Source organism: Pinus tabuliformis, chromosome 7, assembly GCF_031772625.1.
Source record: "Pinus tabuliformis cultivar Carrire ecotype Pingquan chromosome 7, CPIR1, whole genome shotgun sequence".
Taxonomy (NCBI): Eukaryota; Viridiplantae; Streptophyta; class Pinopsida; order Pinales; family Pinaceae; genus Pinus; species Pinus tabuliformis.
Window position 1 is genome coordinate 1,425,727,224 of NC_142293.1, and position 72,089 is coordinate 1,425,799,312.

Below are 72,089 nucleotides of genomic sequence, written 5' to 3' on the forward strand. Positions count from 1 at the left end.
TCAATTTTGTCTAGTCTAATGTCCTGCTTATGGAGTTGAAACTGAATTCTCTGCAGATCCTGTTTGTAACTCAGCATCCCTTGGAGAGAAACCGCCATACCCACCGAGATCTGTTCCATGGCTTTACCCAACAAGCTTTTCATTAGCCAATAGAGGTACAATGTCTGCTTGAATTGCGTTATCCTTCCTCTGGTATTCAAGTGTCCAACTAAAAATATTGCAGAAAAACAAACACAGAAAAACATAAATAAGAGAGACACAGATATACGTAGTTCATCTAATTTGGGCTATGTCGACTAAGAAACAACCAGCCATTTTTATATCATTTAGCAAAACAAAGGAATACAACCTACAACAAATCCGTTGTAACTTCATCTTCTCTCACACAGTCACCTCTCTTCTTCTTACACATAATAATACACCAACCATAATACAATTCTCTCATATAAACCAAGAATAGTTTTCTAGGGCAAAAATCCCTAAATTAACATAAATTCTATCGTAAGATATTTTGCCTAATGAACGACCTAAATTGACTACAAAATTACAATATTTCACAAGATAATTTTTTTTTTTTGAGAGCGCTGTGCTAAACCCCACTAAAGGGGAGCTAGGTAGATGCCACCACCCCTAGACTTCTCGACAACCATAATGGGTGGACCACACCCTCCACGATTCAAACAAAAAACTTCTAAACAATAAAAAAAATAATCAAACTCCACGCTCAATAATCTAATCGTATTGATTTTATAATAACTTAATAGATATAAACGTTACCCTTTACCAAATATCCAAGATATGGATGTGTTAGTTGGATAAATATGTGGCTTGGGATGTATGTTTTTTCAATTTTAGAGGTGGGAGGTATGTAGTGGATAACTTCGTGTTTTGGGTATAATTTTTAATGGTGTTTGGCAATGTACCTTCGATTTTGACGAGGGAGTTGGGGTCTCTTTATTTTATATTTACAATTAATAGATTTAATGATAAGGTTACTTTTGATTTTTAATAATTTCACAAAATTTCAAACTTTAAGGTTTCAATTAAAATATATAAAATATTTGAATTTATCAAAATTACGTCTGTATGCTAATATTTTTATTAGTGATAAAAGTTGGACACTTGAATAATCTCAATCTCAAATCTTTGAATGATGTATCATTAAAAGTTATTTAACTCAATTCTTTTTCGCATGTTTAAGATAATTGAATTTAGATGTTTATAAGCTTTCAAAGGACAACATTCTCTGAAGGTCATATATTTTGGGGAAATTATTGTGGGCAATTTTGTCTATTATTTTTCAATTCTTCAAATTGATTCGGCTTAATTCATTTTTAATTATATTATATTTATATTTATTATATTGGTTTATTATGTAAAATATTTTTTTTGAAAGTCACATATTTTGAGAAGTTATTGTTAGCAATTTTGTCTATTACTTTTCAACTCTTGAAATCTGATATAATTCTTGAAATCGATATGATTTAATTAATTTTTCTAATTTATGTTATATTTTTGTTTTTCTTTTTAATATTTTGTATTTGTTTATTAGGTTAAATATATGTACTCTATTATAACAATGATTTGTTTTTGAAAGTTAAATATATTTTAAGAAAATTATATTTTATTATTATTTTAATATTGTTAAATTGAATTATTTATTTTTATTTTTATTTATGGCTATTTTAATTTTATTTATTTACTTACATTTAATATTTACTTTGACTTTTTTCTTCTTACAATTATTTTATTATTTTATTAATATTCTTTATGATTAATTGTCAAGTCTTTCTTTATTTAAAAGTTTTAAAGCACTTGTTTGTACTTACTCAATTTTCTAGTTTTTGATGATGGGTGGAATATCCACCTGAAATGTTGGACAACATAAAAAATCCTCCACATATTTTTATCTAGAAAATTCTTTCAATTTAATTTATATTAAAAAAATATTTTTCAAAAAAATATTTGTAGGAATTGTCTCCCAGTTTATTCTCATAGTTAGATCAGATTCTCTTCATCTAATTGTCCTAAAAATGAACCATATTAGCTCGTTCGAAAAGCATCAACAATTTAAATGATTTATGTGATAGATCCAAAAGACACATCTTTGAAAATATTTATCTTTTAACATCTAAAATATATAATTTTTATTATATTATTATTACAATATAATAAAAATTATATTTGTTTTTCTTGAAAATGTATTTTTTTTCCCACGGAAAAAAATCATATACTTGCTATTCATTAATGAATCAAAGTATACATAAACAGTTTCAAAAATACAGTGAACCTCTCAACAAAATTTTCAAAAGTTTAGTTCTTCTCTCACATGAGAAAGATCAACAACTAAGTACCAATTCAGAAAGGTCATAATCCAAAACATAGACACTAACATCTAGAAAGGTTGCGACAGAAAAAAGTCTACCAAGGAGCCTTCAATGTACTCCCTAACTTCAAGAGCACCCACCAAAAGATGTATTGGTTCCTTGGAACAAAAGTGCGCTTTCCCATTAAATTCTCTATGCACACGAGAAACAACCACCTCCTCATAATTTCTTGAAGCTGCCAGATTTCCAATTTCCAAGCAAACAACAATACTTTATTCAACACAACCTCCCCATTGAACCATTTCACGACCGTTTGAGAATCTCTAAACAAATGAATCTTATTTCTCCCTTTCTCCTTCACAAAAAATAAAATATACCACATACTTCAGAGTTTTACAAAATTATTTGAGCCTCTACCACATCCCAAATGAACCTCAAACCAATGAACTTCATTGTCATAATATAAGGCCCTCACCCCACAATGATTATCAGAGCCAGAGCTCGCCCCATAAAAAAACCCCACCCACCAACCTACAAAATAATCGGTCTTCTGAACATGTTAACCATTCTATTAACTTCCTTGCCACAAAAATTAGACTTTATTTTTGAAATAACAAGAGTTTTTGATGGGTACCAGTCTTCAAAATATATATATATATATATATATATATATATATATATATATATATATATATATATATATATCTATTTTTTTTTTTTTTTCCTTCGATGGAGCTACACACTCCAAATCACCCAGGTTGACCATCCTGAAGAGGTGATTTAGCCATTTTTGAAAGCCAAAACTATAAGCATCCCACCAAAGAGTCAACACTAAAAAAATGAGGAACATTGAATTCCTTTAAAATTTTAGTATAAATATTCACCGAAAACCAACACTACAAAAACATATGATCAAATGATTCCCAACAACCTTTACCCAACACATACCAATTTGTACCTATCCAACCATGCTTCTGAAGATTATCGAGAGTTAAAATTCTATTAAACAGAACAAGCCATAAGAAAAGTCTTGTAGAAATTCCTTGTAGATTCAAACTACAAATTGTAATATGATAAAACAATTGACTTGAATCTACTCTACTCATTAGCGGAAATAATAAACGATTGATGAAATCACAAAGCGTAAAAGAGAAATGATTCAATCACACATAACACAATAATTTTCTGGGGAAAGCCACAACTCAAAATCCCTGCTATTTGTATATTGCATTAATAAGAAAATATGAGAAGATTATAATGCTTTGCTCAAGCTCGAGCACCCTCTGCTCTATCTCTATCTATCTCACTGCTTCCTAGACAAGCTCAAGCCAATAATTAGCCAATTCTGCTGCGTGCCAAGCTCCTATTTCCTTGCGCAATTTCTTTGGGAATTAGCCCATATTTAATTGGGAAATTCTAGAAATATGAATGCGTAATCCTCATAGGCCTTCCTCTAATTGCATGCACCACTTGTACAATTCAGATGATTATACAACTGATAGTACATTGTCCCTGAACTAGAATCAAAACTGGGGCTTTCTTTGATTTGACATGCATGAGTTAATTATGTGTGAATCTTTAGTTTACTGGTTGATCAGTACTGGTTACACCCCACTACTGGATCTCCCACTAATTCCTCCATCAATTGGAACTACTTTAATTGAATTTATCTCAGTTAAATTGACTTAAATAATTACAACTCAAAATAAACTCAACAATGGCTCCTAAAAAGTAGGAGACACTCTACACAACTCTAGTTAGACCCTCAACTCGAATTAACTGAGCCAACTAAGTCAAATTAGCCTAGTTAACTATTACAAGTTGTCATGAGATGTGGAATTACAATTTAATTCCTAATTTAATTCAAGGACAAATTAAATTAGGATTTCCTTGTTGCATTTGCAACACTCCCACTCAACAAGAAAGGTATTATTTGCTACCCCGATCCCGCCTTTGTGAAACTCGAATTCGCATATTGACAATGCCTTTGTCAAAATATCTGCATCCTGTTCCTCTATTGGAATGTACTCCAACAACATGATTCTCCTTTGCACACAATCTCGTAGATGGTGATACCGGATGTCGATATGCTTGGACGGATCATGAAAAACTGGATTCTCATGGAGTTTGATACAACTCTAATTGTCACAGTAAATCACTCTAGGATCCATCTGCTGACCAAATAAACCAACAAGGATCTTCCTCATCCAGATAACCTCACAAGATGCTTCACTAACAACCACGTACTCTGCTCCTACTGAACTGAGTGCAACTAATCTTTGCTTCTTGCTGTACCAAGAAATTGATGCTGACCCAATACTGAAGATTCCTCCTGATGTGCTCTTCATATCGAATGAACTCCCTACCCAATTTGCATATGTGAAGCCTTGAAGCTTCACTCCCTTTGTCCGTCTGTACCAAAGACCAAAATAAGTGGTGCCTCTGAGGTATCTCAACACATGTTTAGCTACCTTCCAATAAAGTTTGGTTGGCTTAACCATAGATTGACTAAGCTGGTTAACTGCAAAACACATGTCTAGTCATGTGTTCACCAAATACATAAGTGAATCCACAAGATGTCTATACATAATAGACTCCACTACTTCACCTGAAGTAGCATCTTCCTTCCTCCAATTACTTGCTAGAGGAGTCTCCATGGGTTCGTTGCTTTCCATGTGAAACTTCTTCAATATCTCATTGACATACTTTCCCCGAGAGACAAATAGTTCCTCATCTCCTTGCCATACTTCCATACCAAGAAAGTAATGCATGAGCCCCAAGTCCTCCATCTCGAATTCTATTGCAAGATCCTCTTTGCAATATTTTATCAGCGTCTCATCACTAGTTACAATCAAATCATTGACACATAATACTATAATCAACAATTTAGCTTTAACCACAATATGGTAAAGGTTCACATCTGCTTCACTTTTGGTGAAGCCCAACCCAGTGAAATAACTATCAATTCTGGTGTACCAAGCACGGGGTGCTTGTTTTAGTCCATACAACACTCGCTTGAGTCTGCACACATGCTACTCTCTGTTGAAGGTCTCAAATCCTTCCGGCTGCTCAATATACACCTCTTCCTCAATCATACCATTGAGGAATGTTGTCTTCACATTCATCTGATGTATCTTCCATCAGATACATCAGATGGTAAAGGTTCACATCTGCTTCACTTTTGGTGAAGCCCAACCCAGTGAAATAACTATCAATTCTGGTGTACCAAGCACGGGGTGCTTGTTTTAGTCCATACAACACTCGCTTGAGTCTGCACACATGCGACTCTCTGTTGAAGGTCTCAAATCCTTCCGGCTGCTCAATATACACCTCTTCCTCAATCATACCATTGAGGAATGTTGTCTTCACATCCATCTGATGTATCTTCCATCCCATTTGCGTTGACAATGCTAGAATAGATCTGATTGAAGAGTACCTTGCTACTGGAGCAAAGGTCTCCTCGTAATCAATTCCCTCCACCTGAGAGAACCCTCTGGCCAAAAATATGGCCTTGTGTTTCTCCACACTCCCATATGCTGCTTGCTTACCTTGTAAAGCCATCTAGAACTCACCACTGACTTGTCTGCTGGTCTTGGGGACCACTTCCCAAACATTGTTTCTGATAATGGAGTCATACTCCTCAACCATGGTATCAACCCATAATGGTTTCTGCATTGCTTCCTCGAATGAGGATGGCTCAACCTCTACACTCTCGCTCATTAGAGCCATGTAGCCAATGTATCGATCTGGTGACCTCCTTTGCCTGCACTAATATGTGGGCGCTCCCACATTCTCTCTAGCGTCATGCATCACTCTGTCGTCCTCTCTGGTGCGCTTCCTTCCATCTTTGGAAGTATCTGCATGAGTGGGTGCTTCCACTCCCTTCTCCTCTACATGTGGCTGCTCGACATCATCCTGATGTTCCTACGTTGGAGCTAAAATCTCCTCATCTACATGTAACTGAAGCTCCCTCTCAAGGGAACATCTCATGGCCTTCTCTTCATTGATCTTCACATCTCTATGAATCACTGTCATCCTGTTGGATGGCAAGTCCACCTGATAGTTGTGAGGAGTATTAGTGTACCCCAAAAATATGCCCAACTCAGCTATTAGCTCTAATGTTTTTCGTGCATCATTGGTAATATGACAGTATTCTGATGAACCAAATATTCTGAAGTGTGCCACATCTGGTTTCTTACCTGAAAAATCTTCTTCTGGTGTACTCATCTCGAGAATTTGATGAGGGCTTTTGTTCTGCAAATAAACAATTGTGTTGCATGCTTCAACCCACAAGTGCAACGATAGGCCCCAATCATGTAACATCCCCTGTGTAACTGCCACAATACTTCTGTTCTTCCTTTCAGCCACCCAATTCTGCTATGGGTTATGAGGTTCTATTAACTCCTATCGAATGCCTTTTGATGCACAAAAATTCTTGAATTCATTCGACACATATTCTCCACCGTTATTGCTTCTGAGAGATTTAATTTTTCTGCTAGTATCTTTCTCGAAAAGTGCTTTAAATTCAAAAAATTTAGTGAACTTCTAATCTTTCTTCTGCATAAAAAAAATCCAGCACTTATGAGGAAAATCATCAACAAATATTACATAATACCTGTTCTACACCGTGGATGTTGTCGAGAACGGTCCACACACATCTGAGTGAACTCTATTAAGGATTTCTTGCGCTCGATTGTCTTTATCATGAAAGGAATATTTGGTCTACTTTCTAAATGTACATCCTTTGCATGTCTCTCTCTGCTCTAGTGTACCCTTGGGAAGTCCTGTAGAAATTTGCTGCATGATATTCAGAGCTTTGTGGTGCAAGTGACCCAATATTCTATGCCATAGCTCGCCGATGTCTCAACTCTGCACAATATTTTCTTTTGTGCTCAAAGTAGCACAATATTATACATCCAATTTGCAGAGGTTATTCACCTGAACCCCGATCCGCTTCACTTGTCCTGAGGCTATGTGATGAAAGAATCATTTCCCTTCCTCAATATCACATTGTAGCCACAGTTCTCCAACATGGCAACTAAAACTAATTTTTTCTTCAAACCTGGAACATACATGACATATTTTAATTTGAGAGGAGAACCAGACTCCCTCTGAAAGGTAACAGTACCGATGTCGGTTGCGCTATACCTCCCATCATCTCCCATATCGATGTGCATATGGAGGTGCTTCTCCTCCAAGTCATTGAAGAACTCTTTGTTTTCGGTAATATAGAATGAGGCTCCACTATCCAGGTACCACACACTACCCATCATCGATGTCACCATGTAAGTGATGAGGGTGAAATCCTACTCAAATTGTGAAGCAAGAGCTTCACCTACCGCTCCTCCTGAGGGCTTCTTACTGACCTTCTTGTGCAAACAATTTGTCGCATAGTGTCCCAACTCGTGACAATGAGAACATTTAATCTTTGACTTGTCCTTCTTATTACCACCCTAACTAGAATCTGATTTGGAATGGGATGAATTCCCCTTCCCTTTCTTCACATTTCCAACTAAGGCACATTTCTCCTCATCATCATATTTGTATGAGGATCCATCTCTAGTGTTCCGCCGAACCTCTTCTTGTACCAAGTTAGACCACAATCACTTCCACTCTGGTAGCTTCTCCCTACCATTAACTAAGTCCTAGTAGCCGTGCCAGCTCTTGGGAAGGCTTAGAAGTGCTAGGCTCACCAGATCTTCTTCAACATCCGTAACACCGACACTTCCAAGGTCATCCCGACATTGGGTGAACTTGGTTAAGAACTTTGGTATTGAGTTGCCCTTCTCCATCTTGATCTTTCTGAGCTTGTCCTTCAATGCCAACTTCCTATGGTTACTACTATTTTGAAACATGTCTGTCAAGGCCTTTCACATTGTAAATGGAGTTTCCTTACCGTGGAGGTTCGAGACAATATGATCTTGAACTCCTTCTAGGATAATCCTTCTTGCCTTCGCCACACATTTTCTCCACTCTGCCAGATCTTGAGCATCAACTGACTTAGGAATATATTTGTCTATGAATTCCTTAAGCTCGTTGTCTTCCAACACTGCCTCCATCTTGTCCTTCCAAGAAATATAGTTCGAACTACCCTCAAGGGCATATTTGAGCCTCACTCTGTATAATGAAATCTTGCTAGCTCTGAAGTATGATATTGCAAATTCGATTTCTCCTGCAAAAGACATACTCGTATTCTTCTCTTCTATAGTGATTTATGCTCCGATACCATGTAGAGATTCCTTGTAGATTCAAGCTGTAGATTGCAATATGCCAAAAAAATTGACTTGAACCTTCTTTACTCTTCAGCGGAAAAAATAAATGATCGATGAAATCACGAAGCATAAAAGAGAAAGAATTCAATCACACATAACATAATAATTTTCTAGGGAAAGCCACAACTCAAAGCCCCTGCTATATGTATATTGCATTAATCAAAAAATATGAGAAGATTACAATGCTTTGCTCAAGCCTGAGCAACCTCTGCACTATCTATATATATCTCACTGCGTCCCAGACAAGCTCAAGCCAATACTTAGCCAATTTTGCTACCTGCCAAGCTCCTATTTCCTTGCGCAATTTCCTTGGGAATAGCCCATATTTAATTAGGAAATCCCACAAATATGAATTTCATAATCCTCATAGGCCTTCCTTTGATTGCATGCACCACCTATAAAATTCAGATGATTATACAACTGATAGTACACTATCCCTGAACTCCAATATCAACCGGATCTTTCTCTGATCTGACATGCATGAGTTAATTATGAGTGAATCTTTATTTTACTAGTTGACCAGTGATGGTTACACCCCAGTACTACAGGTTACACCCCACTACTGGATCTCCCACTAATTCCTCCATCCATTGGAACTAGTTTAACTGAATTTAACTCAGTTAAACATAATTAAATAATTGCAACTCAAAATAAACTCAATCAGGGCTCCTAAAAAGTAGGAGACACTCTACATGACTCTAATTAGACCCTAACCCCAAATTAACTAAGCCAACTAAGTCTGTTAGGCCCCTACACTACTAGTGTAACCCCTTATTGTTATTAGTACAACCCGCTTATTATATTGTTGTACCCATGTAGTCCCCATAGAATCCCTCTATTGTTATTTTTGTGCCTTTATATTATTATTGTTAGGTCGGCTGAGTTATATTGTGATTCCTTAGACTCCTATATATAGAAAGGAGGTCTTGTCATTTGAATCATCCAAGAATTGTTCATTTGTGTAATGTAAAGGAGGCTGCCCCCTCGAAGAGGCTGAATTCTAAGACGTTCAACTATCTTTTCTATCTTTTTGTGAGCTGGTTTCATAACATTTGGTATCAGAGCTTTGGATTCTAGGGTTTCACTGCTCCTAATAGGTCATCGTGGATTTTTTTCTATAATTTTTTTTTTGCGACGTTTCAGAAGCGAAAAAAAAACCCATTTGAGACAAAATTGCACTGAACCACGGATCCGAATTTCAGAGCTTTTCGTGCTATATTTTCGGAGATATGATCTGAGGAAGTTGGTCTTTTTGCAGACTCTTGAATTACATTCCAAACAGGTGACCTAAGGAAAATCGTCATAACTTTCTCTCTGAGAATCGGATTGAAATTTCGTAAGAAGGTACAAAAAGAGGACGGATTGTAGTTTCTTGTATATATTTTTCAGAGCCAAAGGTCGAAACAGTGACACGTGGCACTTTGTACAAGTTCGCTCTACGAAACTAGTCTATAATCAGGTCACTGTGGGAGATTTGGCATAAATCTTCCTTGGAGAATCCAATTTGGCATTGGAAAGAGGACGCAAAGGGCTACTGTAGGTCGCAATTTCAGAACTTAAAGATCTGAAAGTACAGAGTTACAGTCATTTCAAGATCAAGCGCCTAAAATCAAGAAAAAGCAAGATGAGGAAGTTTGATGGCAAGGATCCTGTAAATTGGATACTTCATATGGAGCAATATTTTGATCTACATGGTCTACCACTATTACAAAAGGTATGTATTGCATCTTTATATTTAGAACCGGATCAATTTTTATGGTATAAAGGGATTTTTTCTCTTAAACAACTTGTTACGTGTTCAATTTTCATGGAGGAAATGATAGCACATTATGAGGATACAAAGAGCAACACCTTCTTTAGAGCAACACCAGAACAATTGGTAAGAGTAAAAGGGCTTTGTTACATAGTGGAAAGTAAAATTATGGCAACAAGGAAGTCTACCCCTCACAACTATAAATATGGAAGTGTTGTTTCTTCTAGCCTTCCACAACCTACAAGGGTTACATCACAACAATTGGAAGAAAAAAGAGAAAAAGGGCTTTGTTACAATTGTGATAGCAAATGCACTAAAGGTCATAAGTGTGATGAGAAGAAATTATTTTACATAGAGTATGAAGAGGAGGAAGAAAAGGATCAGGAAACATCAAAAGAAGAGGATATATGCCAGGACCCAACCCTAGAGAAAGAAGAAATGAATCATACCATATCTTGTAAAGCATTGGCAAGAATTACCACTCCTCAAACTCTCAAGATAGAAGGACATATCAAGAAGAAAAAGGTGCAAGAAGTGAAAGATCACATCGAGAAAGAAGAAATGAATCCAACCATATCTTGTAATTCATTGGTCGGAATTACCACTCCTCAAACTATCAAGATAGAAGGGCATATCAAGAAGAAAAATGTTCAAGAAGTGAAAGTTCACATAGAGAAAGAAGAAATGAATCCAACCATATCTTGTAATGCATTGGCCAGAATTACCACTCCTCAAAATATCAAGATAGAAGGACATATTAAGAAGAAAAATGTTCAAGAAGTGAAAGGTCACATCCAGCATCAAGAAATGAATCCGACCATATCTTGTAAAGCATTGGAAGAAATTACCACTCCCAAAACTCTCAAGATAGAAGGACATATCAAGAAGAAGAAGGTTCAAACATTGAAATATCAGGAAGAAAAGTATCAAGAAACATCAAACGAAAAGGATACTCACCAAGAACCAACCCCAGAGAAAGAAGAAATGAATCCGACCATATCTTGTAATGCATTCATCAGAATTACCACTCCTCAAACTATGAAGATAGAAGGACATATCAAGAAGAAAAAGTTAATAGTGTTGATTGATTCAGGTAGTACCCATAATTTTATTAATTGTAAGATAGCTAAGGACTTGAATTGCTTCCTAGATCCAGCACCAGAGTGTCAAGTGACAGTTGTAAGTGGAGGAACCATAAATTGCTCTGAAAAGTGCCATAATATTAAGCTATCCATGGGAGAATATTTATTGAATAGCCCAATGTTTTCCGTTCCAATGGGTGGTGCTGATGTTGTACTAGGAATCCAATGGCTACAATCCTTGGGTACAACAACTTTTAATTTTCAAGAACTTTTTATGAAATTTTCTTCGGAAGGAAAGGAAGTTGAATTAAGGGGTATCACAGGGAAACCAGGAAAGATAATCAACTCTGATGGAATGACAAAGCTTCTAAAGAAAGAACAACGAGGCGTAATTGCACAATTATGTTCGCTAACTGTTCGCACATCGAAATCATGTATTTCTCCAGATCTCCAAAAAGTCTTGGACAATAATTCCAAGGTAATTGAGACTCCCAAAGGTCTCCCATGTATTCATGATCATGATCATGCTATTCATTTTATTCCAGGATGTGTTCCTCCAAACTTCAAGCCTTATAGATATCCATATGCCCAAAGGAGTGAAATTGAACATATGGTTGCAGAAATGGTAGAGGTTGGTACAATTATCCAACCAAATTTGATAACAAAGGAAGGTATGAATGGAAGAATGGTGACGCAGGGTGGGAACTCATTCAAAAATTGCCGAATATCCTAGTTCCAACAATATTGCCAGAACTTGACAAGGAAGGAAAAAGCATATTGGAACCTGAAGCATTTACAGAACAAAGAAGTTGACAGCTACAAAATTGATCAACTTCAAAGCATCTCATCAAGTGGAAGAACTTACCTATTGAAGATTTCACATGGAAGGTCAAGAATTTTATACAGAAGCATCAAGAACTACTCAAGAATTGAGGACAACACTTTTTGAAGGAGAGGGGCATGTTAGGCCCCTATACTACTAGTGTAACCCCTTATTGTTATTAGTACAACCCCCTTATTATATTGTTGTACCCATGTAATCCCCATAGAAGCCCACTATTGTTATTATTGTGCCCTTACATTATTATTGTTATGTCGGCTCTGATTATATTATGACCCCTTAGACTCCTATATACAGAAAGGAGGTCTTGTCATTTGAATCATCCAAGAATTGTTCATTTGTGTAATGTAAAGGAGGTTGCCCCCTCGAAGAGGCTGAATTCTAAGACGTTCAACTATCTTTTCTATCTTTTTGTGAGCTGGTTTCATAACAAAGTCTAATTAACTTAGTTAACTATTACAGGTTGTCCTGAGATGTAGAATTACAATTTAATTCCTAATTTAATTCAAGGACAAATTAAATTAGGATTTTCTTGTTGCATTTTCAACAAGTCTTATATTGAGTGGATTCCCCCACTTCCAAATAACCCTGAACCAATGAAAATTCCCCAACCCCTCTTCAGAATCATCCAAAGCTAAATAAGCCAACTTTGCTGAAACCGACCCATCCACACAATTATTCCGCCATAAGACAGTATTTGGTCCATCTATTAACTTGACCCCACTTTTCCTCAACATATAACGAAAATAGTTCCATTCAACTGCCAACTCCCCTTTCAATCCTAACTGACTTGCAAACTTCCAATAATTTTCCAAATTACCATCCCCCTGCACTACTAAATATGAGAAATGCTCAATACCTCTCATATTCAAAGTAATAGTTAAATTATAAGACATTCTATATCCCACCTCCTCACCCAACCAAGAATCCAAACCCACCTTACCCTTTTTTCGATCCCTCCCATTGCCAAGAGAGATAATTTTTTATCACTGGAATCTCCTGTATGAACACTTCCCACACATTGTGATCTAGATTGGATCATGATATTTTCATCCATATCGATGCTTTTAGAGTGGAAAAGTGGAAGAATTGGCTCATGAGACCGTTTTTACTGGCGGGACCTAGTTTGATAAAACATGGATTGAAACCTTCTGGGAGTATTTTGAGGCAACAAATGACGTTTTTTTGGGGTAAAAATTTTGCGCTTTAGAGAAATACCTCTTTTCCCTATTCTACACACAAATACCTTTCCGATGATATAAGAATCACGCCAATTAGAGTCCATATGTGAAAGTTATGCCACTCAGAAGATGACCTTCCTATTTTCACCACCATAATTCAAGAGGATGTCAAATCAGCCCCTATTATCCGTGAAAAAGGGGCTAGCCACATGATTATGATGTAAATGAATCTAGAAGAGTCTATATTGTAACTTTGGTCAAGATTTGAGATAGTCAAACCTAACCACTAGTAGGCTATCAGGTTGTGTTATAACCAAGCCATTAGGAGGAAAATGTATTCCATTCTTTCAAGCGAATTTGTTCCATAGATGAGCACAAAATAGCTAAGAGGGATAAGAGATAGAGAACACAGAGAGGATTTGAGCACTGTAGCAACCTATGGATAAATACCATACTTCTTTGTACTTAGCCATATTTCCATTCATAGAAAGAGAGCAGAGCGACCTCATCTTTCAACTACATTTTTCTCCCGAAAGGGTTTCCTAGAGCATATCTTATGTCAAATATGTGTGTAATATTTTATTTTGTTGTTTTCTATTTTCTTCATAATTTTAAATTCACATGCATGCACTATAAACAATAAATCTACAGATCCAGAAATATAATAAAATTGTAATAGTTTAAAATTTAAAATTTAAAATACAATTTTATTAGATCTGTTGTGACAAACTATTGAGTGGAATATCCACGGTAGTTTACGGATTATATTGGTATTAAAGCAGGTTTCTTTGGGTGTATTGCATATATTTGTAGGGGATCTAGATCGACCAGGCCAAAGGTTTTAAAACCATGATTATGGTTGACGAATATGTGAATAACCCTCGTGATCCTATTGAAGAGAGGTTTTCATGACTGGAACAACAAGTCGTTGATATAAATTGTAATGTAAATCTACTCATGTTAGCCTTAAGCAATAATATTGGTATATTTGGAGAAGATGGGGATTCAAATGCATAGGAAAAATTAGAAGGGGGGTCTAGAGATCGAGAAGAAACGAAGAACTACCCGAAGAAAGAACCTAGAAAAGATCAACCCAGTCAGAGTGTCGTGAATAAATCACAACCTCTATTTAAAATAGAAGAAAAGGTTGATATCAATTTGTACCGTAGTGAGATTGACACTTCGAATCTGAATCATTGGTTACAATATCTGAAAGTGTATTGTAGTGTCCAACAAATTGAGGAAGAACAAAATATTTAATTTACACGACTGAAATTAGAGGGCCATGCCTTGATTTGGTGGGAGAGTGTTGGGAATAATACTGAGAGGGGGGGTGAGGGAGGCGGGTGAATTAGATTTTACAAATCAATAACTTTTTACATTTCATATTCGGATTTCTATACGTGACTTTACAGAATCGAACCTGCGTGTGCACGTGTCTGTTCTTAAGCTAGTTAGTGTATATCCAGTGAACTTACAATTCAGTTAATCCATCATATGTTTGTCTTCGGCTAGTGCATTAGTACTTTATTAACCATTAGATAAACATTAACCATGTGCTGTAATAAATAAACCATTACACATAAGAAATACACATGAACACCAATATTTAAGGTGGAAACCCAATGCGGGAGAAAAACCACCTGCTACTGTTGTCTCTGTCTTCTTTTTAATATAAAGAATAAGCTATTTACAATCTTGTACTGGTGAAGACTCATACCAGTACACAGGAACCCACCTGCAGAAGGCTACAACCTTCTCTCATTCTCCAGCTGCTACTAGAAGGGAGCTCCAACCCCCAGATCTAATCACCAGCCACTACTGGAAGGAAGCTTCGACTTCCTCACTGAAGGCTCCAACCCCCAGTATCCTCCAGGGACCATGTTTCATAAATTTTCAGACTGGATACTCTTGGTACACAACAAAAAATTATGTAGGCCACATTTCATCAAATTTTCATACTGGACCCATCAGTAACATTAAAGTTCAAAATTAATCACCTTTGTAATACATCTATCAAATACAATTGCATTAACCAATCACTTAAACCTAATCGTCAATATCTGATATAACTGAAACCCAATCATCACTTTTTGAATCAACCAATCATTGAAACTTTTGACACAACTAAATCAAACAATCACTGAACCTCTGACACAACTGAATCAAACAATCACTGAACCTCTGACACAACTGAATCAACCATTCACTCAAAACCCAATCAACCGACACTTAATCAAAATTCAACCAATCAACTGGAACAGTCAGATCACTGTAACCAGAACACAGATCTGAACCCAGAACACTGCATCAATAACCAAAATCAACTGCAACCTCAAAAATCATATGTCAGATTGTATATGCTACTTTAATGAAGCCAATTTGCATGTATACGCTACTTTCGGTAGCCCAACCTATGTATACCTCTAAAGATACTAAATCATAAAACATCTGAACCAAAAACTATACCAACCAGTGAAATTCTAAAGATCTACTATCAAATTATGGAGTTCTAAACAGATAGCAGCAAATATCACCCTTCTGACTCAATCAATCAATCAACCAGACTCAATCTCCTTATACAGTCAATTTTACTTTCAGATCTAATGAATACATCATTGATAAAGACCAGTAAAACAACAACACTGATCAGATAGATCAGTCATCTCTGAAAAACAAGATTTTCTTCTACATATGCTACTTGGGAGTGCCAAACCAACGTATATATGCACCTTCATCAAGGTGAACTAGCGTATAGATCTGCAAATAATAACTTATAACTTTGCAGCTATTCTAGACTTCAAACATACCCAGATCATAACATTTAAAGGATAAAAAATTTGTTAGCACTCGGATCTAGCCTATCCATTATCAAATCACATAATGATAATTCATTTCAGGTCTTATGATCCTGATCCATCATTGGATCTCATCCATCATCAAAAACTCAGGTGCATACTTAGTTCAGATCAAGCAAAGCATCAGAAACCCATAACATGCATATTTTCTTTTGATCTAACCCTTCTTAAGATATTCATTGCTTATGCTTCTTCACACTTTGATCTTCACCTCCTTATATACTTAGAGCCTTTTTCAATACCTCAGACCAAAACAACAGTTAGAACATGTGGTATTCTTAGACGGGATCAAGTAACCGTTATTCTGCTGAATATTGCGGGCTAATACCATGGTATGGACCATTGGTATTCTTTAACCTTAATTTTCCATCCCGTGTGCGCTTTTCTTCTTGTGAAAGTGCGTGCATATGCATACATGCCTTTTGTTCTGTGAACCCGCTTGTATATGCCACTTGGACTAGGTGAACCAACATATACAACTTAATACAACTTAAAACATTCTTTTTCTTCAATTGCTTGATTCTGATCTAAAACCTTTTGTTCCATCATCTCGTTCTTCTATGCCATTACCTTGTTTCCTCTGAATTGACCTGTTACAATGTGAGTTGTCATCATACATTAGTTCTGAACTGATTCCTCTGAACTGCCCTGCATTTTATCACATCCTGTAAACACAATTGTCATTTCCTATTTATACCTTTATCAAGTAGTCCATTCATTAAATAGGTTGTCATTAGGAAAACTCATCAGTTACGTTTCTTATCAAGGAAAACACTAATACAATCTCCATGTATCAAAACTTTTACCATTATTCTGTTCCATCATTCTGTCACCTTTGACCTGACCTGCAGATTCATCTAGTTACCATATACTTGTCCTGCTACAAGTGAGTTTCCATCAAGGACAACACATGCATCATAATGCCAATAATCCCCCCCTTTGGAATTGATGGCAACCAATTTTGTGTTTGGTCACCACAACCTATAGATAACATCAAGACAAGCACCAAGCTACTCTCCAAACACCACTCTCCAAACACCAAGCTACTCCCCCCCTTTGACATCAAGGGAAAAGGACTAACTAACCAATGTTAAATGAATACTTCTATATTTGAACCGCTGAAGATGAACAATGATCATGCTCCCCCTAGGCACATGCTAAATTCTCTAATCAAACTCCCCCTTAGTACATGTTGAGATGCACTATATCGTCCATGCTCCCCCTGAGCATATGCAGAGTCTGCAGAAATATTTTGAAAGAATAACATGACTCTATAACTCAACTATGTGAGTATGACCTTCCTATCACCAATGACTCATACATACATCAATCACCCAGCCAAGTGGGGATACACCAAATTTGACTCATCCACCCAACCAAGTGGGTTTACATATTTGACATGAAAAAGTCCATACATGATTGAATATGACAATTATTTCATCATAGGTCTTTACATGACCTTTACATCAAATGATATACATTACATTTATAACAAATACAAAAGATCTAAACAATACCATGATAGTTATTAGCAACTATCATACACCATATATGATCTGCACCATAAGCATCTGTCAGCAGCATCCAAAACAGCAACTTGTATATGTCCATCATCATTTTGCAAGATAAGCCAATGTACCTTTAATATTATCAACCCGTGACAAAGTATTCCGCATATAGATATCAACTCATATTCTTGATCTTATCAAGATCACCTTGCTCCATAGCCTTCCATGAATCAACTAAGCATATGTCATATCTCCAAGCAGTAATACAAAACCATTCACATCATATCATATATATATGTGAAACCACCATAGTCATCATCTATGACCATAATATTAATTTTGTCATAACAAGAACTGCATGATCTTTCCATAACCACCCTCAATATATCAACCATGTATCTTCACTAGGGATTTTTCCAACATCCACATCTGATAAGCATCAACCATGATAATCAACATATGTGAGAATCAAACCTATCATCATAAAGTAAGAAGTCATCATCATTATGTGACTAAGTAAGCCATGTCTCCAAATAACCATGTCTTCAAATAGATATGTCTTCATGAAACCTGCAATAACACCATTTTCTTGGCCAACCAACATTATTTACCAATGTGTAATTTAAGTAATCATCCATGTATCAGCATAATATGTATCCATCATAGAGATAGAAATATGTATCTAGCAAACCATGAGCTCATAGTCATTTGTCAAGCTTTCTTGATACCATCAACAACAGCAATCCTCAACCATGTGAGGGCCAAGAACTATAGGAATCCTCATCCATAACTACACCATATGAAGTTTATGCATATTTGAAGGCATGATGACAGCAGCGTAAAAAAAATCACACTTATCAAAAAATTAATTTGTGTACTCAATCTTTTGTTCTTCTCCTTGTCCTTATGAAGATCACCATGTAAGCAACATACCATATGTACTATATGCATCATCAAAAGAGTCATCCACAATCATCCATAAATCTGATCTGAATAACAACTATGTGGCTCAAGAAATATAAGTATCATCTAAGACTTTATCGTAGGCAATCCATGATTGTAGCATATCATGATGTATCATTTAAACACTTCAACAACACAAGCATCCTCACCATTGATAAGAATCATTATGTACCATAGAATTCTAAACATAATGCCAACAATGAATTATTAGAAGCATAACATATTATCCCCCTGAACCTGTGCCAACTGTTCACTATCAGATTTTCATTGCATATACTAGTAAGAATCATCAAGGAATCATCATCAACTGGTTATACATCAAGTCATCAATAACTTATGAGGGTCAAAATCACTTCTAAGTAACATCCACAGACTGTAGTTATCAATCATCTAGACAGAAAAGACAATTGATAATTGTTTGAACCATATCAGACCCTTTTTTTGAGGGAAGAAAAGGTTGATATCAATTTGTACTGTAGTGAGATCGACACTTCAAATCTGAATCATTGGTTACAATAACTGGAAGTGTATTTTAGTGTCCAACAAATTGAGGAAGAACAAAATATTTAATTTACGTGATTGAAATTAGAGGGCCATGCCTTGATTTGGTGGGAGAGCCATACAAAGACCATGAGGTTGGAGGGAGAGCCTCCAATGAATAAGTAGGAGGACTTCAAAACCCTCAGTAAGTCACAATTTTACCATATTGGGTACATAAAGGACCAGTGGATCCGATGGCACTATTTTAGGCAAAATCTATGGCAAAGTGTGTAGGAGTACACCACATAGTTCAAAAACATGGCCATAATTTTAGGTATATCCCCAAAGAACCTATATGTACTCCTCTAGTATTTGGGGGTATACACCACCATCTACGAGATCAAATGATTTTTTTCAAGCCCAAATCAGTGGGCGAGGCTTGTGTACAAGCACACTACCTAGTGAACATAGGCTTGAAGAGAGCACTATCAATTGGATCAAAGTAGAAGGAGAAACATGACGCTTCTAAGGAGGGTAATAAGAAGAAAGTGTTAAGAAAAATACTAGGGGGGGGGTGAATCAATATTTTTATTTCACTTTAAATTTCAATTTCAAATTCAGAATTATGTATGTTACTATTATTTAGACAACCCGTGTGTGTATGTGCTTTTAATTAATGAGATCCACGTATATGTAGATTACCAATTTTTCATAATTTCCTTCATATGTTTAACTTTAACCAGTGAATCATAATTTAATTATCCATTCATTATGTATTAATCATGAGCAGTAAGAGAAAAATAAACCATCACACATAATCAACAAATCAAAATTTAAGGACATCGAGATTTTAGGTGGAAACCTAATGTGGGAGAAAACTATTGCTGTTGTCATCTTTGTCTTCTTCTCTTATTGTAAAGAAAATTCTTCTTACAAGCTTGTCCTGGCGCAAAATCTTACTAGCACACAAGCTCCTACCTGTAAGAGGTTACAACCTCCACTCATTCTCCAACACCCACTGGAAGGGAGCTACAACCCCCTAATCTCGTTTACGGCTCCTACCAGAAGGGAGCTCCTACCCCCTCACTGAAGGCTACAACCCTCAAATATTAGTGGACTACATTTCACAATATTTCGTACTGGATCCACCTGTCTCAAATACACATCAAAACATGCATGCCACCTTTCATCATATTTTCAAACTGGAACCACACCCAATAATATGCTCAATACCAATTAACCATTCTGAAATCAAACATTGAATTCTAAACCACTGAATCAATGCAACCAGATCAAATTAATACACAACCAAGGATATACCAATATACCAAGCCACAACCAAATCAATCCACTAAATAAGATCAAAATCAATAACCAAACAACATTGTTAGATACTAGACATGCTTGATGAACGTCAACAAATAATACAAAACTAATTAACTATCATCACCAAGCAACAATCTAAACCCTAGAACATATACATGACTTCCATTAAAAGGATTTATGTATATACGTGCTTATCATGTATAAGACTCATGTACAAATTGCGAATCACCAAGAAATTCTTAACGAAGCCATTCTGTTCAAGCCGATCACATCTCTAATCATCCTACTCATCAGTTAACATCAAATCAATCAGCAACCACCCAGATCAAGAAATCATCCTAATCATCAGTTAACATCAAATCAATCAACAACCACCCACATCAAGCAACAATATAAATGCAAATTATCTCAGAATGTATACATGACTATATTGAAGAAAGTATGCATATGTACATGAAACTAAGGAGGACAACCCACGTATAGATCTCAACACATCAATAAACACATCAAACCTTTATCTGAAAACATAATCTAGGTCTAACATAGATCCCTGCATACTATCAAAATGATAGATCTCTGTAAACACACCATAGTCACCACAAATATTACATCATCAAATACTCAATCATAAATGAATAATCCATTACATTGCACACATAAATCCTTTATTTCCATATCCTTATATAGCTTTTTACTTTGCAAATACCACATACAAATCCCTTGGTATTGTTATTGGTATTTGTTTGACAAGATCAAATAGACGTTGTTGAAACAATACTATGGGTTATTACCATGATAATGGCTCTTGGTTTCACGTTTTCCATGGTTTGGGTTATATACACGACTTTTGTTCACAAAACCTGCGTATGTACATGACTATTCTTCACAAGGTTCACATATACTTTTAAAACTTCACAATTTCCATGCATTTTGTAACTAAACTGCCAATTCTCTTTCATATCATCTGTGATTCTTGTACCATAATACCTATTATCTACATTAGTTCCATAATCATCATATTATAACCTAGTTGACATTAAGGACATATTTGTCAAGCAGGTTTCCATTAAGATAACAAATTAGCCATATTGCCAATAATATACCCCTTTCGGACTTGATGGAAACCACTTTGGTGTTTGGAAACCACTTAAAAACATCCGCAAACATCAAGTCTTATGTCCCCCTTTTACATCAAGGGCAAAGGGCTAAACCAGGTTGAAAGAGGTACTTGCCCTTGTAGCACTCATCACTGTAAGTCAGATTTGCTGATATGAACTATGATGTTTGCATGTTGACCATGCTCCCCCTGATAATATGTTGGACATTATAAAGATATGCAATACAATTACAAAAATTTATTACTCAAATAGATGACTATCCATAAACAAATATGACCTTTCCTATCACCAATGACTCTATGATCAGTCACCCAACATAATTGGGTTACACATTTGATCCGAATTTTACATCAATCACCCAAAATAATCAGATAACATGACTTGATACCAATATCCCACACATTTAATTTTACAATGATTACAACATGGGTCTTTACATCAAGATAAATACATGACATCTATAACAAGGATCTCAACAATGAACTATCTTTTGTGGGAAAACCATGATACTCATCAGCAACCACCATGCTCCAAATAGGCATCTGCAACATAATCATCTGACAACAACAACATAAATGATGTAATATTAACATGGAAATCCTAATCATCAAGAAGCAATATAGATAAGACAATGTATCATTAATAGAGAATATAACATGCATATCCTCCTCATCAAGTGCATTAAGGTTTAGTAGTAATAATAAGGCACCATCCATAATTTCACCATATGCAACCCAAGCAACACACATATTTTTCTATTAGTGACAAATACAATAACCATGAACTCATCATAGATGCCATCCTGAAATAAGGAGTACTCAAGAGACCATAATGCCAACAATGAACCATTAGAAGCATAGAAGATGCCCCCCCTGAACCTGTGATAACTCTTCATCATCGATTCTGATCTCATTATATTTTTCTTACCAACAACAAAGAAAATAGATCAACAATAGTAATAAGACTTTGCAACAATTCATCACTCATCATGAACCAATACTCTTTCATACATTCTGAAACTTGCATAAGGGTACCATCAACAAAATGCAACAAACCAATGTAAGAACCAGAATTACATTAATGAACTGATGGAAACATATGAGGAGCTCCCCCTAAATTTGTTCCACTCCTTTATCATCACAGAAAACCATACACGACTATCTAAGTCAAAAAATGCGTGAATACACGACTATCCTTCATTATAAACGTGTACAAAATATGAAATGCTAATTTTTCACAGCCCCTGAACATGTCATGTTTATTCCCGGTCACAACCACAACATCAGATGCATCATTAGTAACATAAACATCACTAAAATAATAACAATGAAATCATCATCAAAAGACATATGCATAACTCCCCTTGAGATCATACACCATTGATCCCATGGACCTGATAGTTTTACAGTCCCTTCAGAATTAATATCAGATATAATAGACTGCAATGGGGACTATTTTCTTTTACTTAGAATATGAAGAAGAGGAGTTATACGTCTTATTTCTACTTGTATTATTTTTTAGTACATATAATTTATCTAAATTATGGTATCCTTTTGCTATGACTTCTCCAATGTCTTTATCTACGATCTTGCATCTAGTTGATGTAAATATAATTACATTTCCTTTATCAACTATTTGGCCTACACTTAGAATGTTTTCATTTATCCCATCAACAAATAGTACATTAGTTACTTCTCTATTATTAACATCAATATTAGCATTACCCATGCCTAGTACCTTTGCAGATAAACCATTTCCAAGAATAATATTATCACTCCTTTTTCTTAAGAAATATAAATTTGTCCTTATTCCTAGAAATATGATGAGAGCATCCGCTACCAATGTACCATTGATATTCTTCTTCAAATGCACACAAATAAATGCCACACCTTACTTGTTATTTTTCCTTATGCTTAATAGTAGTTCTAGTGGATCGAGGTTGCTTACTTTGGAGGGAGTCTACTTGTTTTCTGAATGAATTCATTGTCTTGTTCCTGCATTCTTTAGCTACATGTCCAAAATTGTTACATGTATAACACCTTACATGATCAGAAAAGGAAGCAAGAGAATCATAATATTTCTGCTTCATATTTCTCCTATTTCAATCAATAGTTTTGTGAACAAACTTATTTCATGCAAAACAATATCCCTTAAAGGAACCTAAGTACCTAGGGGCTGATGATTTTCCTGCGAATCTGCTTTTGCAATTAGCTACAATATGTCCAAAGTTATGCTAGATAAAACATTCAATGTCATTGTCTAAAGGAAATAATCGATTGTTGTTTCTATTATTTAGAGCAAATGATTTCCTTTGAAAATTTTCTTTCTTTGATTGCTTGTTTGATTGATTGCTTAATTATTTACTAGGTTTTTCATATTTTTCTTTGTTAACCTCATGATTGCTTGCACAAGCTTCTGAGCTAGATCCTCTTTTTATAGTTTCATGAAGATAAAGACCAAATTTAATGTAGGGAGACATTTGACTGTTAAAAAGATTATCCAATATCTTTGAGCTATCTCAAAATCTCAATTGATTATCCTTTTTTGCTAACTTACCTTCTAGTATACTTACCTCAACTTATTTTTCTCTATTTTTATTTTCAAGCTGATTTCTCAACTCAATGATAACTCTGTCTTCAATTACTTGAAGCATCTCTTCATATTGTTTGTTTGAATTTTCAAGATCAAATTTGAGAGAGATGATTTCTGCTTTAAGTCCTTCATAGTAACTGATCCTTTCTTTAACTTCCTTGATTGTTGCATCCTTTTCAATTTTAGTTGCCTCTTGTTGCTCAGAAATTTTAATTCCAAGTTCATTTATAAATGAAGTTACTTCATCCTCCAGTATTTAACACTGATCTTCTTTTCCTTACACTGCTTTCTCATTCCTTCAATTTTGCTTCCCTCTTCTAACTGAGTCTTTAACCTGATAATTTCTTCATTGTAGGAACTCTCATTTTCATAAAAAATTGTAGTAACTTTTGATGATCTCTATTCTTAGCTGTGATCCTTTTGATCTCTGCTTCTGGGGCGATTAGTTTTGAATATGATTTCTTAGTAGAATGATTACTTTCACTTCTACCCATGAGAGAAGTTTCAGTTGATTCATTATCATCATTAGAGAAAGTGAATGGGAAATCATTTATACAATGGTCATCACGACTACAATTAAAACAAAAACTAGTACCTGATAATTCCTCATCACTATCTTCACTATCTTTTCCATCCTTGATCAACAAGAGAGGTCCTTCATCTATGATTGCTAATATTGCTATTGCATCTAATACATCACCGTCACTGCTAAAATTTTCTTGACTTGGCCTCTTCCTTTGTGTTGCTTTCTTCTTTTTCTTCTTTCCCATTGTCCCTGACCCACTCACAAGTAGTTAATCTTCTATTGGAGCGACTCACTCTAATACCAACTATTAAGAAAAATACTGGGGGGGGGGGGGTGAATCAATATTTTTATTTCACTTTAAATTTTAATTTCAAATTCAGAATTCTGTACGCTACTGTTATTTAGACAAACCACATGTGTACGGGATTTTAATTAATGAGATCCGCATATATCCAAATTACCAATTTTTCATAATTTCGTTCAGATGTTTAACTTTAACCAGTGCATAATAATTTTGTTAGCCTTTCATTATGTATTAATCATGAGCAGTAAGAGAAAAATAAGCCATCAAAACATAATCAACACATCAAAACATAAGGACACCAGGATTTTAGGTGGAAACCCAATGTGGGAGAAAACCACCGTTGTTGTCATCTTTCTCTTCTTCTCTTATGATAAAGAAAATTCTTATTACAATCTTGTATTGGCGCAGACTCTTACCAACACACAGGCTCCTACTTGTAGAAGGTTACAACAACCACTTGTTCTCCAACACCCACTGGAAGGGAGATACAAACACCTAATCATGTTTATCATCTCCTACTAGAATGGAGCTCCTACCCCTCACTGAAGGCTAGAACCCTCAACTCTTTGTTGACCACGTTTCACAATATTTCATATTGGATCCACTTGTCTCAAATACACATCAAAACATGCATGCTACCTTTCATCATATTTTCAAAATGGACCCACACCCAACAATATGCTCAATACCAATTAACCATTATGAAATCAAGCATTGAATTTTGAACCACTAAATCGCTGAACACCAATACTGAATCACTACAACCAAATAAAATCAATATACAACCAAGGATATACCAATATACCAAGCCACAAACAAATAAATCCACTGAATAAGCTCAAAATAAATAACCAATTAACACTGTTATATACCATACATCCTTGATGAACAACAAAAAATAATACATAACTAATTAATTGTTATCACCAAGTAGAAATTCAAACCTTGAACATATACACAACTTTCATTAAAAGGATCTGCATATATACACACTTATCATGTATAATACTCACATACATATTTAAAATCACCAAAAAATTCTTAACCAAGCCATTTTGTTTAAGTTGATCACATCTCTAATCATCCTTTTCATCAATTAGCATAAAATCAACTAACTGTTGAGAAATCTATAGGGCATAAGTTAGGATGATTTCTCTTTCTATGATAACTTCTTGTGATATATTTTTATTTCTTCTTATTTATTAGCTTCTTCTCTTATTATTATGTTCATTCTTATCATCAAACAACTACCAAAACAAGAAGAACAATAGTACATAAGAACACAGGATATAGGCTGCAAGCCAGGGCCAAAACCTCTCCACTTGAGAGGAAAACCCACAAATCTCTTCTCTTCTTATAGATTCTTCAATTGATGAATTCCAAGACATCTAGAACAAGAATAATACCCTTCCAAGACCAAGTCAAACCTCTCCGGATGATGTGCTTCATTTGTCCAAGTGAAAACCAGTCAAATCTCTTCCAAGAGCGCAACTTCGACCCCAACTTCAAAATTTCGGCCTCTACTGCAGGTTTGAAAATTTTAGCCCCTTGTAACTGCTACTGCATCAACATGTGTGAGCGAAATTTATCCTTGCAAGGCCTCCCAACAACTTCGATTGCCTTGATTCCTTGTCTAGGGCTAGTAGGTGACATATTAGACCCATCTTCTAGCAACTTTGATCCTCTTCCAGCAGATAGATAATTTCAACCTTGAAGCAACAAACCCTAGCCTTCCTTCTTCACACACGTGATAGAGAATTAGCCCAAAACTTCTTTTCTTAGCCTTCCTTCTTCTTCGCTAGCCTTCTTGTGCTTCTCCTTTTCTTTTATGAGTTAGAAGTGAATGTGTCCCAAGGAGGTCGAGTTCCCTCCTTTATATAGGCTTCTTAAGGTGGACATGGCTCCTCAAAATAGGCCGACTTCTTAGCTGTTAGGCCGACTTAGTCTTGAAGAGTATTTTGACACTTTTAAATACAAAAATAATTCTTTTTACAAGTTACAATGTGCCCAAAGGGGTCTTCAACTTATGGAAATGACTCTTTTGACTTATTGACCTAGGAAGAACCCCAGAAGCACTCAATAGGTGCTTGACCTCTAAAATAAAATACCTTGAGCACAAAATCCATGCTAAAAAAAAAACAATAATAATTTTTCTTTCATTTAAAAAAATACAAGAATCAAAAGTACATTTCATATTTATGAAGCCCAAACCTAGTTACACATTTTTGAACACTCCCTCTTAACTAAGGAGGTATTCATAAATGGTACACTGACATTCTCAATCTAGTAAAGAGATCTCATAAGAAGAGTTAGATTGGTAACCCATTTGTTTAGCATCATACCAACCAACATTGTCGCATAGTAAGGCCTTGACTAACAATTCTATCTCTCCATAAGATCAGAGCACAATGCTGGCGAGACTAATGATTTATAGACACATAATCATTGTCCCTCGAGGCACATACTCCACTTGGGTGTTCACAGAGTATGTCCTTTCAGGACTATCCTTATCTTGGATAGTTAGTACTCAAAGAATATTAGTCGTTGAGTAGTCTTATCTTGGATGCCCTACCTCATCCTCAAAGAGTATCAGATGCCAAATTCTTACCCAATCCTCCATTCTTTCTTCCCAAGGGAAGAAAAGAATGATGTGCCTATCTCTCCCTCTCCAGTAGGGAGGATATATCAACCAGACCAAGCTTGTCTCTCAAATACACAAGCTTCTTATTAGGAAGAGATTTTGTCAATATATCAACAACCTGTTCATAAATGGAGATATACTGTAAGTATAATACACCATATTATACTAGCTTCCGAATGTAGTGATACTTGTTGTTTATATGCTTTGTATTTCCATGAAAGACTGGGTCTTCAAGTAATCTTATACAATAGGTGTTATCATAATGTATCACTATAGGGTCTATTGGTCCTTCAAACAAGTCAGACAATGACTTCCTTAACTAGACAACTTATTTTCTTACTTCACTGGCTGCAATGTATTCAACCTCAACACTAATCAAAGCAACTGATTCTTGATCTATACTCATCCATGAGACCATGGAGGATCCCAAAATGAAACATCCTCTTGTAGTGCTTATTCCATCCTTCTCACTGCCTCCCTAGTCAGAATCTATATATCCAATCAAGTGGACATCATTCCTCCTATCATATTTTAGGTATTAGTGGATTTTTCCTTGCAAATATCTCAGAATGTTCTTGGATGCTATCAAATGATCATGCTTTGGATCAACTTAGAACTGAATAAGAATATTCACTGCAAAACATATGTTTGGTAAAGTATTCACCAAGTAGATCAGTGAGCCAATCAATTGTCTATACTTGGTAAGATCTATTGGGCTCGATTCATAACTCCTTATCCTTTTCAAGTTTGTGATCATGGGGGTTGTCATAGGTTTGCAACCCATCATATCAGACCTCTTTAGCATCTTTATCACATAGTTTCCTTGACCTAGATAAATCTCATCAAGTCCTTTCCAGACTTCAAGTCCTAAATAGTAGTGCATCAGTCCGAGGTCCTTCATATCGAATTCTACTACTAGCTTCTCCTTGCATTCTTAGATTCAACCTTCTACACCTGTCAAGAGAAGATCATCCACATATAGAAGAATGATTACGGGATCATTCTTCACAACCTTGATATAGAGATTCAAATCAACATAACTCTTTGCAAAGCCCAATCTTTGAATGTATGCATCCATCCTTTCATACCATGCCCTTGGTTCTTTCGTAAGGCCATATAATGCCTTCTTCAACCCACAAACATAAGCCTTTCTATCTTTGACTTCAAATCCCAAGGGTTTCTCTATATAGACTTATTCATCAATTGTGCCATAATTTTAGGAACGCAGTCTTGACATCATCCATTTGATGAATGTTCCATCCCATCTATTAGGGTCCTATAAATATAGTTAATTATAATCCATGTCCAGTTATTTATTATGGGAATTTGCTTGTCAAATTTAGCCTATGAATCACTAGGTGTCATAGCCTAAAGATTTACTTGTCTAAGAAACCATTCAGTCCTTCAAGTCCTATGGTCAAAATCAACCTAAGGATTGGGAAGGATTTTTGCCTGTCAAACTTCTGTAAAATCATCTTGCAGGTGTTTCCATGGTGAATTGCTCAGAAGCAACTTTCTAGTGGTAAATTTAGTTCTTCAAACCAACTTCCAGGTCAAACGTTAGAGAAAGTTGAAGATCCTCTATAAAAACACACAGAACAAAGGAAAAGGATAAGTTTAAAGTTCAAATTCCGCATCTCGGAGGTTCCAATTACCCTGCATCCTGCATCCTATAAGTTATATGGCTATATTGGCAGTCAGGGAAATCAACTATCAGTGCTTTTCAAGGCATGACATGGCGATCACATTTCGAAATCACTGAGATTGTGGGGAAAAATCATTCAGTGTTAAAATTTCAAGGAAGGCCAAAACAAATTTACAAAGGAATTGTTCATTGAATTAAGGAAGGTTAGGCCTTTTCTCTCTCCTCCCAAAGAGACGCATGTCACATGCTCATTGGTTCCGATATGCCCCACGTGGCGGCTGATGTCACCATGACGTGACTGTACGGTGGACACATGCCAAGTGGATTTAGCATTTTCAAGGGTCAAAAGGGGCCAAAAATGGGTGACACGTGTCACCACTCACATGATGACACATGGCAGTGATGTGGCAATGACATGGCGAGGATGACATTAGAAATTGGAAATCGCCATGAGAGGAGCTCCAATGTGGGGTCTAGAACGTGGTCACGTGAAGAGATATAGGAACAGGGGCTTATCATAGAAGAGGTGATCGAAGTTTGGTGATCAACAGAGTTGTGTTGTGCACCAATTTAAAACCACCGATTAGAAAACGATGGGAGAGGGGCTCCGATAAGGGGGCTAGCTTATGGTCATGAGAAGGGTCAAAAGACTAGGTGCTAAGCAGAAGAGGTGATTTGAATTTGGACAATCGACGATGTTAGAAGTTGCGCACAAAAGTATATCTTAAGATTGGAAATCATTGGGTGAGGAGCTCTGATATGGGGGCTGGCCCATGGTTGTGAGGAACACAAGGAACCAAAGGCTGGGGCTGACCACCAAAGGTTATCGTATATCGACGTTCACAATTTTTGGAGTGTGCAACCAAGTGAAACACTATAAAATCACTGATTGCGATGTTTCAGTACCCTAAAAGGCCCATGCACATGTGTTATGGTTTTATGAGTGTTTTAAAATATAATGTAACACTTCAAAGAATCAGCCCCCTTTTTCACCAAGTCCCAAAGTCTTAAAGGACCAAATAACATTGTGATGGTATTTCAAAGAATCGACCCCTGTTCACAGCTTAAAGGGCTGAGCCCCGGGGACTAGGCACACCGGAGATTTCACACCCTGCATAAAATAAAGTGTCACACAATGAAATCCTCTGATTGTGATACTCCGATAATATAAAGGGCCCGGACGTATATATGTGTGGTCCCATGTGTTTTATCTTGGGACTGGTATAATGCAATGTGTCAAAGAATCGACCCTTGTTCACAACTAAAAGTGCTTAACCTTGGAGGAATGAGCTTATCATTGTTTTATCATTTTGACTATTCCGATAGGTCACCTGATAAGGCATCAAGAGGGTTTTGTCACTATGAAAATCCGTTTGATTTTTCCCGAGAAAGATGAATGAAACAATAAAATGAGAATTTCTTTGATAGACCATGCAGAAGAATTGAAATAATGATGAGTTTGTAGCTTTTCAAATGCAAGAAAATAGGGGTTATAGTTTGGAAAGGGAAACTCATGAGCTGGTGCGAAAACAATTGCAGCCACTCCAGATCAAAAGACAAAGGATTAGTATAAATGAACCGATCTCTAGATTTCTTGCATTTTTGTAGTGATTATTTTTATTTTTAGTATATTGTTCAATTTTTTTTTCCAGAAATTGTAAGATATCATTTAGTAATGAGTTTTGATTTGAAGTCCAAATTTATTTGAGACAGTCTATAAATACTTTGTAATAAGACTTAGAAAGGTTTAGAACTTGTATGAAGAAAGGCTGTACATTGATGTAAGCTGTGCATTATAATGGAAGGGATTAATTTGCAGTAATCCAAAGAGATTTTCTCCAGGATTCCCATTTCAAGCAATTGGTGATGTATTTTCTCTTAGTTTTCCATACATTGTCTCTCTTTATTGTTTCAAGAAGATTAAGGGATGAATTTACTTAATTTTACTTTGCTTTGGCTTGTAAACAATATCAATGTTTTCTGTCTGATGTTGAATATATAATTCATCTCAGTATGCTTTATATTTAATTGAGTCTTAGTCATATTCATCTTTTTCACTCCACAAACACTCTATAAGATCCAAAATCTTGCCTATCCTTCCCTATTACAATTGCTCTATCATTTTTGTGTTTGATCACCCAAATACTCATGACTCCATCCCCAATGGACTTTTCTTGCAATTTTCAACCAAATCTTTGAAATCTCACCTCAAGTTTTCATAACTAGCTTAATATCTTGAACAAAAAATTAAATCAGATAGAGAGATCCCTCTCTGAAGCTGAAAGGACTAGATCCCACCTTTAAAAGTGGTTACCTATGGGTTTCTCTCCTCAACCTAGGGAAATTATGGAGTGATAAAATTCTGGCGACCATACTGGGGAGAACGAAAGGTTTTATCATCCTCAATAAAGAGTATCAAGTTTCAGATTTGATTGCTGATTGTGGACAACAATTAGACACAGAAAGGCTGAATCATTCACCTGATGACTCTAATTTCAAAAGAATCTAGAAGATCAACCATTCACTTGGTGACTCACTTCAAATAAGTCTTAGAGAAGAACATGTTTGTCAGCAGAAGAATGGAAGGACAATGTGTGAAAGTTAGGTACTTGAACTTGGATTTTCTTCAGGGTATAGTATTATGTTTTATTAATTGCTTCCTATCCTTTCCTGTAAATGTCCAAAATATTTTCTTCTATCTGCTGAATTTGAATGTAGACTACAAAACTACACATGAGTCTCCTGCTAGAAGTGTATATCATTCCCCTGAATCTGCAAATGCATCTCCTCTTAGTATTGGTTGTCCTAAACAAGATACAAAAGATAAACATAGTTCAACAAGTATAATTTCATCTCAAACCTTAGTCATGGTTGCTGCCTGGTATGCCCCATTAAATCTGCTAGCCCCTTTGCATGAGTTACCACAGAATTATGGTCAAAGGCTACCTCAATTTGATGGTACAACTAAGATCACAACAAGGAAACACATAGACAAAATCATTGACTTCATTGACCTTGAGGAAGTAGAACATGAAGATGTCAAATTGAGGTTGTTTGCTCAAAGCCTTATGGGAGAAGTTAGGAGATGGTATAAAAGCCTAGCAGCTGGAAGTATTCCTTCTTTCCAATAGTTGGAACATGTTTTCATTGAAAAATGGGAGGTCAAAGTGAATCCTTTTCAGATTATGGATGAATATTGAAACCTAAAGAGGCATCCTGGTGAGATAGTCCAAGGGTTCTCAACCAGATTTAACAAATTTTTTAATGCCATAGCTTTAGATATAAAACCTCCCCCTGGATTATCTATGCTTCATTATCCAGATGCTTTTGATGCCGAACTTGCCTATTATCTTAGAGAGAGGAATCCTACTACTTTGGAGGAAATGCAGAAAAGTGTTGTTGATGTGGAAGCAAATTTGTTGACCAAGAGAGCCAAAATGGAAGTTGAAAGAAGGAAAGTGGTCAAGGAAGATCTTCCCCATTATCATACCATAAGCTGAATACATTGATGAAAACCATGGAAAGGTTGATGGAAGCATTCATTATGCAAAACAAAACTGCTGTTAGAGGGCAACAAAGAAGAATTCCTCTCCAAGAATATTTGGTAGAAGATGAAGAGGTTGTTGATCTGTGTCATCATAGGTTAGAAACTAGCTGTTTTATCTATTCATTTGAAGACAATCTCGAAGAGAAACTAGTGGTATGTTCTCACTAAGAGGATGTTTAATTTCATCAATTTATGGAAAGCAATCATCCCGAAGGATATGATGAAAGCATTGATTCAGATGAGCAGTCTTATAATTTTGACAGTGAATATTAAGAAAGAAATGGATTTGTTGATGGTAACTCTCTACCTTTATGTTATGCTACATTTTAATTTCTGAAAGAAAATTATAAGATGTCTAAGAAAGTAGGAAAGAAAGCTGAAGCTAGCATAACTTGGCAACAACCTTATGATATAATTGTGGACCCTGTTTCTTGTTACATTGAAGACTTCCTCATCTAAATATTGCAATAGCCTTCTACGGTTTTTGGTCATCCAATAGATGATATCTTGGATGATTTCTGCAGTTAAAGTTCTTCCCCTTTAACTAGTAGCGAGTCTAAAAACAGGGGTGATGGAGACTTATTTTGTTTGCAGGAAAATTTCTAGCAGACAAAGGATTCTTCCTTCGCTTGGAAATGAATCTAATTGTACTCTTGATGATAAATCTTTTGTATTTTCTCTAGAGTCTGATGGGTATGTTCAACAACCTTGCAAATTGCTAAGTGACCAAGAAAAATATCAAGATATTCTTCTGAGTTGTTCTTTGACCCATGCATTTCTTGAGTTATTATTTCAAGAAGATGACTGTGTGAATCAAAGTTTTGAATTTGCATGCATAAAGGCTTTAGATAGTGAAATTGTTTCAGGTAATAGCCACCCAATATTTCAGGAAAATTATGAAGAAGAGCATACTGTTGAAAACCTCGTAGATGTGGATGTTTTTGTTGTTGATAAGCTAGTGGCTGAAAACAAAGAGAGTGCTTGGCTTTTTACTGATTTTCAAGATGGGCTAATGTTTCAAATTATTGAAGACCCTTTTGGTGATTTTCTACAGTCATCAAAAGAGGTGACTTTTCATGATTTCCAAGATCCTTTAGCCAATCTGATGCAGTCATTAAGGAAAAATGGTTGCTATTATATTTGTAGATTGTAGTCAACAATTTCAGTGGCAGTTTGGGTTGCAAGTCTTATATTTTTTCTGCATGCTCATGAGAGGTATAAGTAACACTCAGTCAAGTAGCCATTTTCTTGACTGGCTACATTGGAAGGAGGAGATCACCTAGTGTATATATTCTCAGCAATAGCAGGCAAATCTCATTGAGGTTTGAAGCCCGAGGAGAAAGCCCTAAGACTTCAGTGACGTGCTGTCAAATTTTCTTATTTCTTTTAAAGTTTACAATTATGTAAGTTTGTCAGTTAGTTTGCAGTTAGTTGGTTTTTAGTTTTGATCCCATTACCCAAGAGAGAAGGCTACTGATCTACGATGTTCTTGAAACCTCACAAGGAGGATGCCATCCCCATTGGAGCCAATGTTAGGGTCCTATAAATATAGGTAATTATAATATGTGTCCAGTTATTTATTATGGGAATCTTCTTATCAAATTTATCCTATTAATCACTAGGTGTAATAGCCTAAAGATTTACTTGTCTAAAAAACCATTCAGTCATTCAAGTCTTGTGGTCAAAATTAGTCTAAGTATTGGGAAGGATTTTGCTTGTCAAGATTCTGAAAAATAATCTTGCAAGTGTTTCCATGATGAAGTGCTCAGAAGCATCTTTCTAGTGGTATATTCAGTTCTTCAAACCGACTTCTAGGTCAAAATCTAGGGCAAGCTGAAGATCCTCTTTCAAAACCCACAAAACAAAGGAAAAGGATAAGTTAAAGTTAAAATTTTGCATCTCAGAGGTACCCTGCATCCTGGAGGTTCCAAGTACCCCGCATCCCGCATCTCGGAGGTTATATGGCTATATCGACAGTCGGGGCAATCGACGATCGAAGTTTTGCAAGGCATGGTAGGGTGATCACATTTTGAAATCGCTGGGATTGTGGGGAAAAATCCTTTAGTGTTAATATGTCGGGGAATGCCAAAACAAATTTACAAAGCAATTGTTCATTGAAACAGGGAAGGTCAGGCCTTTTCTCTCTCCTCCCAAAGGGACGCATGTCGCACTCTCATTAGTTTCGATATGCCCCATGTGGCAAATGAAATCACCATGATGTGACCATACGATGGACACGTGGTAGGTGGGTTCGATATTTTCAAGGGTCAGAAGGGGCCAAAAAAGGGTGACACGTTTCACCACTCATAGGATGACACGTTGCAGTGACATGGCGAGGATGATGTCAATAATCAACGATCACAAGATTGAGGCACATCGCAACATAAGCTGAAACTGTCGATTGGAAATCGCCAGGAGATGAGCTTTGATGTGGGGGCTGGAACATAGTCACATGAAGAGACATAGGACCAGGGGCTTAGCATAGAAGAGGTGATCGATGTTCGAGATCAATAGAGCTATGTTGTGCACCAATCTAAAACCGCCGATTAGAAAACGCCGGGGGAGGGGCTACGATAAGGGGGCTAGCTTATGGTCACGAGAAGGGTCAAAAGACCAGGCGCTAAGCAAAAGAGGTGATAGGTGTTTCAGCAATCTATGATGTTATAAGTTGCACACCAAAGTATATCCACTGATTGGAAATTGCTGGGTGAAGAGCTCTGATATGGGGGCTAGCCCATGGTTGTGAGGAACACAAGGAACCAAAGGCCAGGGCTGACCACCAGGGGTTATCGCATATCGACGTTCACAATTTTTGGAGTGTGCAACCAAATGCAACACTATAAAATCACTGATTGCGATGTTCCAGTACCCTAAAGGGCCCAGACACATGTGTTATAGTTTTATGAGTGTTTTAAAATATAATTCAACACTTCAAAGAATCGGCCCCATTTTTCACCAAGTCCCAAAGCCTTAAAGGACCAAACGACACTATGATGGTATTTCAAATAATCAGCTGCTGTTCACATCTTAAAGGGGCTGAGCCCCAGGGGTTAGTTACATCAAAGATTTCACACCCCGCATAAAATAAAGTGTCACACAATGAAATCCTTCAATTGTGATACTCCGATAATATAAAGGGCCCAGATGTATATATGTGTGGTCCCATGTGTTTTATGTTGGGACCGGTATAATGCAACGTTTCAAAGAATCGACCCTTATTCACAGCTAAAAGGGATTAACCCCGGAGGACTGAGCTTTTCGTTGTTTTATCATTTTGACTGTTTTGATAGGTCACTTGATAAGGCATCAAGAGGGTTTTGGCACTATGACAAGCCATTTTATTTTTCCCGAGACATATGAATGAAACAATAAAACTGGAATTTCTCTGATAGACCATGCAGAAGTGTTGACAGAATGATGAGTTGGCAGCTTTTCAAATGCAGGAAAAGAGGGATTATAGTTTGGAAAGAGTAGCTCATGAGCTGGTGCGAAAACAACTGCAACCACTCCAGATCCAAAGACAAAGGATTAGCATAAATGAACCGATTTTTAGGTTTCTTGCATCTTTGCAGTGATTATTTTTATTTTTAGTATATTGTTTAGATTTTTTTCCAGAAATTGTTAGATATTATTTTGTAATGAGTTTTGATTTGAAGTCCGAATTTATTCGAGACAGTCTATAAATAATTTGTAATAATACTTAGAAAGGGTTGGAATTTGTTGGGTTGGAACTCGTACGAAGAAAGGCTGTACATTGATGTAAGCTGTGCATTATACTGAAAGGGATTAATTTGCAGCAATATAAGGAGATTTGTTCCAGGATTCCCATGTCAAGCAATTGGTGATGTATTTTCTCTTGTGAAATTGTTTTTCTCTTAGCTTGCCATATGTTGTCTCCCTTTATTGTTTCAAGAAGATTAAGGGACAATTTTTCTTAATTGTACTTTTCTTTGGCTTGTAAACAATATCAATGTTTTCTTTCTGATGTTGAATATAATATTCATCTCAGTATGCTCTAAATTTATTTGATTCTTAGTAATATTCATCCTTTTCACTCCACAGACACTCCATAAGATCCAAAAACTTGTTTGTCTTTCCCTGTTACAACTGCTCTGTCATTTTTGTGTTTGATCACCCAAAGACTCATGACTCCATGCCTAATGGAATTTTCCTGCAAATTTCAACCAAATCTTTGAAATCACACCTCAAGTTTTCATAGCTGGCCTAATATCTTGAACATAAATTTAAATAAGATAGAGAGATCCCTCTCTGAAGCTGGAAGGGCTAGATCCCAACTATAAAAGTGGTTTTATGGTTACCTATGGGTTTCTCTCCTCAACCTAGGGAAATTATGGAGTGATAACACCATCGATGCTGCTAAAGAGACCAGTGAATGTTTAGTTGTATACCTTTCTTTTGGAGAAAATGTCTCTCCATAATAGATGCCTTCTTGTTGAGAGAAGCCCCTAGGCACAAATATTCCCTTATCAATACTTCCATCTACCGCATGTTTAATCTTGTAAATCCATTTGGAAGTCACCATAGATTTGTCTTCAGGCTTAGGTATGATCTCCCAAACCCTATTCTTCATTATTGATTGATACTCTTCATTCATGGCATCCTTACATTCTTGATGATTAGCAACTTCTTCAAAGGTGGATGACTTTGATTTTATTAACTTCATCATATATGCTGCATAACTTGAATATATTTTGGGCTTCTTACTTTCCCTGAATGTGCCTTTAGCTGCTCCATGTCCCTCTGCATCTAATAGAGTAGATTTCAACTAGTTAGGTCTCTTTCTAGCCTTGGGGATGACCATATGTTATATGGGTAAACATATAGAGTAGATTTCAACTAGTTAGGTCTCTTTGATTCTTCTTCCTCCCTAGTACCTTCCTCCTAAAATACATGAAGTTATTCATCATCAGAGTCCATAGGGAGATCCTTTGATTTATTGAATACAATACTTTCATGAAATATCACATCTTGACTACTATTCAGTGTACATTTTTTTTATGTAGATCCTATAGGCCTTAGAAGAGTTACTATAGCCAACAAATGTTCCCTTCATGCCCAAAGGATCCAACTTCATTCTCTTTTTCTTTGGTATATTAATATAGATAAGATACCCAAAAATTTGAAGATGATCTATGGTTGGTTTCTTCCCAGTGAAAGCTTATTCGAGAGTCATTTTATCTATAGGAACTATAGGGGCTTCGATTTTGTATGTATACAACTATCTTAGTAGCTTCACCCGGCAAATCTTGGTCATGTAACATGGATTTTACCCTTTCTTCAATGGATCAATTATTTCATTCAACAATTCCATTTTTTCGAGTTTATATGGGAATATCATCTCCCTCTTAATCCCAGATTCCTTACATAAGGCTATCATTTCCTTTGATGTGTATTCTCCTCCATTATCAGACCTTAAAATATTGACTCTCTCTTTTGTAAGGTTTTCAACTTTAGCTTTGAATTCTTGAAATTTGATGAATACTTCACGTTGAATTTCCACGACCTTGGTGTCCGGGATAGAATATAAAAATATCTGACACTACCAAACCAAGAATCTCAACAAATCTACTTTGCACAACGAAATATAAATAACAGTAAATCACACATGCACAAGTATATAATTTTTTTTACAAAATATTGTACAAATATGTACAACAACCCAATCTTGGTTATATTAAACCAACTAAGTAATAAAAAAGTCTAGGGATCTCGTACAAGGGATAATGGCCCTCAATTATCCACAACTACAAGAATACAAGATACAATGAAAATCTTGTTGCAGCCTCTATGTTGTATCTCATCTTGCCGGTACTTCACTTCCGTTCTGCTCTCTAGTTGCCCCTTAGTCCATCAAAGGACAACACATAAAGTCTCCAGGAGGGCTTCCACCTATAACTGCTATAAGTCACTTCTACTTCAATGAACACTGGCTGATCCAATTTGCTCTTCTAGGCTGGACAATACCTTAGCTGCAATATGCCAATCTAGCAATCCACTAGTCCATCAATGTAGTGCACATTAGGCTCATCAACTTCACCCAACCTTCAGTTGTCAAGGTCTCTTTATGACTACTTGTCAAGGTTTACTTTGGGTCACCAACACACTACCCTCCACCAGTCCAATGGCAACCAATACTTTCATTGTAAGATCAGCTCCTAGTTAGGGTTTCTTAACACCCAAGAAAATGCCAACACATGGCTCCCATAGGCTGAAATAACCCACCAAAAACCGTAGAAGGCTATAGCTTTAGATATAAAACCTCCCCCTGGATTATCTATGCTTCATTATCCAGATGCTTTTGATGCCGAACTTGCCTATTATCTTAGAGAGAGGAATCCTACTACTTTGGAGGATATGCAGAAAAGTGTTGTTGATGTGGAAGCAAATTTGTTGACCAAAAGAGCCAAAATGGACGTTGAAAGAAGGAAAGTGGTCAAGGAAGATCTTCCCCATTATCATACCATAAGCTGAATATATTGATGAAAACCATGGAAAGGTTGATGGAAGCATTCATTATGCAAAACAAAACTGTTGTTAGAGGGCAAATAAGAAGAATTCCTCTCCAAGAATATTTGGTAGAGGATGAAGAGGTTGTTGATCTGTGTCATCATAGGTTAGAAACTAGTTGTTTTATCTATTCATTTGAAGACAATCTCGAAGAGAAACTAGTGGTATGTCCTCACTAAGAGGATGTTCAATTTCATTAATTTATGGAAAGCAATCATCCCGAAGGATATGATGAAAGCATTGATTCAGATGAGCAGTCTTATAATTTTGACAGTGAATATTAAGAAAGCAATGGATTTGTTGATGGTAACTCTCTACCTTTATGTTATGCTACATTTTAATTTCTGAAAGAAAATTATAAGATCTCTAAGAAAGTAGGAAATAAAGCTGAAGCTAGCATAACTTGGCAACAACCTTATGATATAATTATGGACCCTGTTTCTTGTTACATTGAAGACTTCCTCATCTAAATATTGCAATAGCCTTCTACGGTTTTTGGCATACTTAGGAGAGACAACCCACACTAAAACCATCACAAATAATTTTCAACACTTACCTTTTTCCAACGTCTTTCTCCTGAGTTAACTCAAACCTGTAATAGAGGAAGAATCACACCAAACCCAACCCTCTCTCCTCCACGTCTTGTCCTCCACAACTTCGTTGCCTCAGATGTTTTTACATAAGAGATGAATGGACTTGGATGAGAAAATGACTTCACATAACCTTCTGTTTATACACATAAGAAGGGATCCACGAATAGACATGTATTTTGGACAAATCACTTCAAGCCTACATGACTTGAATGCCCAAAAACACATTGTCAACTTCAAAAATTCATATCTCATCAAGGACATCTCAGATTTCGATGATTCTTGAAGCGTTAGATTCTCCTCGGCTTCCTCTATCATATCCATCCATAACATGACAAAAATTCCTCATGGTTTTGGCCTAAATATCGATGGGTGAAAAACCCCAACCTTGGGTTCCAAGCCCACAATGGACTCTTGTGGAGCTTCAACCTCCAAACCCTGAACCCTAGGGCTTGGAGTACCTCCCAAGCTACTAAAAAATAAACACTCCCTCTTAGCGAGGGAGGTACTTCCAAGAATAGGAAGTAACTCATCATCATCATCACTACTCATAACACTTGCCCAACTCCTGGCGCTCACCACTGCAGAAATCCTAGTAGTATGAATTACGCCTCTCTCGGAAGTGTCGCTATCACTGGAAGCATCCTGCTTCTTCTTCTTCTCCAAGAATGTCTTCCATTCTCTCCATGATTCCTTCTTGGAATCTGTAGGAGCAAATTTGCTCCCCATTGACCACACACTCTTCTTGGGTTGAAAAGTCTCCCTCCGAATCTGAAAAATCCCTCTAGAACTCAACTCCCTTGAAGCCTCTAGAACCTGGAACTTATTCTCTATAGCCTGTACATGTACCTATGAATCCTGCACATGCACCTGCTTCTCTGGAACATATACCTGGTCCTCTTTATTCTTCTTCCCATGATCCATAAGCTTTCCTGTCAGCCTGCATAGACCATGCTCTCTTCTCCAAGAATAATACCTGCGGAGCTAGAGCCTCTGGGCCTGATTCTTGCCTTACCATCCTAGAATAAGACCTCAAACCCCTTCTTCTCTATCATCGAGAAAAATATCATGCTATATCTGAGTCATGGTACAAATAGTTTATCTTGGACCCACATCACTCATCCTGACTCCATCCTAAATGGAACAACTCCTGATCCTCAGATCTCCTTCTAACTCTTGTCACCCAACACTGTGTGCAACTTCAAGTCTCACTCAGCTAGAGTCTCGAATACCACCTGTGACCATGTCATATGTTTCGACACACCACTATCCATGTACCATCCACCCTCAACGGTAGTACCATGCGAGAAATGAGAGATCATGGCAAAGTCATCCTCCTCCAACCTCCTGGTGAGAGCGTCTATCTCAGATGAGGTGGCAACACCGAAGACCTGCTTCCATTTCTTCTTCTCATCATCTTCCATCTTCTTCTTCATCATACATCTCGATGAAAAATGACCCATATCACCACAACTAAAACACTCTGATTATGGGAATTTTGAGGTCTAAAATGGGCCTCCTAAGGAAATTATAAAATAATAGTGGAAATAATAAAATAAGATTAGATTACATCCTCAAATTTTAGAGGTAAAAAAGAAAAAACTACTTTTTCAACTCGTATTTTCAACTTATCTCCCAATGGGTTTACTCAAATTTCGAGAGGGAACACTCATTGGATGCATAATTTGATTCCTCATCCAAGGGATACCCATGTTACATGCTTTCGATGGACCCTGCTACACGAAAAATGAGAAATACATAAAAAATGTGATTGCAATAACATTTTTTCATGTATTTCTCATTTTTCGTGTAGCAGGGTCCATAAAAAGTATGCAACATGGGTACTCTTTGGATGAGGAATTAAATTTTTCATCCAACGAGTACTCCCACTTGAAATTTGAGTAAAACATTAGGGAGATAAGTTGAAAATACGAGTTGAAAAAGTAGTTTTATTATTTTTTAATCTTTTTAATTTTTTAATCCAAAAATGGTGAATCATGCCCCATGGTTGACATCATCATATTGAATCTTATTGGTTCTTATAAAGTTTATTTTGGTTGTACATTTTTCTTAGGAGGCCCATTTTGGACATCAAAATTCCTCTAATGTGACTTTACTCAAGTCCTTCTGCTTACCCTTTATTCATGCTGCAAGTGCCACATCATCATTGAAAGCCTTCTTCTTTGGATGAAGATCCTCATTCCACAACTCTTCTTGAATGAAGTCATCCCACATCCTATTCCAGTATGAAAAATTCTCTCTGGAAAATATCCCCTTGAAGAAGGGCTTCCATTCCTCAGAAAACCCTTTCAAAGCAATCCTCACCATATCAGAATCATAAATAGTCACATAGATGGCACCTGAGAAAACCTCATTAGATACGAAGTTAGTCCACCCTGTATCATCTTGGTGGACTTCAACTTATCCTCCAATACTGTAGTATACCTAGGGGAGATAATATGGGGTACAGAGGGAGGTACCCAAGGTAATAATGAGATGTAAGGATAATGAATAAATGGGCCATAGTTAATAAATAAAGTGGTTAGCCCGCATAATGCAAGGGACCACAAGTAGTTAGGAAATAATGTAATAAGCCCATAGTATTGGATATATGGTATTGAGAAACCCATGGTATTGTATGTATGAAGCCTATATAGGGGCTAAAGACTCTCCATTGAGGGATGTCAAGGATTATTGTATTGATGAGCATATGGCTCTGATACCACTTGTAGTAGGTCTGACCTGAAAATATATTAAAATGAAAAATATGCCCATGAAATCAAATGAGATATGATAGAACATAAATATTTTATTAATAAAAACCCTTGAGGTTTGTTGGCTTGGTTTGGGCTGACCCACGTTTGATCTATATTGCGCTCCAACAAAACCCCCAATCACTGGCCCTTTCGGCAACGATCTGCAAGCAGATCATAGTCTCACCCAAAGTGACTATGGGAGTATGAAGAACCAAGTTTCTGTAGCCTTGAAGGATTAGGGTATGTGGTATTATTATGTTTTCTTATTCTTATCATTCATAAATCACTTTGCCACATTATATTAAAAACTTAAACATGTCATATAAAACAATAAACCATCACTGTGCTGATAGTAAAATGCCACTGTAATAAATACTATTCTACAACACATGATAAGAAAATATACACATCAAGACACCAAATTACCATGGTTCACCACAATTTGGGGCTACGTCCACAAGAATTGTTTCTTATATAATGAATCTTTGTATAAAAAATAGTTCTTGGCCTGTGCACTAAGTTGTAGGTTGTCTGCGCACTTAGTCGCAGACTCAGGCCTCATCGCACTCAGCTGTAGAGCCTCTGCTTCGCTACAAAACTACAGATCACAATAATTCAACCATAACACTAATCTGGATCACTTCAATGATTCTCTTCTTATTATTTTACCCTATATATACTATTACATTGAAGGGTTACACCATCAAAATACCATGGTCCAAATACCATGGGCTCCCTAAAACAAGCAAATATGGTCCCAAAAACATTGATCCCTTACAAAATAACACATTTTTACAAAAAGGAGGTGCTTAGACACACCCCAAAGTCCTTACATTGCATAGTATATTCCAAGTGCTCCACTGCGCAGTCCACTTCGCATTCCGCTACTCTACTGCCCGCTCCCCTACACGCTCCATTGTGCGCTCTGCTCCAGAAATTGCAAAGTCTTTGCCAAAATCTAGGCCAAGTTGGGCTATGCCCAACATGCCCCCAACACTCACATGTGACTTGAGTTGACTCACTCAGTTGATTTTCCTCTGATCTTTGCTGCAATGCTGTTATAGTTACTGTTGAAATGCTGCAGAATGTCTATGACCTGCTTCTCTTCGCTGCACACTTCCTCCACCAGTGCCTCTATCACGGGTTTTGTAGCCTTCTGCATCATTGTTGTCTCCCTCTGTTGAAGCTCTTGAAGCTTCTCATCAATGGCTTGGGATAGTTGGAGAGCCTCATCCTACCATGGCTAAGTTCTCTCTATCAAAACCTACCCTTCCTTCCTCAGCTCCTCTATCTTCTTCTAGAGGGAATTTCTCTCATTGATATTGGTGAGCTTCTGAGAGATTGGTAAGGTCTCTGCAGTTGCCCAAATATCTTCCAGTTGCTGCTGCTTCTGTTGAATGTCTTCTTGAATTTTTTGCACATTTGGATCTTCCTGCAACGAAGTCCAAATTTGTAAGCTCTCATCCAAAAGCTTCCCACAATCTACCACTACTGCATAGATGCTGACCATTACAGCCTTCAGGTTAGTCTCTCTCTGCTCCTGCACTTCTTGTGGTGTGGTTTGATGTAGCTTCATTTGTTGCTCACTGATCTTCATCTCATATGAAAATTGTACTTTAGCGATCTTATCCTTATAACCTTTTACTGCAAGGCTTATCTTCGTGACCTTGTCCTCCATTGGTTCCTCTTCTCAGACATCAAGGTCTGGAACCTTATGACACATTGCTCCAACTACCTTCAAATTTTGTTGCTGCTGTACTGCCTGATCCCTCTCCTAGAAGCTCACTCTCTTTCTACCTGAATGTTCAACTGCGAAGTGTACTATTTGCGCAACTTCAGCTCATCTATGATCTCCATATGCAGCTTGTGTAATCTCTGCAATGGTACTGCTGCAATGTTCATGTTCACATACCTCCACTCTTTAGCCTACTGTTGTACCTCGGCGGAGTCAAACTGCAGGGCTCCGAAAGGTATCAGTGATATATGCACTGCAAGTGTAGGCTCTATTGATCTTTCCTCTACAAGCTTACTAGCTGTCTGACTGTCTGTGCCAAAATCTTCAATTCTTCATTACACTCTTTGACACCTGTAAGAAGTGCATCGTAGCAATCCTCTAACTTGTTCCATGATTCTGCCATTGCTTCTTGAGTTTTATCTCCAATCTGATCCAAGTCCCCATGTTGGTAACGGGTCCCCTGGGGTCAATTTTTGGGTTAAAAGCCCAAGTTTTGGGGAAAAATCCTGAATTTTGTATAAGGGAATGTAAAGCCTCTACATTTTGTGGTCGTGGAAAGTGAAGATATCAAGTGTCAAAAAGGGTTTCCACCCCTAGTTTAGATAGGTTGTGTCGACTTGATGAGATCTACCCATGGTCCGCGGACCATGGGATTGTATAAAAAGGAGGTCTTAAAGGAGTCTAAGATAGTTAAGTAATAGTTGGAGTCATTGATGAGTCTGTGAAGAGATAAGAGCAAGAGTCTTAGCGTAGGAAAGAGGCTCTGCAGCTGAGTGCACAGAGGCCTAGGGTAGAAGTCCATAGCTGAGTGCGTGGACCCCTGTAGCTATGTGCGTAGGGCAGTTAGAGTATGTACTGGAAATCTGAATCATTAATAAAGAGAAGTATTATGAAATTACTGTGCATTTTACTTCGGTCAATTGCATGCGATTATGTTATGTTAAGCATTGGGTTTATGTTTTATTTCTAATTTGATGCACGAATATATATGTTTTCCTTTGTTATATGAATGCAAGTAGAGATATATGCTTACGCGAAGAAAATATTAATTGCATGGTAGAATTGGCGAACACTTAAGATAATTCGGGAAACTATATAGAAAAGTAGTTACAGAGGCACGTAAGTGCCTAAATTGCTTGTTAGGGTTACGCGAAGGACGATTGCAGACCTTCACGGAAGTTTTGAAAGACTAATAAAGAAGTATTTCGATAAGACCTAAAGGCTTATTGATCTGCGCGAAGGCAGAGTTAAAGTGTAAAACTGACATCACAACCATCTCAGGGTGCAGAATCTTGGTTCTTGCATCCTCCCATACTGCTTTGGGTGAGACTTCAGTTCACACTTTGCGGACTGATGCCGAAAGGGCCAGTAGTGTAGGGATTTTCTTCGTTGACTACTGCTGAACTTGGGTCAGGTCCCATCAAACAGTATGAGCGCGACAACAACCAAATTCATCTTTGAGTACGTGTTGATAAGGTTCGGTTGTCCAAAAATTCTAATGGGTGACCGCGGTACACACTTTCTCAATGAGACGATCAACACGATGATGAAAGAGTTTCAAGTTTACCATCAGAAGAGCACACTCTATCACCTGCAGGCTAATGGAATGGTAGAAGCATTTAATAAAATACTGGAGAGCACGCTCACAAAGATTTGCAATGCTCAAAGAAATGACTGGGATGTTCATGTGCCTACGGTGCTATGGGCTTACAGGATGACTTGCAAGAAGTTGACTGGGAAAACACCGTTTAGACTGGTTTATGGCGTAGAAGTTGTGATGCCGATGAAGTACATTGTACCTAGTCTGTGCATAATGGCATTCACAGGAATGATGGATCGTGAGCCCTGGAAGAGTGGCTCACGCAACAAATGGAACTTGAGGAGGATAGATTTCTAGCTGGATTTCATCAACAAGTTCAAAAGGAGTGCGAAAAGGCATGGCACGATCGACACATCAAACTGCGCACATTCAAGGTAAATGATCTGGTTTTTTTATATGAAAACAAGTTTGATAAATTTCCAGGGAAATTTAGGATGCATTGGCTGGGGCCCTATGTCATCAAGGATATTACCGATGGTGGAGTAGTTCAGATGGTAAAATTGAACGGAGAACCATTCCCAGGATGGGTGAATGGCAGCCGATTGAAGCCATACACCAGCGATCCGTCTAGATGACTACATGATGGAAGCATAGTCTTAGTGCTCTAGGCAGTTGGAAGGAGGCGTGGGACTATAAACTACACTGCTTGGGTTGGGGAGTTGCGTGATTAGGGAACTGCGCAGAATGAAGAAATGTCACAGTGTCAGCAGAAACGCACAAGGAGCTGTGCTATCCAAGAAGGACCGTGTAGGGAAGCTGGAAAGTGATCGTTATGGTCACTGTTCATGACTTGACAGTGGGAAACCGACCAAATGGAGAGGGGGGCGAAATTTAAAGTCGGAATTTAAGGGCAAGATATGTCAAAATCTACTACCAATCAAGCATTTATGAATAAATTTTTGGGGGAACGGTCGGATCTGAATTCGAAAATCCCTATAAATTACAGGTGGATGCCTAGCGAAAAACACTTGGCATTTTGAGAATTGAGGTATTAAGCTCTCAGGCGTGTATGAACCCTGAGATATTTGAAGCTCTGATAGTGAGTTCAGTGTTTGAGAAATTGCCAATGGAGATGCAGGAGTTGTTGTCTAGCATTATGTCGGTGCCCATAGAAACCATGAGTGTAGGAGAAATAATGGCAGCTGAAGGAACTGCCTCGGAGGTAGTAATGGCAGCTGAGGGAGCTGCCCCGGAGGTTAAAAGAGTTGAAGTACCGATAGAAGTGCCCAAATCACTGAGGACACCCAGGCCAAGGCCTACACCAACCAAGGAGGGTCCAAAATCAAAGAAAGATAAGTAGAAAGCACAACATCCGGTGCATGCATCACCTAGAAAGCACCCACAGACGGGAAAGCCCACCGCGTAGGAGAAGGGCAAGGTGATTGACGTAGAGCCTGAAGCCGATGTTGAAGAACTCCATGTGGGTGCGGACGACATTGATATGGGGGTGGAGGACATTGATGTGGAGGGGTCTAACCCCATTTCTAAACTTCCCGAGTACATTCCTCCATACAGAGGCAAGACAAAGGTTCCGAAGGATATTGATGAAAGTAAGGTCACACTGCACACACCCTTACTACCGGACCAAATCATCTTTGAAGGACCGCGCCTGGGGCGCATCCCCCTTTAAAATTGGAGGACTGGGATTTGGCTGATATAGAACACTTTCCCATTTAGCGACAGATCAACTCATGCACCACGTCTTCTACAAAGACTCTGGTGTGACCATGCTGGAGCCAAGGAAGTGGGTAAAAGGGGTGGATAAGGCAGGTCTATTAAACATGCTGTGGGTACCGCATTACAACCGCACACCCATAACCATGGTAGTGATCAAGCAGCTGTTGTGCTTGGTGCACGATGGATGTCTGTGGCTAGAAGAGCCAATACCCATCACTGACATGCTGATCCATAGGATCACTCGGCTACCGCACTCGGGAGAAAATCTGGCCATGGCGTTTGGCAGAAAGACAGGCGAGCGCGACCTCACTGAAGCAATGAAGGACAAATTCAAACTCACTAAGAAGCCGCGTGGCTATGCCATCACAAGTATAACTAACCCCGCGGTCAAAGTAGCAATGTAAATCTTGGCAGGAAAGATTATGCGGAAGTGTTGCATAGACGAAGTGCCGACACCAGTAGTAGCCTTAGCGGCCCAGTGCGGAGGGCGTACAGTTTAACTGGGCGCGCTACCTCTACGATGAGTTCCTTGCGAACTGCAGAGAGGCGTAGGATCAGAGCAAAACATTCCACTATGCATGGCTGCTACTGTCCATAGTGCTGGTTGCGTGGGAGTTACCTGAGGATAGCCAGTTTCCTCCGATCACGCCCGACCTACCAAAAGCAGCGAAGTTCACTTCGCTATGGGTTACGAAGGAGCCTCAAAGGGTCAAGGATAGCAAGATATTTTGGATCTTGATGGAGATGAGTATCCATATGGCTATCAATTGCAAACTGCAACTATCGCCAACCGTTTTTGATAAGCTGCAAGAGTATCTGGAGTTCAAGGTCGACTTCCACCATGTCTCCATATGCACGCGAAAGGATCATGACTAGAAATGGTATGACTTGCAATACTTGGCCACAGATGACGCGATTACAGCGGTCCTCGACCGCTGGCCAACAAATTGGTGCACTGCCTCGGACTTGATAGTTGGGTCTAGCAAGTCTGTAGCACAGCAGGAAAAGGAAGAGGCCAAGCTGAAGATGGAACAACTGGTTGCGAAGAGAAAAAAGGAGGCCGAGGACAAGGCCAAGGCAGAGCATGCTGCCGCGAAGCAGATGGGATGATAGGTAGAAGAAGAGGAGCGCGGCTCTGATAGGAGTCCAAAGTCACCTTCCCCGGAGACAGAGGAGGAGGACCAGAAGTCAGAACAGGGAGGAGTGGACCTAGAGACTACTCCGTTATGCATTAAGTGCAATAGAGATCTAGAGAAGGTAGGGCCGCAAAAGAACTCTAAGGCCAAAAAGACTTCTCTCGATTCGATCACCTTGACAGAAGGTGATTTAAATGATATTGGTGATACGGTATGAAATGCCACCATGGAACTGCTGCAGCAGTTCGAGCTACATCAACAATAGGCCTTGGGTGCCATTCAGACGGGTATGTTCGAGCTACAGATCTAGGTGTCACAGGTACAAACCATCATGGGAAGAAGCAGTGCGGCGTCAACTAGTTTGGTGCCCGGCACATCGGAAGTAGCAGGGACATTGCACATAATGGATCCCCGGGCAATAGTGCTGCCGAAGGGAGCTGTAATCACAGAGACCGAAGCTGACAGGCCTGATTTCAATTCCCTCAAAGGAGTTGGGCTCAATTTGGGTGCGCTTCCCAGTGAGGTGCTTCACACTTTACAAGATGGCGTGATCGTGGAACTTCGGGCCCGTGAACATCACACGTTACAGGTAATCAGTGAGCAAAAAGTCAACAACGCTCAGATGGCTGTACAAAGAGATTCCACTATTGACCTCGTCAAAGCCATCACAGAAAAAAATGAGTGCACAGCCAAGGTAGTGGCTAAGGCATGCAGGTCTATCCCAGAGCTAGACATTCCCGATGATGAGCCAGTAGATGTGTGGATTCAGAAGCTCGCTTTCAGTGTGCGTGATGCAAGAACAGAGTTGGCGAAGGTTCAGTTTAACCTGAACCTCAAGATTGTAGAACTGCAGTTGAAGGCCCAACCTTCAACTCCGCCAGAAGTCAGAGAGCAACATGAGATAGCTGTGAAAGACGCCGTGGTAGCAGTGGACAACGCAATAAAGGATTGCACTGTGCTCTTTGAGTAGTCGCGATTTTGCAAGAGGACCGCAATTTACAGAGGCTGGAAAAGGAGGTGCAGGAGGTGCAGCAGTGATATGACGAAGTTAAAGTGACGACGCACACCGTTGCCATCACACAAAGGTTAGCAAAGTTGCAGGAGGCAAAGGCGTTGAAAGAGCAGGTGGACATAGCTTAGCAAAAGGAAGCAATGTTGAAGGCTCGCTTGAAGCCTTGGCTGGAAGAGGCATATTTTATCATATCCACTATTGAAGGGAAGCTAGCTAGTCTGCAGGTGACTCAACAGAAGATACAGTCAGCTAGTGTAGGGCCAGTGACGGAGCAGCTGGTCGAGGAGATGAAGCAGACGACAACACAGTGCTATGCTGAGGTTGCAGTAGTCCAAGTGTAGCTGGGAGGTCTTCACGACAAGATCTCCACGCTAGCTGTGTGACTCGAGGGTGAGTCACCATGTTTGTGTTGGGGGCCTGTTGGGAACGGGTCACCTGGGGTCAATTTTGGGGTTAAAAGCCCAAGTTTTGGGGCAGAAATCCCGAATTTTGTATAAGGGAATGTAAAGTTTCCACATTTTTTGGTTGCAAAGCGCAAATATATCAAGTTTCAAAAAGGGTTTCCGCCCTTAGTTTAGATAAGTTGTGTCAGCTTGATGAGATCTACCCATGGTCCGCGGACCATGGGATTGTATAAAAAGGAGGTCTTAGAGGAGTCTAAGATAGTTAAGTAATAGTTGGAGTCATTGATGAGTCTGTGAAGATCTAAGAGCGAGAGTCTTAGCGTAGGAAAGAGGCTATGTAGCTGAGTGCGTAGAGGCCTAGGGTAGAAGTCCACAGCTAAGTGCGCGGACCCCTGCAGTTGTGTGCGCAGGGCTTTTAGAGTCTGTACTGGAAATATGAATCATCAATAAAGATAAGTATTCTGAAATTACTGTGCATTTTACTTTTGTCAATTGCATGCGATTATGTTATGTTAAGCACTGGGTTTATGTTTTATTGCTAATTTGATGCGTGAATATATATGTTTTCCTCTGTTATATGAACGCAAGTAGAGATATATGTTTACGCGAAGACAATCTTAATTGCATGGTAGAATTGGCGAACACTTAAGATAATTCAGGAAACTATATAGAAAAGTAGTTACAAAGGTGCGTAAGTGCCTGAATCGCTTGTTAGGGTTACGCGAAGGACGATCGCAGACCTTCGCGGAAGTTCTGAAAGACTAATAAAGAAGTACTTCAATAAGCCCTAAAGGCTTATCGATCTGCACAAAGGCAGAGTTAAAGTGTAAAACCGACATCACAACCATCTCAGGGTGCAAAAACTTGGTTCCTGCATCCCCCCATACTGCTTTGGGTGAGACTTCAGTCCATGTTCCATGGGCTGATGCCGAAAGGGCCAGTAGTGTAGGGATTTTCTTGGCTGACTAACGCTGAACCTGGGTCAGGGCCCATCAAGCCAACACCCCATTAGTGAGGACCACTGGTGTTATGTCCTTTATATTGTCTGCCTTTTGCTTCTTTTTGCCTCTTGTGGCAACTTCAACGTCTGCCTTCCTCTTCTCTATGAAAACCTGGTCTATCTCTATCTTTTCAGACTCTTTTTTCTGCTCATCACCTTCAGGAGGGTTCTGGTGATCCTAGTCGTATTTGTCCTCTTGTTCTGACTCGTGCTCATCCTTATCCTTCTTACTAGCTTCCCCGTGTTGCGCCGTGTCCTCCTCTATCGGACTATCCTTTGCTTGTGTTTCCAGCGCAGTCATCCACTCCACGAGAAACTGCTATATTTGAGCTAGGCGATCATCTTCTAGCAGGGGATGCCATTTTTTCCTTGTGTCCCTGCGAGCCTGTATGTAAATTCTATGGAAGTCAGCCTTAAACTTCATGACATTGCTATACTGCTGGTATAGGCTTGGTGAAAGGTGAGGGTGTTGGTTCACCAACATGTGTAATTCCATATGGTATAATACAAAAAACATTTTGTTCTCTTGTGCTCGTGCCAGTTTAGTGGTATACCACAATGAGGCATACTACGCGGCTTCACAAACATCCAAGGGTACTGGAGGGAACTGCGAATCTTCTGACTCTCTCCATGCAAGCATAGCAATTATCAAAATTAACCATGCGTAATGAAATGAAGTACCTTTCTCCTGAGCCTCACAGTAGTCATCCAGAAACTCTTGGCATAGATATGCGGCCCAGTTGTACTAAACCCCATTAGTGCATTACGCAGCTAATGAAACCACTGATGTAGGGACTTCATTAGCCCGACACTTCCTCATGATTTTTCCAGCCAATATGTGTGTTGTGAAGTGAAATCCCTGGTCACTGATCAAGTTGATATCATAACCTCGCTTCCCTTTTGTCAGTCCGAACTTATTCTTCATGTTTTCGGCTATTGCTCTATCCTGATCTTTCCCAACAAATTCTTCTGTGGGGTTCCACCCTTGATACGAAAATCTTGTGATTCTCCATATCAGCATTGGGTCAATAGGGATCCTCTTCCCCATCCATAGGCATCCATCACAAGAAGTTGTCTCACACAGGCTGTGTTTCCTATTTTTACCAAAGTGCGGAACATTCAACATGTTCATCAACCCTGACTGTGCCAAGCTAGCCACCCACTGCTGTGGTTCTAACCTCGTCACACCACTCTCAGGGTAGTGCACTTGTTTTAAATACCTATTTGGTGCGAACTACGGATATTTATTTCTGTCGTTGAAATCATAGTATGCGAGCTTCAGCTGTGGAATATTCCCGAGGGTTTCTCCAGAAAGTGGCACTAACTCCGGCAATAAAGGTGTGAAGGTGCCATAATTTGAATCCTTCGACTCTATTATTGGTTTTGCATCTGGTTTCCTTGGTGGAATATATGGTGGTAGAGGTGATGGAAACGTTGTGCCATCTATTTCCATTTTCACTTGCTTTGCTTCTTCTTCACTCTCTCTCACCTATTCGGGCTACTCAACAGGTATCTTGTCCTATTTCTTCTTCGTTCTCTCCTCTTTGGTTGTTTTCTTTCACAGGGATCTCCGTTGTGTGCATGTTGATGCCACTGTCGGTGATATTGTTGTGGCATATCATCTGATGATGATTCCATGAATCTAACTAAGCCCTTCTCACTAAATATACGAATGAATTCTTCAGTCGTCAGGATATTCATGCGAAAATTTCTGCAACTTCTTCGCAATGGCAATATTCGAATTCTCAATTCAGCAAAGTGCCAAATCTGGGTGGGACACAAATTTTTATAACAAATATGAATTTCTAACCCCATCATTAGCTCATATTGTGTTCATTAATTGCATATCTATCACTAGATTCAGTCAATCTTTCCTCATAAATGCAACTTTTTGCATGTTTTAACGTTAAATTTCCCTTTTAACGATCATATTTTTCTGGTGAGCTTCGATGCATCCCATATTGTAGTGAAAAACCCCTCTTACATCGAGGCTCCTACGAACTTCGACATAATCTAGACTGTAGCGAAGTAACTTCCTACGTCGAAGTTCTCTCTGCAGTGTAGTTTATAGTCCGGTGCCCAATTTCAACTGCAGGGGGCACTAAGAATTTTATCCTTTCTTTAGAGAAAAGCTGTAGGGGTAGGGTTGTCCCTGTACAACTTAAATCTGCTACCATTTACTCTTTCTTGAATTAATTCTCCATTTAACTTTGCTAATTGAACTATGCCTTGATTAGTAATATTCTTGATAATGTATGGGCCCAACCAATGCATCTTGAATTTTCCTGGAAATTTTACAAACATACTGTCACAAATGAGAAAAAGGTCTCCTACCTGGAACTTCTTCTACTTAATATGTCTATCATGCCAGGACTTTTCTCTTGCTTTCTATACTTGCTGATGAAATCCTTCTATAAATCTATTTTCCTCCAAAGCAAGAAACTGCGACATTCTTTCCTCCATTATATCAGGGCCTGCCATATTTGTAAAAGCTGCAATCCTCAAGCTAGGCATGATGTACTCCATGGGAATCACTTCTTGCCCATGAACTAACCTGAATGGTGCTTGACCTGTCAACTTTTTACATGTGGTCCTGTAAGCCCATAAAACTGCTAGAATTCTAAGGTCCCAGTGATCTCTATTTACATTGCATACCTTAGTGAGTGAATTCTCCAAAATCTTATTAAATTCTTCTATTGTTCCTTGACCTAAGGGTGATAAGGGGTACTCTTATGATGATAAACTTGGAACTCCTCAGTGAATTCTTCAATAGTCTTATTTAGGAAGTGTGAACCTTGGTCACTCATCAAAATCTCTGGACATCCAAATCTAGACAATATGTACTCAAAAATAAAATTCACAACAGTCTCTGTGCTGTAGTCCCTTACTGGTTGTGCCTTGGCCCATCTTGTCAAGTAATCAATCGCTGTAATTATGTACCTTGCACCAGTCCTCTTTCTAGGTGGGTTGATGGGTCCAACAAAATCAATGGCCCACTTATCAAAGGCTTGCAATGTAACTTGTGGTACCAATGGAATCTCATCTCTTCTTGAAGGCTTCCCTGTTCTTTGACATACATCACATGCTCAACAATACTCCTTCGCATCTTTATGTAGTGTAGGCCACCACAATCCTGCTCTCAAAATATTCTATGCAATAGCTTTTCCTGCATAGTGTCCACCAGCTGTGCCCCCATGAGCCTCTGCTAGAATCATCTATCTTTCATGTTCAGGAACATACTTGCATAGTATCTCATATGGTCCCATCTTATATAACTGTCCTGCTATTAATGAAAATTCAGCTACCTTAACTACTAATTATTTCTTTTTCTGCGTAGTATACTATGAAGAAGCCATTCCTGTGGTCAAAAACTAAATAACATTTGCGAAATGGTCATCTGCAACTCTGATTGCAAATAACTGCACATAAGGGAGATTATCCTCTATGCTGGTTAGTTCTACCCCTGTTTCTAGTCTTGACAGATGGTCAAGTCTTACATTCAGTCTCCTTGGTTTATAAATGATCTCAAATTCATATTCCTAGAATAACAATAACAATTTACAAATATTTCCTCCTAAGGCAGGCTTATTAACCAAGTACTCTAGTGCAAAATGATCTGTAAACATTTTAAAGTGTGATCCCAACAAATAGTGTCTAAACTTATGCAAATCATATACCATGGCCAATCCTTCCCTTTATGTAGTGGTGTAATTATTTTCTACTTTAGATAACTTTCTACTTGCCAAAATCTATAGGATGATCAATTTCTCCTTCACTAGGTTGTGCCAATACCACTCCCAAAGCTATACAAGAGGCATCCGCACGGACATGGAATTCCTTATTCAAATCAGGGAACATTATTATAGGTGCAACTACCATTTTTTCTTTCAATATGTCGAGGCTCTTCTGACATTATTCATTCCACTGAAAAGTTACATCATTTTTCAACAATTTCTCCATAGGTGCAATGATCTGATCATACCCCTTGATGAACTTCCAGTAATACCGAGTATGTCCCAATGTAGTGCGAATATGTCTTACTGTCTTAGGTGGAGGTAATTTCACAATGATAGAAATATTAGCAGGGTCCACTATTAGTCCTTGCTTACAAACAATATGTCCCAACAATATGCTGAAAGGTACACAAAATATGCACTTATTTAGGTTCAAAGGGATCTTATATTGTCTATATGTGTCGAGCAAGAGTCTTAAACTTCCAACATGTTTTCTCAACAATCCAAATATTGTCCAATCATCAAAATATACCTCTAAAAAATTGTGGATGTATTCCTTAAAAGTTGCGACCACCACCCTAGAAAATATAGTAGGGGCATTTTCAATCCAAAAGGCATTACTGTGTATTGATATGAGCCCCATTCTATAGAAAATGTGGTCTTATGCTGATCTTCGGGTTCAATCCTAATCAGATGATAACCTGTTGGGATAGGGTCCCTAGGGTCAATTTTGGGTTAGTTTAATCAAATTTTGAGTAGAATTTTGTAAAGAATGTAAAGTCTCCGCGAAATATGGAAGCGTAGCGTGCAACTAAGTAAGAGTCAAAGGGGATTTAGCCCCTTGTATGGGTAAGTGATAGGATGGTTTTGAGACTCACCCATAGGTTGTGGGCCATGGTATTGTAATAGAAAGGATATAAATATTTGAGTCATAATGAGTATAGGATAATAAATTTTTGTGAAGAACAAGTGTAAGAGAAAAGTGCTAAGGCAGGAAAACTCTATTTTCTTGTACTTAGGCAAAAGGGGAAGGCTCCTATAGCTGAGTGCGTGAAGAACTTGGCAAGTGCGTAGTTGAGCGCACGGGCCCCTACAACTGGGTGCACAAGGTGGAAGAGTCTATAAATTGAATCCTGAATCTAATAAAGATTGATTGAATCAAATCTATTGCATCTGTGCCTTGTTCTTATTTCTGTTTAAGTTTATGCATCGTCATTCAATGATCTGTTTTCTATGAAATAAAGTGTATTCTCTGGGCGAATTTGTTAGATATTTAATAGTCATGCATGAAAAGTGTAATAAACTATTTTGTGAAGATATTAAATAGATTTGGTAATATAACTGTTCGGAACAGGTAGATCTGCATGAAGGCAGATCTAGGGTTGTTATTTACTAAGCAAAAGTTGTGAGTCTGATTCTTTTGGGTCTGTAAAAAATGTAGACCTTCACAAAGGTCTGAGAGCGTTTGGATAGAGTTACAGTAGTGAACCTTAGGAAGGTACAAATCTACGCGAAGGCAAATCTGAGTTGCAAGGGATTAGGAATACACATCACACGGTCTCTAGATGCAGAATCCTGGTTCTAGCATCCCCCAATACTGCTTCGGGTGAGATTGCAGCCTGCGCTATGCGGGTTGTTGCCGAAAGGGCCAGTATTTAGGGTTTTGCTGGTTGGTGCGAATAACTCTAAACCTGGGTCAGGCCCCATTAAGCCAACAAATGGTTCTGTTGCCGGGACTGGGACCTATCTAAGAGATGTGTGATAAATCGTTTCCTACAAAGAAAGAGATTGAGAAGTGGATTGACCGAAAAGTACATGTGTTTGCGGCTCAAAAGAACAGAAGCCCTAAATTTTCCAAGGAGCAGTGGTTGCAGAGATATTTGTACATAGATGAGACCAAAGCATTCTTCTGTTTCTTCCCTGATGAACTACACAAATGGTTGTCTAAATTGGCAGATAGTCAAGGGACGTGGAGGCTTGATGGCCTTATAGTGTGGACTTTGGAACTGGTGTGACGTATGGAAGCATCAGAAAGAAATATCACATGGGCTGTGGATCATTGGTTGATCGCACACTTGGAAGTTTTGTGATTGAGTTTGCGATCGATAGAAATATCAGCTATAGCGAAGCAGAACGTAGGCTCTTCAAGGGACCGCGAGGTAAGTATTTGAAATCATTGAAAACGTGGATTAAAATGCTGTTATGTGAAAAGAGGGTTATGCAGTTACCTTGATGTTTAGGGCTACGCGAAGTCGAAAATTATTTAGAATAAATGAAGGATTGAGCTCAGAGTACAGTCTGGTCATTGAACCCCCTTCAAGTGATGACGAAGGGACGTTGCTGACTACACCCCGAAGTGTAGTAAAATTGATTAAGAAGGTATCCCGATGATACCTCATCTATCCACTCTGCCTCCACCTCCACCTCCACCTCATACACCAACACCTTCACCTCCACCTCCACCTTATACACCAACACCTTCACCTCCACCTCCACCTCTACTACCACCATTCAACATGGCGAGTGTGATGAAGATGCCGATTTTTAAATGGATAGGGAGCGAAGACCTCGAAGAATTCTGGTTTGTTACAGGCATTGTATGGATGACACAATAGATTACAAATGGTAACATATAGAAATCACATCTGGTCACAACCTTACAAGATCGAGCATTGACATGGTACATCAAGTACTGCACTGAAAACCCCATCGCGACGTTGGCAGAGACCCAGCAAGCTCTGAACAAGGAGTTTAGGAAGCCTAAGTCAGAGGTGTAGTCAGTGACTGAGCTTAAATAAATTCGACAAAAGATAGATGAGACACCCTGGGATTTCGATCAAAGGTTGAAATGCCTGATGAAGTAGGCCAATATGGTGATCACAGATTCCCAACATTGAGACTGGTATACCACATCGTTCTTGCTGCACTTAATATTTCCACTGTCACAACAAAAGATAGCAACATAAGCAGAAGCCTTAGAAATCGTGATGAGGCTGGAAGCCTCACCCATACAAGATACAAACCTTGGAGTGCAACAGATTCACTCATAGCTAGAAATCCTACACTTGGAGTTGCAGAGATTGAACAAAGGAAAGGAAGCCTAGTCGGAGGTGCGCGCTGAAGTCTAGTGCTTGAAATGCAAGGGTCATGGGCACGATAAGGACCATTGCCCAGTTTATAAGAACTATATTATTGGGGGAGGGCCTGTTCCCCTGAAACCAGAGAATAACGTTTGGCCGAGTTCAGGAGCTGTGCCATGGTGCGCTATCTGTTAGGTTACAAAACAACATGCAACTGATAATTTCCATTTGCTACAGAAGTTTGTACAAACCCCTCAGTAGCTGTTGTACAGTTCCTATAAATATATAGGTCATGATGAATGCCATTGTAGGAGTTATGAGCTAATGATGGATAAAAACCTTACCTACCGAATGTAGGCAGAAAACCAACCTCAAGATTAGGGCACAGGAGTAGTGCGAGGAGGATTCCAAGGTCGAGGACGAGGAAGAGGGGGTGGACCTGGTCGAGGAAGTGGGTAGATAATTTGCTATAACTGTGGCGAAGTAGGACACTTCACGTGATATTTCCCAAACCCCACGCATCCGTCATGTCAGTATTGCAGACAGTTTGACCATGTGATAGAGGAATGTCCGATCCTTATGGCAAAGATGCAAGAAAGAAGACGCAACCCCAGTAGCCTATGCAAAAAATCCAAATGATGAGAGCAGAGCCCCACGAAGAAGATCAAAGCATAAATATAGTAACAAGAAGTGGTATAGCCATTGGTGCAGATAAGGGAAAGCAGCCTGAGACTGACGGGTGGGTGCGCAAGGCTGCCGAGAAAGAAATAGAATTTGATCTTAATCGAGCTAAAGAGACCTTCATGGAAGAAAATAAGAACTTCGCCGAGGCCTCCACCTCAGGAAGCCAAGAGAAAATACCAGAAACTAGTACGACACAAGAGGTAGATCCCTTGGTATTAGCTACTTTTGTAAAGACTTGGATGAAGTTGCTGCATGACAAGGAAGCAGTTGAAGGGCTGCAAGAGTTAATCGACAAGTGCACAAATAAAGAAAAGACCCCTGCTTAACAACACACCATGAGAAAAATTGGTAAGCATAAGAAGTGAACGGGGCGTGAGATGAGGCTGACTGCGTATATAGGCGAATATGAAATGGACCAGGTAATTTTGGATTTGGGATCTGATGCAAATTTCCTGCCTAAGAAGACGTGGGAAAGGATGGGGAGACCTGTGCTGCAGTGGTCTCCTATTCATCTACGTATGGAAAATCAACAGAATATTATTCCAATGGGGAGCTTATATGGTGTAACGGTAGACATTGAGGGTGTAAGCGCGCTGGTTTAATTTGAGGTCATCAAAATAGTGCATGATTGTAACCTGTACCTCGCGCCACTAGGGATTGATTGGGATTTTGATATGGATGCAGTAATCAACTTGAAGAAGCGTAAGAAGACGTTTGAAAGGAAGGCACTATTGGGCATGGAATCCCCCAAGGCATGTTTTGGGGCTTAAAGCCCAAGTTTTGACCAAGTCTTTTGTAAAAGATCCGTGAATTATGGGCGCGGAGCGCGAAGTTATAATAGAGTCACAGGGTTGTCCACCCTCGGTGTTGTAATGTAATGTCGGCTTGATAGACCTAACCATGGTCTGTGGACCATGGGATTGTATAAATCGAGTGAGGCTCTAAGTGTATAGGATAGAGAATAGCATGGGAGCATGATAAGTATAAGTGATTGAGTCGAAGTGTAAAGTGTGTCTTTGGGTCGTAGAGTAGAGAAGGCTCTGTAGCTGAGTGCGCAGAGGCCTAGTAGTCCACAATTGAGTGCGCGGACCCCTGCAGCTGAATGTGTAGGGAAGGTCGAGTCTATAACCATTGGAAGAATTAATAAAGAGAAGTTTACCATATTTCTGTGTATCTTTTCCATTTTAATGTATGATTGGGTATAAATTGCAAGTGTATTGTTTATTTGCTATGTGAACTCTTATGAATATGTTGTATAACTAAATATAACGTAAGGCATCCAATTGCACGAAGATAATTGAATAGGCATAGGAAGATAAGTAAGATCTCAGGTGCGACTTAGGCGAATAGCGCAGAATGCTGCTCTAGTAGCGTAGAAGTCCCACAACCCCTAGTTAGGGCTGCGCGAAGGCCTGGGAAGTGCGGGAAGCAACCTGCATACAGGGATGAACAGTTGGACCAGTCGAACCTCTTAGACATCTCAAGGGTGCGGAAAACTGGTTCCAACACCCTCCCATACTACTTCGAGTGAGACCTAAGTCTGCACTCCACAGAGTGTTGCCAAAAGAGCTAGTAGTACAGGGATTTGTTTGGCTAATTAACTCCGAACCTGGGTCAGGCCCCAACAAGCCAACAAATGGTTATGTTGCCGAGACCGGGATTTGCATAGAGATGTCTGATGTCGTATCATTGGAATCTGAAAAAAAAGGGAATTGAATATTGGTTGGACAAAAATATTCACAAGTTCATGGCGCAGGAAAATAGGAATCCGCGACTATCAAAGGAAGAGTGGTTAGACTGCTACTAAAACACAGAGATCCACGAAATTTTCTTTGCGTCTTTTCCTACTGAGCTATACGAGTGGACCACGAAGCTAGAAGATAGCCAAGGAAGGTGTAAACTTGACATACCTATTATGTGGACTCCAGAATTGGTGCGCAGATTGGAAGCATCGTAGGATAAGATCACGCACTCTGTCGATCACTGGCTCGATTGAATCATAGGAGGATTCATCACCGAGTTCGCGGTAGATACTTCAGTCAATTATAGTGAGGCAGAATGACGCTTCCTTAAAGGACTGCGAGGTAAGTACGTTAAATATTTGAACACTTGGATTAAAATGCTAATGTGTGAAAAATGGGTTATGCAAATAAATTGATGTTTGGGGCTACGCGAAGTGGGAGAATCTAAATAAACGAAGGTAGCACAGAACTAGAAACTAGCCCCTTGATTTCACTTCTACGAGGGGGCGAAGAAGAGCTCGCGAAGGTCTGGCCAAAAAGTGCGATCAATCTGATAAATCAGAGAATTCTGCGCATACCACCCCCACCCACACCACCACCAGTTTCACCGTCTTCACCCCCGTCTTTGCCCATACCACCTCCGCCACCACCGCGAAGCAGTACGGTGAGCATGATAAAGCTACCAGAGTTCAAGGGAGTAGGGAATGAGGATTCAGACCAGTTTTGGTTCATGATAAAAGTTGTATGGGAAGCGTAGGGAGTCATGGATGACAATATAAAGAAGGCAACATTAGTCAGCGTTATGCAAGATCGCACGCTGAATTGGTACATTAAGCATTCCAATGACAATCTGAATGTGGGGATCACAGATATCCAAGCTACCCTAAACAAAGAATTTAGCAGGCCAAAGTCAAAGGCACAGTCGATCATTAGGTTCAAGGAAATCACAATGCTACCAGGTGAGACCCCTTGGGAATTGGATCAAAGATTGAAGTGCATAATTCGCGAAGCTAACATGATGTTAACAGATGGGCAACATCGCGAATGGTTTGTAGCATCGTTAACACCACATCTACACAACAGAGGCTAACCACTCAGGCCGAGGCCTTGGAGGTCACAATGAGATTACATGAGACCCCGATACAAGATCCCAACCTGGGAGTTCAGCAGATTCATGCGCAGTTGAAAAACTTGTGCCTTGAGATGCAGAGTTTGAAACAAGACAGGACAACCCACCCAGAGGTGCGCGATGAGGTATGGTGCGTAAAATGCAAGGGCCAAGGGCATGACAAGGACCACTGCCCGGTATTCATGAATTACCTTGCGGGAGGAGGGCCAATGCCATTAAGACCAGAGGCACAAGCAGGACTGAGCACGGCGCCTGCACTATGGTGCACAATTTGTCAGATAGGAGGAAAGCATGCTACAGATAACTGCCATTTATTGCAGAAGTATACGCAGAATTCACAACAGTTGTTCTGTAATTTCTGTAGGTTAGTGGGACATGATGAGCGCACTTGTAGAAGTTATGAGCTGATGATGGATCGAAATCCTACCTACAGAGTTCAGGTTGAAACACGGCCCCTCGATCAAAATGCAGGAATGGTGCGCAACGGATTTTAGGGGTGTGGACGAGGTTGAGGTGGAGGGGGATGAGGAAGAGGTCGCAGACAACTAATATGTTACAATTGCGAAGGGCTAGGGCATTATGCCCACGATTATACGAATCCAACGTGACCATCATGCTTATATTGTACGTTGTTTGATCATGAGACAGAGGATTGTCCCACACTGATAGCGAGGTTGCATGATAAAGGAGCACTCCAACCTCCCTTGACATAGAACCTACAAATGATGAGGTCTGAGCCGCACGAGGAAGACCCTAATGTAAATATCATGCTCCAGAGTGGAATTATGATAGGGGATGATAAAGGCAAGCAGCCTGAAGAAAGTACTTGGGTTCGCAAGGCTCCAACGAAGGAACCATAATTTGATTTGGAGCACGCTAAGGAGGCCTTCATGGAAGCCAAGAGGAGCCTCGCTGATGCCTCCACTTCAGGAAGTAAAGACAGACTGGATCCGGAAATGGACCCATCGATGCTCACTATGTTCTTGGAAACATGCATGAAGCTGCTGCGTGACAACAAGGTTGTAAGGGGGCTGTAAGAACTCATAAATAGATGTGCTGGGACCGCGCAAGGAGAACTGCCTGTAGTCTGAAAGCTCTGAAAGCACACAACGCGAATGGGAAGGGAAATGAGATTGACCGCGCAGATTGGAGAATATGAGATGGATCAAGTGATTCTGGATCTAGGATTGGATGTGAACGTCCTGCCAAAGCAGACATGGGAGTGCATGGGAAGGCCTACACTACAATGGTCTCCTATCCAACTTCGAATGGTGAACTAGCAAAAGATCCTACCTATGGGGCGATTACAAGGAATCACAATAGATATCGAAGGAGCAAGCGCGCTAGCAGATTTTGAAGTGATAGAGATTGTTGATGAAAGCAATCCCTACCCCGCACTATTAGGAATAGATTGGGCCACTCACATGAATGGGGTGATAAATCTGAAGAAACACAAGATGATTTTTGAGAAAAAGTATCTGCGCGTGGTTGTACCGTTAGACCCTATAGAGGGATAGCGCTACATGGAGTCGGTGCGTGACTATGATAGTGATGATGACTTGGACTGCATCTACAAGATAACTGTGGGAGAGAAAGACTGGGTGAATTTGACCACAGATGGATGAATCTCATGGGAGTGCGAAAGATCATGCACATCAAATTCAGACGAGGAAATAGAACAATGGCAGAACTAATTACACGAGGTAACCACACTGAACTATAACATGATGATGAGATCGCTGCGTTGCGTATCGACGGAGGTGAGAGACCTGCCTACGTATGATGGGTTAAGTGAGGTGGATGACTTCTTAAGAAAATTGAAAGAGAAGTGCCGGTACAACAACAGTTTGAAGCTTTGAAATGGATACTGCACACTACGCCTGCGAGGTGGTGGGGTACGCACCAAAGAAGCTTTGAGGATTGGCGCGAATGTAGAAGGATGATGCGCATGTGGTTTGGGAAGCCTCAGATGCAATTGACAGACAAGATTGCCAGATGAAACGGTCTGTGCACCCATCTATCCTGATGGATGTAGGCATATGGTGCGAAACCTGCGCGGAAGCACACCATCTTCGCGTTAGATACAATCAGTAAATAGGTACGGGCAAGGCAATGGCTTGAACGACCCCTCCGGTTGGAACCACGGAGTATGGACAAACCAAGTGCATAAAAGGTTATCCATGTAGAAGCCTTTAAAAAAGTGTGTGAAGCACTGAATAAGGTCCACAATGCGAAGTGGACTGACTGGGACCTGCGCGTACCAGCGGTTCTATGGGCTTATAGGACCGCGTGCAAGAACCTGACCATGCAGGCACCGCCAAGGCTGGAGTATAAAGCAAACACTGTAAGCCCTATAGTACATGAAAATCTTAGACCGCGCATGACAGTAGATACGATGGTTCGTGGAACCTTGGAAGAAGAAATCCAACAGGGAAATTTTAGGCTCCAAGAACTTGAGAAAGAAAGGGTGCGATTAAGGAAGAAAAGTGCTCTGGTAGAAGCGGAAGTCAAGAAGCTGGAGGATGAGATAAAGGAATATTTTCTCGATAAGAAGACCAGGGTGATAAGATAGGATGCACACGATCACACTGACAAGTTTGAGGACTATCGTCGCAAATTGATCAGTCTGATGCCTTGGCTTGGACCGCACATTACTAAGCGAATCAACCAGGGTGGCACATTGCAGATGATAAAGTGCGTGACGCTGCCCATAACAATAAAAGGTGGGTATTTTCTAGGAAAAGTGATGGATGACAGGATGAAACCCTATATAGGTGGTGCAGCCAACTGACTAGTCGAGGGAAGTATAGTCTTAACGCTCCAGGCAGTTGAAAGGAGGCGAGGGACTATAAAATACTCTTCCTGGGAGCTGCGCGATGGTGGAATTGCATGCAGAAGCAACGAGTCACAAGGTCCGTGACCGCGCAAGGGGCGCTGCGCTGCTATGCAGGTTGGCCAAAAAGTGACTGTTGAAGTCACTATTCACGATGGGATGCTCGACTTGAGGCCAAATGGAGTGGGCGACAGGCATTTAAGATGTGATTTATGGGCAAGATCTGAGAAAATCTGCCGCCAAGGGAGCATTAATGAATCGAATTTGGGGGGAATAGTCGAATTCAAATTCAAAAGGCACTATAAATTACAAAGGGCTACGCAAAAAACAACATTTTGTCCTTTGCGAATTGAGCTATTGAGTAGAGCCCTGTTTGTTTTGTGCCAAGCGTTGATTGAGCCCCTAAGTTCGCGAGTGATAGATTTTTGGACGGACACAATGGCAGCAGCTGAGGAAGTTATGGATATCACAGAGATGACCATCGAAGAGGTTGCGCAAGCCCTAACTGTGGGGGATGCCCCAGAAGGCGCCGGGATTGTGGCAGAAATCTCGAAATCACCGCGCACGCCAAGACCAAAGAAGGATAAACAAGCGATGGTTCCTGTACATGTGTCCCCGTAAAACCCGCTGTGCACCAGGCTGACGATGGAGGAGAAGGGGAAAGCTGTTACCATAGAAACCGATGAGGAAGACCTGGAGGACCTGATTATCGAAGAAGACGAGGATGAAGGCATGGAGGAGGAAACTGAGCCTGTGCACCCTCCAACAAAGCTGCCTGCCTATATCCCCCTGTGGAAGGGGAAGGCTAAAGTGCCCAAAGATCTTGATGAGAGCAAGAGCTCGCTCCAGACCCCACTCCTCCCAGACAACATCATTTTTTAGGGCACACACCTAGGACGGGTGCCTAGTTATAAATTTGAAGATTGGGACCTCGCTGACCATGAGAAGTTCCCTCACCTAGAGACCGCGCAACTTATGAAGCCTAAAAAAAACACCGTGGCGGGGGTTTACAGAATTAGATCCACGAAAGTGGTTGCATGGAGTGGAAAATGCAGGGCTACTAAACCTGCTTTGGGTGCTGCATTTCCACCACACCCCAATAACAATTTTCGTCATCAAGCAGCTGCTCTGCCTGGTGCATGGTGGGTGTTTGTGGTTGGAGGAGCCCATCCCCATCACGGAGCATTTGATTCACCGCATCTCCTGGATGACATGCAAAGGAGAGGACCCCGCGGATATCTCGGAGGGAAAAAGCAGTGGCCTGGCCATCGAGGAGGCCATGAAGAAGAAGTATAAATTGGAAAAGAAGAAGAGGGGCTACGTCATATCCAACATCAATGAAAAATCAGTACGTGTGGCAACCCAAATTCTGGCAGGTAAGGTTATGCGCAAGTGCCACGCGGACGAAGTACCCACGCCGGTGGTAGCACTTGTTGAGCAGTGTGTGGAGAGGGTCCAGTTTAACTGGTCTAAGTTCCTCTGCAAGGAATTCTTGGAGAATTCCCGTGAAGCTCAGGAACAAGGCAAAACATTCCACTATGGATGTATTTTGCTATCCATAGTGCTCGTGGCAAGGGAATTTCCGGAAGACAGTCAATTCCCCATAATTGACAAAGATTTGCCAGAGGCCGTGAAGTACGCTTCGCTTTGGGACACAAATGATGTAAATAGGATCTGTGACAGTAAGATATTCTGGGTGTTCATGGAGATGAACCTCAAAATGGGGATCAACCGCAAGCCGCGGTTGTCACCCACTGTCTATAACAGCCTGCAAAGTTTTGCAGAGTTTAAGGTGGATCTCCATAGCATTTACATTAGAGCACACAAGGACCCGACCAAGAAATGGGCAGAGCTACCCTTTGTGGCCACGAACGACATAATCTTTAATGTACTAGAGACATGGCCACCGGAATGGTGCACTCTAGACATTGCGGAAATAGAGAAGTTGGTGGCGCAGAGGAAGAAAGAGGAGGCCAAACTATGCATGGCACAGTTGGCAGAGAAGAGAAGGAAGGAGGCAGTGACAGCAGAAGTGCAGGAGGTGCGGGATGCTGCACAAACAACAAATGAACAGAAAAAGGCCGCAGTAGCAGCAACAGCACAGGAGGTAGTCGCAAAGGTGCACGAGGGCCAAAATATGCCTTCACATGAGAAGGAAGCAGAGGAAGAGGAGGGAGGCATGGACCCACAAACTGCGTCAACACAACTGAAGTGCTAGCACCTGACCGAGCGAACGGGGCCGCGCAAGAAGGTCAAGGCATCGAAGTTGTCTATTGAACCGATCACCCTAACTGAGGGTGATTAGCATGACATCGGTGAGATAGTGTATGATGTCACCTCCGGGGCCCTCCAAGATTTTATGCAGGAGAACTAGATTGTGTTGGGGGCCCTCAGAGTGTGGCTGCAGGAGTTGTAGGTGCACACACCTCAGGCTGGTACCCTTTTGACCAGCCTCGCAGTCGAGACAATGACAATAGAACAGATGCTGCGCGCTCGGGTGACAAATACCATAGTACTGCCGAAAGGGGCATTGGTGGCAACAAATGAGGCCGACAGGCCTACGATTAGCACGTTGAAGGGTATTGACATCAACATGGCTGCGCTCCCACTGGAGACATTATACATTCTGCAGGATGGGATTACTGCAGAACTGCTGTTGTGGGGAAAAATGCCTATGCAGGACGATCCTATCCACCTAAGGTGTGACAGTGCCTTAGCAACAAACGAGTACAACTATACTGGTTTCTTCCTTTATGAAATGTGAAAGAAGAGAGATCAATAGACTTACCGGTGTCTTCCGTTTGTCCCTCGATCCAGATCCTCTTCTCTTTGGGTGTTCACAGCTACTTGCCTCCTCGCTCGCCCAAGAGAACAGCTACTTGATTCCTGCGAGATCACAAGAGAACAGCTACTTGCGACAAGAGAAGAACACAACACAAAGGCAAATATTCATATTCATAAATGATTCAGGATTAGAAATAAATCAAATACACTAATGAAATCATACATCAAGAAAACATCAGCATATAGGAGAAACCAAGATAGCTTTATTGATAAATAACAAGGTTCAGGAAGAGATACAACCCAGAGGGCTCCAATCCAGCATCTCCTTCCCAGCAAATGGAATTCCTATCTTCACCCCTTTCAAAGCATTAAGCACCCAATAGCTCCAGTCTCAAACCAACAGCAATTCTTTGCAATAACAAAATTCCCGCCTCTAGATCTCATGGAGGAGAGATCCATATATAGATGTTTGGAGAGAGGATGAGTCAGCTTGAGATCTGACTAGTGTCCTCTCCCTCTGTCAGTTCTTGAGTCCACTTGGAGGTTCTTGCTTCCACTTGGAGATTTGGAACCTCTTACTCATCACCAGTCGAATTCCCTGAGGCAAGTGTCATTTTGGAAGCTTCCTGGGTTTTGACACCTTGAGAAATGAGCCTGCCACTTGTCCACTCCCGTTCAGCGCAGGTAGCGTTTGTTCCAGTTGACATTCAATGCAGGTAGCCAGTGTTGGCTTTGACATTCAGTGCAGACAGCTAGTGTAGCCACTGAAATGATCCTGAATTGACTTGTTTTGAACAGTTTTCAGGTGGAGAACTTTTGTGAATTGCTGTGGTTTGTTAGCCTTGTTCCTCTAGGGGTGGGAACAACATGTTTAGGGACTTTGGATCCCTTAGATTATGGACATTTCATGCTCAATGCTGTAAGGCACAAAAATGTCTATAACAGTTTCCCCCTAAAGTATGAGGCTGTTTATCGGGTGAAATGCTTTATCAGGGGGATCCGAAGTTCATCCAATGCTGGGAGGAGACTTGTAATACAATACAATACAATACATTATTTTTCATACTGCTTTCATGATCTAGCTGAGGCGGGCATTCCCATGCTCAGCTTTATAAATTCATTTTTCTGTACATAGAACAGACAATCGTCTGATGGTAGACTGATAATTTTGATGAAATTATCATCCTTTGAGTAGGATGACTATCTGCTGCAATGATGTACATGTCAATGTCTTTATCTTTCCTGAATATATATCGCAGCCCGGATGGATGAAACTAGATCCGAGGTCTTCAAACTCGTTCGATCTTCACTCTAAGTACAAGTCAATCCATGTGAGAATTGTTCTGAAGTCGAACATGGAAAGACATCGCTTGATTACCGGTCAATGATGTAAACTGTTAACAAGCGCGAGAGGAATCACCGATAATGATAATGACCCTCAAGGTACTGCAGTACAATTCACGTGGTGTGAATAAAGGACTTGGCGTCGAACACCACACAAAATCTTTTGGTCGAAGGTCATTGATGTATACCTATCGCCGGAAGTGAGAAACTTGCCATTGTGGCATGCAAGCTTCAAAGTACTGAAGGGGGTGTTTCTAGATCAACTTCCTGGATAATGAGTTGATGTTGACAAGAAGCGATCCGTCAAAGGAGGGCCTTAATGAATCCCACATCAGTGACACAGAACGGAGATAATGATTTTAATGGAGGTGAAAACGATCTGTGACATATGATTCAGGGTGGCGGTCATGAAAGGATGAAGGATAATGTATGGCAGTGGATGGGACACGGTTGACTTTTTCTGAACGACTTCTCTTGAACATATGGCGACACTGATGCGATGGATCAGTATCATTACCCCAAATATGGATGGTATGGCGAGACCATGGATGTGACCGGTGAATGAAACAACCCAACCCGATTGTGGTACGGAGGAAAAGTGTCATGTTCAAGAGCGACTTGCTACCATCAAAGTTTTCTTTAGTTTTTCCAAATTTTTCCCCAGTCATTACTGACCAGTACCTCTTTATTTTTGTCAAGCTTGAGGAGGATAACATATGCTTGTTCTATAACCTGCCCTTCGGGCAAGCCCATCGCTATGTTTTAACAAGCCTAGCGATAGTGAAACTTGTTCTCGTCTAAAGACAAGTTTGTCGCTATTTAATGATTTTAACGAGTCTAACGACAAGGATAACTCGGTCCTTTTCATTTTTAGAGAGTCTGAAAAGGTACATAAAGCTAACTCCAAAAGTCCTTTTTCGTCATCTAATCCCTTAAGTCCGAAAAAGTATAAAACAATACAGAAGGGATGAGTTTTCGATAGTTTTAACGAGCCGAACAAAACAAGCGCTCGATCTTTTTGTGCAATAATCCCTCAGGTCCAAAAAGATTAAAATCTAGAGGAGGGATAGCTCTTCCTGTCACTTTAATGAGCTGGAAGGCCAAAACTCGGCAACCTTTTCATATTTTACGAGTCAGTTGAAAAGAGCTTAAAGAAGACTCGTCTTTTGAGGAACGAGTGATAAACAGGGATAGCAGCTGATTCCAGGTATAGGTTGGAATTTTCGAATCACGGCAGTGTCACAAGGATGGCTAGGTGAAATCACTCTTCGAAGTTGTTCCTCAAAATGGGTAAACAATCATATGGAGGTGAACGATCGGCCAAATGAAAAGTGGATGTGATGGTGCAAACACGACCAAGGCTTTAATGGCTGATGATATAACATTCACAGTGGTTATTTACCGGGATAGTTCATTTTTTAACGAGCTTAAACGCAGGTGGAAACATTTGCTCGATCTTATGTTTATTTTTTAACGAGCATGAACTATGTGCTAAAACTGCTCGGATCTTGCGTTTATTTTTTAACGAGCATGAACTTTGTGCTAAAACTGCTCGGATCTTGCGTTTATTTTTTAACGAGCATGAACTTTGTGCTAAAACTGCTCGATTACCCAGTCATATGATAAGAATGTCTCATGTAAGATTCCATTTTTTATGGAGCTTGCGCCTTACCAAAGCTATGCTCCGCATCCTTTCGTTATGCAAGTTCGGAAACGACTAATCCTACGAGTTTAAAGGGTTAGAGGTCCTAAAAATTTAAAAAATAAATAGCCGCCCCTTGCTTGCACTCCAAAAGGTTTGCATGCCCCCAGGCATAAAATAGAGTTTCAAGGTTACCTCTACTTCTCTTCCGTCAAAACATTTATTTTAACGAGAGAGGCTTACCTCTTTCAGGTTACCCAAAGATTGTCTTGTTAATCTTTCAAACAAAACACTTCCTCAGCAATATCTACCGAAATAGACAAAGGTGAGTGACGAGACCCGCCCTCTCACATAACTTTGACAAGAGAATCTTATTCCAGAACAACCCCTCTTCCAACCACGGACGGGGTACGGACTAGTCATATTCTCCCGCGGAAACCTACCCTATACCCAAAGTTTTCCTGCCGAAGCAGGCCAGGACGCATGCCCCCTGGGTTCCGGTCATATCCTCCCGGATTACTCGCGCTCAACAGGAGGACGGACCATAAGTTGAGACATTTCTTGAGTGAATAGACCATTTAGGGATGGTACATGACTATTTGCGATGCGTGATCCGGGAAATGAAAGTTGGTCCACGAGCTTGACCATTCTTCCTTCATGCGGAAAACACATTACTCTAAAGAGTGAGGAGACTATAGCTCTCATGCAATAGATATAGTCTCGTCCAAGGAGTAGGTTATAATCCAAGGGTCCTTGAACGACCATCACGTTCATTTGAACGGTCTTCCCTTTCAATGTTATGGGCACATTGGGGAGGATCCCTAAAGGTCGACTGGTTCCTTTATCAAAGCCTGATAGATTTCTCATTTCAGGCAAAAGCACTGGCGAACCAAGCGCTTTCCAAGCAATAGAGGAAAGGATACTCACAGATGCCCCCTCATCAATGATAGTGCCAGCCATTACCATTCTGTATATTCGAACGATAATTCTGAATGGTATACTTGCTGGCGACCGGGGTCTGCCTAGTTGGTTCCAATCAAAGGACACAACCAAGTTGCTTGGTGGTGGGACCGAATAAACGGCTGGATATCGCTCTGACGAACTTCCTTCCTGCGATAAAGGAATGGGGGCATTGCCCCCTTGTTCATCAAAGTCAGTGCTGATGAAGAGAATTTGGACGGTGTCGTCTTTATTCTCCTCTGTGATGGTATCATTCGAAGATAGAGCCTCTGAAGGGAAAACCGGGTCAACTGCCGTATCAACCTTTTGACTTTCGTCAGGCATGGATCCAGACAGTTCATCTTCAATGATAGGTGCTTCTGCTGACCACCTGAGCGGGCCGGCCGGATTCTCAACTAGTGAAGGATTTGGCAGGAGTTTTTGATATCCAGGAGGAAGTTGCGCTCGTAAAATCGGGCGATCTTCCAAAACTCTTTTCGCCTTGTCTAAGAAGGGACAACGGTGGATGGCGTGATCACCTTCACACAGTTTACAGGGAAATCTAGCTTTCCCTCTCTGTCCCGTGACTTCACTTTCACTAGTCGACGGTGAGCAGTCAACATGGCTATCAGAGGTTGATGCTACCGAATTGTGCAAACGGGGAGACTAGTCCCTAAGTATTCGAGGGATACAGGGACAATCTCTGTGGAAGTGGTCTCCCTTGCATATGACACATGGTGATTTAGGCCTTGTCAGTGCTGTGTGTGGATTTCTGT